Below are 72,089 nucleotides of genomic sequence, written 5' to 3' on the forward strand. Positions count from 1 at the left end.
AGCACACCCTAGAGGAAGGGCTTACTGGCGTTTAAACACTAGTAAGGAGCATCTGGCTGGCGTTCAATGCCAGAACAAAGCATGGATCTGGCGTTGGATGCCAGAAACAAGTAGCATCCTGGCATTTAAACGCCAGGAATACACCCTGAGAAGAGCTAGCGCTGAACACCAGAAACAAGCATGGAACTGGCGTTCAACGTTAGAAACATGCTGCAAATGGGCGTTGAACGCCCAAAACAAGCATAGAGCTGGCGTTTAACGCTAGAAACAAGCATCAAGCTGGCGTTAAATGCCAGAATTGCATAGAGATGGCATTTTACACACCTAATTGGTGCAGGGATGTTAAATCCTTGACACCTTAGGATCTGTGAACCCCACAGATCGCCCCAGGTTCTGTGGACCCCACAGGATCCCCACCTACCTCAACTCACTTTCTCTCGTCTTCACACAATCTAATAACACTCTTCCCCAAAAACCCTTCACCAATCACATCAATCTCTCTTCCCCATCACCTCTTCACCACTCACATCCATCCACTCTTCCCCATAAACCCCACCTACCTTCAAAATTCAAAATCCCTATCCCACCCAATATGGCCGAACCTTAACCCCTCTCCCTCCACTATATAAATCCCTCTATTCTTCTTCATTTTCACACAACACAACCCTCTCTTCTCATCCTTGGCCGAAACACAACCCTCTCTCCCTCTCCTCCATATCTTCTTCTTCTTCATCTATTCTTTCTTCTCTTGCTCGAGGGCAAGCAATATTCTAAGTTTGGTGTGGTAAAAGCATAGCTTTTTTTTGTTTTTCCATAACCACCTATGGCACCTAAGGCCGGAGAAACCTCTAGAAAAAGGAAAGGGAAGACAAAAGCTTCAACTTTTGAGTCATAGGAGATGGAGAGATTCATCTCCAAAGCCCATCAAGACCACTTCTATAAAGTTATGGCCAAGAAGAAGGTGATCCCCGAGGTCCCTTTCAACTCAAGAAAAATGAGTATTCGGAAATCCGACATGAGATCCAAAGAAGAGGTTAGGAAGTTCTGACCAACCCCATTCAACAAGTCGGAATCCTAATGGTTCAAGACTTCTATGCCAATGCATGGAACACTAGGAACCATGTTCAAAGTATGAACCCGAACTCAAATAATTATCTTACAATGGTTCGGGGGAAATGCTTAGATTTCAGTCCAAAAAATGTGAGATTGGCGTTCAAATTGCCCATGATGCAAGGAGATGCACGCCCCTACACTAGAAGGGTCAACTTTGATCAAAGGTTGGACCAAGTCCTTATGGACATATGTGTGGAAGGAGATCAATGAAAAAGAGACTCCAAAGGCAAGCCGGTTCAATTAAGAAGACTGGACCTCAAGCCTGTGGCTAAAGGATGGTTGGAGTTCATCCAAAGCTCCATCATCCCCACTAGCAACCGATCCAAAGTTACTATGGATCGGGCCATCATGATCCATAGCATCATGATTAGAGAGGAAGTAGAAGTTCATGAAGTCATCTCCTTTGAATTCTACAAAATAGCCGAAAAGCCCTCTACCTTGGCAAGGCTAGCTTTTTCTCATCTTATTTGCCATCTATGCTACTCAGCTGGAGTTGTTATAGAAGGAGACATCTTCATTGAAGAGGACAAGCCCATCACAAAGAAGAGGATGGAGCAAACAAGAGAGCCCATTCATGGATCCCAAGACACATGAAGAAGCTCATTACCAAGGAATCACGGAGATGCCTCAAGGGATGCACTTTCCTCCCAACAACTATTGGGAACAACTCAACACTTCTCTAGAAGACTTGAGTTATAACATAGACCAACTAAGGGAGGAACACCAAGAGCACTCCATCATTCTCCATGAGATTAGAGAAGATCAAAGATCAATGAGGGAGGATCAACAAAGGCAAGGAAGAGAGATAGAAGAGCTCAAGGACATCATTGGTCCTTCAAGGAGAAGGCGCCACCATCACTAAGGTGGACTCATTCCTTGTTCTTGATTCTCTGTCTTCAAGGAGAATAGCTCAAGGACATCAATGTTTATCTATGTTTGTGTCTTTATTACATGATCATTAGTGTCTAGTAACTATGTCTTAAGGCTATGAATAATTCTATGAATCCTTCACCTCTCTTAAATGAAGAATGTTTCTAATTCAAAAGAACAAGAAGTACATGAGTTTCGAATTTATCCTTGAAATTAGTTTAATTATATTGATGTGGTGACAATACTTTTTGTTTTTTGAATGAATGCTTGAATAGTGCATATTTTTTATCTTGTTGTTTATGAATGTTAAAATTGTTGGCTCTTGAAAGAATGATGAACAAGAAAAATGTTATTGATGATCTAAAAAATCATAAAATTGATTCTTGAAGAAAGAAAAAGCAGTGAAGAACAAAGCTTACGAAAAAAAAGTGGCAAAAAAAATAGAAAGAAAAAGAAAAAGCAAGCAGAAAAAGACAATAGCCCTTAAAACCAAAAGGCAAGGGTAAAAAGGATCCAAGGCTTTGAGCATCAATGGATAGGAGGGCCCAAGGAAATAAAATCCAGGCCTAAGCAGCTAAATCAAGTTGTCCCTAACCATGTGCTTGTGGCATGCAGGTCCAAGTGAAAAGCTTGAGACTGAGTGGTTAAAGTCGTGATCCAAAGCAAAAAGAGTGTGCTTAAGAGCTCTAGACACCTCTAACTGGGGACTTTAGCAAAGCTGAGTCACAATCTGAAAAGGTTCACCCAGTCATGTGTCTGTGGCATTTATGTATCCGGTGGTAATACTGGAAAACAAAGTGCTTAGGGCCACGGCCAAGACTCATAAAAATAGTTGTGTTCAAGAATTAACATTCTTAACTAGGAGAATCAATAACACTATCTAAAATTCTAAGTTCCTATAGATGCCAATCATTCCAAACTTCAAAGGAAAAAGTGAGATGCCAAAACTGTTCAGAAGCAAAAAGCTACAAGTCCCGCTCATCTAATTAGAACTAATATTCACTGATCTTCTGAGATGTATAGTATGTTCTCTTCTTTTTATCCTATTTGATTTTCAGTTGCTTGGAGACAAGCAACAATTTAAGTTTGGTGTTGTGATGAGCGGATAATTTATACGCTTTTTGGCATTATTTTTAGGTAATTTTTAGTAGGATCTAGCTACTTTTAGGGATGTTTTCATTAGTTTTTATTCTAAATTCATATTTCTGGACTTTACTTTGAGTTTGTGTGTTTTTCTATGATTTCAGGTATTTTCTGGCTGGAATTGAAGGACCTGAGCAAAACTCTGATAAGAGGCTCACAAAGGACTGCTGATGTTGTTGGATTCTGACCTTCCTGCACTCGAAATGGATTTTCTGAAGCTATTGAACTCCAAATGGTGCACTCTCAATGACGTTGGAAAGTATACATCCAGAGCTTTCCAGAAATACATAATAGTCCGTACTTTATTCGAGATTAGATGACACAAACTGGAGCTCAACGCCAGTTCCATGCTGCATTCTGGAGTCAAACGCCAGAAACACGTCACAAACCAGAGTTAAACGCCAAAAACACGTTACAACTTGGCGTTTAACTCCAAGAGAAGCCTCTGCATGTGTAAAGCTCAAGCTCAGTCCAAGCACACACCAAGTGGGCCCCGGAAGTGGATTTCTGCATTAATTACTTATTTCTATAAATTCTAGTAGCTAGTCTAGTATAAATAGGACATTTTACTATTGTATTAGACATCTTGGTTTCATCTTTTATCTTAGCATCCATATTTGGACGTTTAGTTCTTAGACTTTGGGGGTTGGCCATTCGGCCATGCCTGAACGTTGATCACTTATGTATTTTCAATGGTGGAGTTTCTACACACCATAGATTAAGGGTGTGGAGCTCTACTGTACCTCAAGTTTTAATACAATTACTACTATTTTCTATTCAATTCAGTTTATTCCTGTTCTAAGATATTTGTTGCACTTCATCATGACGAATGTGATGATCCGTGACACTCATCATCATTCTCACCTATGAACGCATGACGGACAACCACTTCCGTTCTACCTTAGACCGAACGCATATCTCTTGGATTCCTTGATCAGAATCTTCGTGGTACAAGCTAGAATTATTGGCGGCATTCATGAGAATCCAGAAAGTCTAAACCTTGTCTGTGGTATTCCAAGTAGGATTCAGAGATTGAATGGCTGTGACGAGCTTCAAACTCGCGAATGTTGGGCGTGATGACAAATGCAAAAGAATCAATGGATTATATTCCGACATGATCGAGAACCGACAGATGATTAGCCGTGCTGTGACACGAGCATTTAGACCTTTTTCACTAAGAGGATGGGAAATAGCCATTGACAACGGTGATGCCCTACATACAGCTTGCCATGGAAAGGAGTAAGAAGGATTGAAGGAAGGCAGTAGGAAAGCAAAGATCCAATAGGGACAAAGCATCTCCATACACTTATCTGAACTTCTCACTAATGATTTACATAAGTATTTCTATCTTTATTTTCTGTTTATTTATTATTACTATTCAAAACTTCCATAATCATTTATTATCCGCCTAACTGAGATTTACAAGATGACCATAGATTGCTTCATACCAACAATCTCCATGGGATCGACCCTTACTCACGTAAGGTTTATTACTTGGATGACCCAGTGCACTTGCTAGTTAGTTGTGCGAAGTTGTGAAGAAAGTGCTGAGTTATAAACGCGCATACCAAGTTGAGCACCATTGTTAGAGATCATAATTTCGTGCACCACGTATTAAGAAAGAATTGTACAATTTAATTTCAGAAATTTCTATTACAGATAAACTATGATTATTTTATTAATTTGAGCCCTTAAAAGATTAATTTATTAGGAATGATTAAATACTTTAAGTTTAAGTTAATGTTTATGTACAATTTTTATTATAATTAGTTATTTTATATAAATTGAAATTAAAGTTCTGGTGACGGAAAAATAATAAAAAGTTATATGATTTAATTTAGGTAATTGATATTAGGATTTAAACCATATTTTATAAAATGTGATTAGTATGTTTACTTTATAATTTAAATCAAAAGTAATTATTTGAGCTCATTGATATATTGATAGATAAAATCTTATGTGTTTTGAAAATAATCTTTATAGTATTATATTTGAATTCTAAATTGTTATCCTATCATAAATATTTTGTAAAATTGTTAAATTACTCATATATATTTTTTCTAGTCTTATGTTTCTTATTTTATACGTACTATTATTATCTAATACGTATACTTCCTAATCAATTACACTAACACACGCATACTGCCACCCACCCTTTTTCCAATGATCCACGTATTCCTTTATTCTAATCCATCCATCCATACCTAATGCAAACCACACACTACCAACAGAAAATAAGAGGATTTGATTTAGAGAAACAGAGAAAGAAAGATATATATATATATAGAGAGAGAGAGAGAGCGAGTCACAAAGGGAAGAGGGGAAGGGGGAGCAACACCGGTGGGCATCACTTCCACCATAGCTATCGTAGTTGTCGTACCGGAGTGAGAGGGTGACACAGGCGAGAGAAGGAGAGAAGTCTCGCTGCCGCCGCTGCCGGAACCTTAGTCGTCGCCGTCAGAGGAGTCATTGCTGGGTGAAACCCCAGCGGTCACAAATGCTGTACAAGCCACCACCAGGGAGAGCCACTTTCATCGAACCTTAGCCATCACTAACGCCTCTGCACGCAAGAAGAAGAAGGAGTTGGTGCCACTGTTACCGTCGATTTGGAGTTGCTATAGATACAGTTGTTTTTAATTCTGGTATTCGTTCTTCTGATTTGTTGGAGTTGCCGTTGAATGGAGCCACTGGTAGTGTGTTACTGCTGCCAGAACCACCGTGGAGGATTGCTGTGAATTGCTGCTGCCCTGTTCCCGTTCTAATTAGGTTCAACATCCATTGGTCTGGGTTAGCCTTTCCCCCTTATTTCTGCTCCAATTGCACGCCCTATTCTGCCAATTCCTTATTAAACTGCTTTTTCTTGTTTTAATTCAAAATCGGCCTGTGCTCTGTTTTAAATTTTTAGAGCCGCTTCTGCTTTCAATTCTAGTGAATTTGAAATCTTTGTTTTGTTGCAACCATGATCACTATTGTGGGAGCTAACGCCGCTGCTATCTTGATTGAAACTATTGCATAGCTATTATTGGTCTAGCCAGCTGCCTCGTCATAATCCCGCCACTGGGTTCTTTTAATCACGACATCGAGGTAGGGGGTTTAAAATGATTTTAATTTAAGAATGCCTACAAGGTTTATTGAATAACTGCAAATAGATTTAATAGCTGTGAGTAATTGATTGATTATGTGAATATTGAATTGTGGCTGAAATTGTGATTGGAATGGTTGAGATTGTGATTTGGAATTGTTGATTAGTGATATTTATTGATTATGTGCATTGGGAATTGTTTAATGACTAATTGTTGAGAATTTCTGAATTTTAATGGGTTATGTTGGATTTGTTGCCGTTGAGCTGTTATTTGGTATATTGTAATGTTAATGAACTTGGTTGGTGGTTGATTTGGAATTGGTTTTGAGGGGTATTGAAGGGTTGGATTTTGAATACTAAATTGTTTGTTGAAAATCAGGTTTTCTTAAAATTAAACGGCAACTTTGAAAGTGAATCAGTGACTCTATAGTAACTGAAATGATAAGAATTTAAATGTTAAGTAAATTATATTAAGTGTAATTGTGAAAATTCAATTTTGAAGGTTTCGTATTAACTAGAGAATTAGTTATGATTTTTCAAAGTTGAATTCTAAAATCTGATTTTCTGCATAATTTCTAAACTAAGTCAGCAACTTTGAAAAGCTATAACTAATTATGTAATGATCGGAATTGCATGAGACCAATTCTGGGCTAAACTTGGGAATATAAGGAACTAAATTGGAAAAATGAGTCCTTTTTTTTAAATATACAATTTATGGCAAATTTTTAGAGTTAGGTTGTTAAATCTGTCCTGCAGCAGAAAAGGTCAAACAAGACAGCAACTTGTGTGTCTTGCTGCGACTTCTACGAGCTGAGTTTTGAAGTGAAACTAATTTTGTTATAAAATTTGATTAACTTGGTTTATTTCTCTAAAACTTCAAAATTTTAGGAGTTAAGGATTGGGAGTTGTGAATTTTTGAATATTGGTGGTCAAAGCTGAAAAGAAACAGATTTCAGCAAGCTATGCATCAACTTCCAATGATTGTAACTCTTAAAATTGAATAACAATTGGGTTACAGCCAAGACACACTTGTTTTTGGATGAGCTAGGAGTTCCCAAACCAAATTTTAGTTTATTTAGAGTTTTGTAATAAAAGTTATTCAAATTGGAAAGTACTAAGCTTGTTGGTTTCTAAAACAGATTCTGACTTATTTTTACTTAACTTCTAGACTATGTAACTTCTTCATTAAAAATGCTATTAACTCAAAACTAATTAAGAAACAAACCTGGATGAGTGAAGTTGAACTATATTAATTTTTAAATTCATTGGATTTAACTTGAAATTTATAATAAATTTTGAATATCACATGTTGCTGTTGTTTTTCTGGTTTTACGCACTGCAGAGCAGTCACTGTTTTTCCTCTATTTCTAAGGTTATAGAAACCAAAAAATTATGATCTTTGATTTGTTAGAAAGCTTATTTCAAGATGAATGCCAGGACATAAAGTTTGCGCAATTCCAAGTTTATTTGCTATATTAAAAATAGAAAAGAAAAAAGAGTGTTGAGGATGTCTTAGTGACAGTTATGAGTTTATAAAATTAAAGATGAACCTTAGTGTTATATGGCTGATTCAATGTTGAAATTTGCTTGATTCTGAATTGATGTGATGCTGGAAAGGTTGAAGAGAGTTTGGTAAATTGTTTAGTTTGGGCCCGTAAAGGTGGTTAAGTCCTATTTTCAGAGGAGATTATGTCCAGATTTTTATAAAAACATAAGGACTTAATCAAAACGAATATTTAAGACTTGTTTAATGATGATAATTCCAACAATTCTTTGGAGAAAAGATAATCAGATTATGAAATTGTTGGCAAGGACGTGGGTTTTGTCCCGCTTGCGTATTTATGATTATAAAAGAGAATAAAGAGCAGAGGACATGTTGAAAGGTCATTTGTTGCTTGAGGCAACCTAAGAGATGTTTGTTTATTCATTTGTTGCATTAAGGCAACTCCAGAGACACCTGTATGATCATCTGCTGCATTGAGACAGTCAGATAGATAGTGGTGCGACCACTGAGAATGCTTTTCTGCGATATAGATCCATATTTTAATTTTGTAAGGCAGAGGGGTTATTTCCTGCTACAGAAGTACCGTGACCACCTGTTCTATTTCTGTAGTGGCAGAAGGGTTATTTCCTATATACAGAAGGTGTGTCGGCATACATCCCTGCAGTGGCAGATGTGTTATTTCCTGCGTGCAGTGGATCCTGTGGTGGCAGAGAGGTTATTTCCTGTACACAGGGGTATAGCCAACAGGAAAGCCATATCCGGCTAGTAATGCTGGGTTACGTCGGGAGTGGGTAGAAACTGAAAAATGAGCTCATTACCTGCACTAGGACTAGACATTCATCATATGCATCTATGTGACATTGTTTGGGTGTGTATATTGTAATTGGTTTGCCTAAGTGAATAATTCTGTTAACTGCTAATTGCTATACTTGATATAATTGCTCTTGATTGTGTTTGAACCTCATTACTTGTGTCTGTAACTGATTGGTTGGGTTGTGGTGAATTGGGTGTTGGTTGAATTGCTTGGGCCTGAGGCCGTGATTGAGTTGTGTTTGAGGTTTAGTAAGTATGAAAGATTGAGCTGGTTCAGCATAGACTTAATGAACCTATGCTTGGAACAGATTAGTCATTCATACGGCCTAGGAAAGCTTTTCAAGATTTTTATAAAGGAAAATATGGGTTTAGAATTTTGGATAATTAACTGATGCTTTATAAGATTTTGGATTTTTGAATGTTATGCCGTTGGTTTTCAAAATAAAAGGTTTATAAGGCGAGTAAAGATCACTGCAAATGAAAACAATTTTCTTTTAAATATTTCTTAATGAAATTAACTATTTGCGTTTTATTCTTTACTTTCACGGCATTCCTCTACTGAGAACATATGGTTTGGTTCTCACCCCCAAATTTTCCACCCTTTCAGCGACACAGGTTGGAAGACACGATTTTGAAGTTGTGAGCGATTCATAGGTTTTCTTTATGGTTCTAGTTGCTTTCATAGAGTCCCCTCGCTGTTGTCCCTTGAGATTTTATTTTACATGGAGGGGTAGGTTTAGTATATTGTATTTGAGTTTTATTTGGTTTCTTTTGTATAAGAATTATTATTAATAATACGTATGTGATTATTATTTGTTGGAAACCTTTGAAACATGACTTTAATGAATAAAAACAAAGTTTTCTGACATTTTCTTAAAACTGAAATGCGAACTCGATACAAAGGCTCGATAATTAGGTAGTTAATACTAGAGAAGGTTACGTAATGTTATTTCTAGTAGAAATACCCTGACTTAAGCAAGGTATTTTGCTGGACGGGATGTTACAATATGGTATCAAATCAGTCCTTCCTGTAGAGCCTTGGGAGTGGACTGACTATGCTTCATTGCATACTCTGAGTGTCTGTCATGCCTTAAGACTTGTCTTGGTGACAAGAGTTTGTGTTTTATATGCATGATTGTCTGATGAATAACGCTATTAGTTTACCGTTGCATACCTCATTGTATCAAGTTTGGCCAACTTAATACTAATGACTTATGTATATGGGAACACTAATGGGTTATCATAGACAAAGTAGAAATGATAAATAACATGAATCACGAGGTTTTGGGGGATGTTAGAAACTAAGTTCTAGAGATTAGTTCCGTTTCGACATATAATCTTTATTCGTGCTTGACGTTATCTCTTTCCTTATCAATTGCATTGAAATCTCCAGTTCTTGATCTCTTTCTTGGAATGTGTCTTGGATATTTTCTCATCATATCTCGTCATTCATATATATCCTTGCTTGATTATGTTCCTAATTGTTGCTTGAATCGTTTGAAACATTTATCCTATACCTTACCAACTCTATGCTGCTTGCTTTGAACTTGGATTTATTTTGGTGCAACATACCATTTCTTGCAATTTCCTTCTTGAGTACTTGTTTCAGATTCTCTTTGAGAAAAATTTCAATTTAAATCTTTTCTTACTTGGCTGTATCCACAACCCTTGCTTAAATTTTGATGGGATTGTTTTTAATTCAGCCTAGAATTTTGTTTACATAAATTCTGAGACTTCTTTATATAGTTTAATTTTGTTTATTTGTGATATACCACTTATCTTTTATTGATTTATGAAAAATTTTATTTCAGAATTTATTCTTTGAATAGAAGCTGATTTTCTTCCAACTTTACTGTAATTTTATGGTTATCCATACCTAATTATGTACTTAAGTATCCTCCAAGATTTTTAAAGAAAATATTTTGCCCTTAACATCAAACAAGCTTTAATTTATAAACCATGCATGATTTGTTTTGATTTGAAATTAAATCAGTATAACATATTATTTATACTTAGTTTAATAGTTTCGAAAAACGTTGGATTTGTATATTTTCTTTTGAAAAACACAAACTAATTCCCTCCATTTCAATTTGAAGTTGTTCTAAGTTGTTGTACTATTTTCCCTAATGATGTTCATATTAAAACTGTTCGATTCAAAATTTCTTCCTAAGCTTTGAATTAACTCCCTTTATGCTCCATTTCATTGCTTATATATATCCTTGTTTATTGACAATCTCACGTATTCCTTCAAATCCTTGCGAAATACCATCTTTTACAACTGCGACATACCATCTTGTACAACATGGAAAGTTGCTGGTTTGATTATGTAGCAGCAAAAAAATCAATTTTAAAGTAACAAATTTCAAAAATTTATATCTCCTAATCCAACCGTTAAACTTTAACCAAATTTTCCAGGATTTTTCTACACATCACAAAGATTCGAGAAAAATTAATCTCATACAATTGTGATGGTTAGATCGTTCCCAAAAAGTGTCCGAAACTGCTGTCAGAAAATAGATTATGCAGAATTTTGCCAAACCTCAACTTTCAAAATATTTCAACCATACCAAAATAACCAAAATTCATACCAAACACTACTTCAACCACTTTCTCAATCATACAACCTTCTAAACAATTCAACATTTCCAAATCCAACCAAATTCACATTTTCCACTTTCCATTAACCTTATTAACATCAACAACCCGCATCAACCATTAACAATCCTCAAAAATCATCATTACCCAATTCCCACATCATACACCAACACCATCATTTACCATAATCAACACAACTCATTAATAATCATCAACAAAACCAAAAACTCTCAACAACCATAACAATTATCAACATTTATCCTCAATTTCCTCAACATCAACAACTATCATAACACTCATAATCAATATCAACCATCAACAATATGAACAATCACTAAAAACCTCATCAATTTCAATAATCATCAATTCTTCCTCAATTACAGTTAAATCACACATGCATCATCAATCTTCATCATCATTAAATACTAACAATCATCATCAAACTTATATACTCCTCATACCAAAATTCCATATCATCATCACTATCATACAAGTTACTCCCAAATATCAAAATCACATACAATCAAACATAAACCCAAAGCATTCAATCCTATCTTAAGGTCAACTAGCCTAAGTGTCCAGAAACATTACATATTACATAAAAAAAACCAAAATCATACCTTAGCTGATTCCCAAACGCACCAAAACACCAAAACGAAGCCACCAAACTTGATCCAAAGCCTCAACCAACTCCAACAAACACCAAAACTCAAACTAACAACATATATATCACCAAAATCAAAACCTAAGATAAACAAAACAACTAAACACAAGAGTTTAGTAAAACCTTACCTTGCCCAACGAGATTAGGGGTAAAATCCAACAATTACCTGCTATTAGAGATCACCTAAACAACCAAAACCACAAAATCTACTCAAAAACCAAACATAAAAATGCACAGAACTAGGGCTGGGAAACTAGAGCTTGAGATTCAAATTCTTACCAGATTTTTTAGATAGAAAGGAAGAGCTCGTTGAGAGTTTCGCGTGGCCACAAACGGCTCATCAATCGGAGCTCCGGATCAAAAGTTATAGAGCTTTGAAGGAGGAGGTGAATAGCAACAATGGCTTCTTCTCCTCTCTTCTTCTAAACCGTGCCCCCCTCTCTCTCTCTTTTTGCCTCAAATGAGTTGAAATGCTCATTAATGAGCTTATATGTTGGGCCTTGGGATCGGTTTGGGCCCGGTCCAACCCGTTTGGCCTAGTTTGGGCCAAAACCTTTCAGATTAGTTTTCGATTTTTAATTCTAAATTATTTTTTGTCCTTTTAAAAATAATAAATCAATTTTCTAAATCTTATTTTTCACAAAACACAGTACTGGTTAGGCTTAAACCGGTTCGATCGCCGGTTCACAATTTTTCTCGGTTTTTTGCCAAGAATACATTTTCTGACTCAGAAAAATTCATTGAAACCAAATTTCATCTTTATATTTTCAAATTAAAACTTCTAAATTTTGAATCTATCTCGGGCACTTAAAATTATTATTTTATTAAAACGATTTTTCTTGAAAAACCTCAGTTCTTACAGATGGTAATGCAGAAGTTTGTGAAACTTGTGAAGATTTTATGACTGATGAAGAATAGAATGATTATTAAATAACTTGTTTAGATTTTAGTTAATTAGTTGTTCATTCTTGTAGTTTGGTTGGTTTAGTTGCTACTTGAATTTATTTTAGTATCGTATGAACTTGTGAGTTGTGAATTTGTGTTTTGATTTATGAATTTGTCTTGAATTGTGACTTTTGACTTATTATGGTATATATATATTAGTCATAATTCTATGGGTAATTTAGTTTATTTGAGATTTATTTTATTATCTATAAAATTAGTTTTTACTATTAAATTTTTTTAAATTTTTATATTTTACGAGTTATATTTACGTTCTGTCTTACGATTCAACGAATTACGATTGTAAATTAGCTTAACGAATCAAGGTAAAAATTATGAGTTCACTACCTTGCATATAATAAGACTCTGACAACCGAATTGATCACATAAATGATAAAATAATAGAGTACAAAATAATTGAAATTTTATATAAAATTATAATAGGATTTACATTATAAAATTATTTTATCTAAAATTTTTAAAATCGGTTTACTTATTCAAATAAGTATTTTAAGAAATAAGCGAAATTTTAGGTAAGATAGTTATCAATTGTTGAACACGTAGCATTTGTGTTAGTTTGTAAAATGATCCAACACTTACCTTTTCTCTCCTCCCAGTAAAGAGGCCAATGTGTAGGCTAGAGGAACAAAATTCAAGTGCATGATTGTGTGAATTGTCAATCTAACCAATATTTGGATCCCAAAATGGTGAAACCTAGATTTCAACTCCCACTGATCCGAATCTTTAGCTTCAAATTCACTCTATTGCTCTCTGCCGTTACCATCACCTTCTGCACTTTGTTCACTTTCTGTTTTCTCTTCACAGCCATTGTTTATTCCTCCAATCAGCGCCAACACTCGGTAACATCTTCAATTTCACTTCCTTCTCCAAATTTTCTTTTTTCCCCTTTTGCTTTATTTCTCTATGATTTTATTTTTTTCCAAAAGAAACAGACACTATTTTTTTTTTATTTGAGTTGGCTTCTGGCTTCTGCATTAGTTTAATTCTAAAAGATGATTTGGTGGGATGAGTTGAGTTTAATTGATGATTTTGTAATTTTTGTTCAATGTTATTATGATTTTCACAAAAATGCTAAAAACCAAATAAGCAACGACATATTTTAGCTGATTGGTGGCTACTTTTTTTCATGTATTATTATTATTATGTCGATTTATTTTATTAGTTTTTATAATTTTATTAAATTTATAATTAAATTTTTATATTTTTTTAATTAAATTTTTACAATAGATCTTTTTTCGTATCAAAAATATTAAAATTAATACAATATTCTTTCTAAAAAATATGTGGTTAAAGATCTAACTAGATTTTTTATTGTAAGTACTTTTAATTTGTAAAAAAATATTCTATAAATTCTAATATTTTTTATACTGACAATGACCTAATTATAAAATAAAAAATAATATAAAAATTTAATTAAAAATATAAAAATTTAATTACAAATTTAACTAAATTATAAAGATTATTATTATTATTATTATTATTATTATTATTATTATTATTATTATTATTATTATTATTATTAAATCATAAAAAATAACTGCTAAAAATATTCTGAAAGATAAAAATATCTTAAAATATCAAATAACAAAAATATTTTAAAATGTGATGAAAATAATTAAATATTGTATATAGTTTGAAAGAAAAATATTACTTATATACATTAAAAATAGGTCTTTAAATTAATTATTATATATTTAAATATATTTATACATGGAATTATATATACACCAAAATTAATTATCACGTATTAAAATATATATTTGATATCTCATAAAAATTTATATTATATTTCTATATATAAGTTTGATTATTTATCTGTTATTGGTTTGAGTATCTTAATATGACAAATTTAACTATTTTAATAATTAATTATTTAATTTAAAAGATGTGTGAATCAATATATATAAATTTACATAGATATATAATAACTAATTTGATGGCGTGACATTTTTATTTTGCATATTTATATATATTCTTTTAACTAAATGATCAACTATCAATATAATCAAACTTAATATAGTAGAATAATCAAACTTGTAATAGAATAATAATCAAATTTGTTTACATAATCAATTTTTTATGGGAAACGAAGAAACGATTAAATATTAATTTCTTTTTGGTTTTTGGTATTCATTTGCTAAATAGTTATCTAGTCTCACCAAAATTCTGACCAAAATAGACAAATTATTTTCCGAATATAAAAACAATATGTTATTTATAAAAGAAAATTTTTCGTTATTTTGCCTCCTTTATATTCTTTCGGAGTGTTTTTGTTCGTTTTGAATTTGAGGAGTATTTTGGCATTTTTGTTATTATTAATTTACTAATGAGATAGGCAACTGTTTTGATGACGGTACTATGCTAATATGTTCTTGTATTATGGTGATAAGTTTGATGAATGTTAACATTCTCAACAAATAAATGTAGCTTTTCTTTTTGTGCTATCCATTCAAAGTTAATTTATATTAACTTTAAAAAATTATTTTTTTTAATAGATAAAAACTATTTTACATTTGAATAAATTTAAAAAAAATAATTATTAAGAATATTTTATTTTTATTTTTTTAAATAAAGTAGTTAAATTTTAGAAAAATGAATAATTTTTTAATAAAAATAATTTTTTAAAAGATATATTTCGATAAGTTTAAAATTAAATAAAAATATGTTACTTTTAAAGATAAAAAATATTAAGAATTCATCAAAATTTATTATTTTTTATTATTATTTAACTATTAACTCAATTTCTTTAATATAATATCTTTAATCTAGTAATCAAATAATATACTTTATCTTATTCTTTTAAACATTAATAATTAACCAATGACAAAAAACAATAAATTTTAATATAACTCTAACATTTTTTTTATTCAAAAAAATCAATCCAAACTAATATCTATGTCTAAAATTAACAAAAATATTTTATTTTTTATAAATAAACTAATCCAAACCCACTTAGAAATATTATATTTGTGAAAGAAGTTTTTTAATTTTTTAAAGTTTTATTTCTAAGTTTTCTAGGCAACTATGGAGAGTCGATGAAGTTAGATTGATGAGTTTGCGTTGTGATTGTGAACTAGAATTTTGATGGTGTCGTCACAAACGAATTTGATTCAATTAGAAGGTCCATTTTGGCTCTTAAAAATGATCCACTCAAGCCTCGCTTGGATCAGATCCGTAAGCAAGCAGATGATCATCGGTCTCTGGCTCTGGTTTATGCATCTTATGCAAGGAAGCTCAAGCTCGAGAACTCAAAACTTGTCAGGATTTTTGCAGAATTGTCACGTAACTTGACAGATTTAATAAGCGAACCTCAGTATAGGGCTCTTCTAAGCAATGACGCAGTCCTTGTGGACGAATCAGTTGTTCGGCAGTTTGAGAAAGAAGTGAAGGAACGTATTAAAACCACACGTCAGGTGATTGGCGAAGCGAAGGAGTCATTTGTTATCCAGCTCAAGATTCAGAAGTTGAAGGATACAATTTTCGCTGTGAATGAGCAATTAACAAAGGCGAAGAAGCAAGGTGCCTTCTCGAGCTTGATCGCTGCGAAGTCAATTCCAAAGAACTTGCATTGTCTCACAATGAGGTTGATGGAAGAGCGGATCGCTCATCCTGAAAAGTACTCCGATGAAGGGAAGCTAACACCACCAGAAGTTGAAGATCCTAATCTGTACCATTATGCCATATTCTCTGATAATGTTGTTGCGGCATCTGTTGTGGTAAATTCAGCAACCAAAAATGCAAAGGAACCCTGGAAGCATGTGTTTCATGTTGTAACTGATAAGATGAATCTTGGAGCGATGCAAGTGATGTTTAAGCTGAAGGATTATAATGGTGCACATATTGAGGTAAAGGCAGTTGAGGATTACAAATTCCTGAATTCTTCCTATGTTCCAGTCCTTCGGCAATTGGAGTCTGCTAACCTTCAAAGATTTTACTTTGAGAACAAGCTTGAGAATGCTACAAAGGACACCACAAATATGAAGTTTAGGAATCCCAAATATTTATCAATCTTGAATCATTTGAGATTCTACTTACCAGAAATGTATCCAAAGCTTCACAGAATTTTATTTTTGGATGATGATATAGTTGTTCAAAAGGACCTCACTGGGTTATGGAAAATTGATATGGATGGCAAGGTGAATGGAGCTGTAGAAACATGCTTTGGATCATTCCATAGATATGCTCAGTACATGAATTTCTCGCATCCCTTGATCAAAGCAAAATTTAATCCAAAAGCTTGTGCTTGGGCTTATGGAATGAATTTCTTTGATTTGGACGCATGGAGAAGGGAAAAATGCACAGAAGAATATCATTATTGGCAGAATCTGGTAAGACTTTGAAGCTAATCTGTTAACTTACCTACAATTATTTTGCAACCTTGATGCTCTTGTTTAACATTTACGAACAACTTAAAAGCACTAGAACATGTGACCCCATAGGATTTTTGTTAAATTAATATAATATTTGAGAAGACAAATCTTAAACGGCTGCTTATAACAACCTCAAAAAACAATGAGGTACTCAACAAAAGAAAATATCTTTTTTGCCTCTGAACTTTGTTTTTTTTTTTTTTTTGAGATTGATTAGTTCATTTGTCAATATTTTTCCTCTATATTAACGGAATAACCTTACATGTCATATTAAACTATTGATTTATTCTAGTAACAAAAAAAAATTGTTGATTTATCCATTAAAAATCAACTAGAATTGGCAAAATCTTTTTTTTAGGAGTCTCGTTGTCTTTTAAGAATAATTATTAAAATTGTCTAGTTATTTTATTTTATTTTATTTTTTATTATCTTTTTTAAATACATTAGCTAATTTTACTATGTAAAACTAAAAAATATTAGTAAATTTTAAATTATTTTTACTTATAAAAATTAAATGGATGATATATTAGTGATTAATGTGTTATATAATTATGTTGTGAAAAAATATCATTGATAAAAGAGTTATTCAGTTTTACAAAGTTAAATATCAAGAAACAAAAATAGTTTTTTTTATTGAAGGCTCGTAGTTCTTCAAAAAAAATTATCATAGGCTTGGGATGGATATTCAGTCATAAAAGTTTTCGTCATACTTGACGATGTTGTTAAGTTCTAAGTAATATTAATTCGCACATCACACATCATCATGCCAAACTATCAATGATTCTAGAAAGAGGATGCATTTTCAAAGTGTAGCATGTGTGTATACCACTGCGCATATATGATACGGTCTCATAATACATCAATTTATTTCATTTCACATCATTATGAGTTCAACATATCCAGTTCTCTTACTACTGCAGAATGAGAACCGGACACTCTGGAAACTAGGGACATTGCCTCCTGGTCTAATCACGTATTACTCAACGACAAAGCCGCTGGATAAGTCATGGCATGTTTTAGGACTTGGGTATAACCCAAGTATTAGCATGGAAGAGATTAACAACGCAGCAGTGGTTCACTTCAATGGTAACATGAAGCCATGGCTTGACATTGCCATGACACAATTTAAGCCACTTTGGACAAAGTATGTTGACTATGAGTTAGATTTTGTTCAGGCATGTAATTTTGGTATCTAAGTGGCTATGTTTACTGTTTAAGTTGTGAGAGGTGCAACAGTAGTTATTTGTTGGTTTGTCTTAATGGTGACTAGATTCTCACTTTCAATGCGTATATACTTTTTAACAGGATTTCTTAGCTTATCAATAAAAATTCTTGCATCTTTCCAATTGTAAAATACTTTGTTAGTTGACTTAGTTCTCATATGTATTACTCGTTTTTGAGTCCGCTAGAGAGCCAATGGAATATCTAAAAAATGGCTACAATGGGTTGTTTTTAAGGCCCAATATGAATAAAAAGTGATTATTAACACCTTTTTACCCTAATTAAACTAAATGGTTGTTCAGTTTTTTTAACCCTTCTTTTTTCAATATTCCCTCAATTGCTGTATTCAGAAAGGTAGGCTACGGTTCTCCCAAAACCCCCCATTGTTGAAGCTGAACATCTCCTCCCAAGCAGTCGCTGCGTGACCGTCGACCTGCGTCGCTGCCGCAGACGAGCTCTGGGGCCAACCTCGCTCGCACACGCCCTCCGTTGCTGCCAGCAATTCCTGGACCTGTGACGGCGAAGCATTCTCCTCCGATGTGCCGCAGGACACCGACTCTCCGCCACGCGCCACTGTCCTAGCATTCAGCAACCCGTCCTAGCATTCGCGGCTGAACTCCCTGGAGCTACATCTCTGCTCGATCTGGAGCCCTAATCTCCGTCGACGTGCCCTCCACCACCTATCGTCGTTCGCGCTCACCATTCTGCGTTAGCCGGAGACCTCAGATCTCCTCTTACGTCACCAATACATGGTTGAAACACATCATCATCAACGATTAGCGGCTGGTGGCTTCATGTCTTTTTCTGATGATTCATACTTCTGCTTCTTCTCATGCTGAATACTGTGTATATTGATGATTTGTTGTATTTCTGAAAGTGAAAACCTCACTTTGCTGCATGATTATTGTGTCTAAACTTATTGATTACCATTGTGCTGCGGATGGTTGCTTTCGATGTATTTTTTCGCGGGAAAAATTGCAAAATCTTGGTTTAAATATGCAATTTTTACTTTTTCACACTGTGTCGACCGGTGTTGATATTTAGTTGACTCTGTATGGATGGTTACTTCAGCAGGTTTTTGGATGGTCGTTTTCCATCAAGAAGGACCTATCTGGTTAATGAGTTATTAGTTTTATGCAGGCATTTTGTTCTTTATTTTCTAATGCTGTTTAGCAATTAATCTTAGTATCTGAGAACTATTGTATATTTTCTGAGAAAGTGTACTTATTTGCGTGAGACACAAAAAAAATGAGTACATGCTTATTGTGACATGAATGTCATTAAAGAGCATTCAAATGGTCTGTAGCTAGTTCTTTCGACATCAATACAATATCCCAAGTGGGGTGGACCACCACATATTTCACAAAATTTTTAAAATATCTTTTTCTTTTTAATATTATGGCACCCTAAACACAGCTATTAAAATTTGAATGATACAAGAACATTTAACATCAATTGTTCTTGACTTTCCTATCAAGAAAATAATACAATATAATTTTTTTAAGTGGCGGGGTGAGTTGAAGTGGAAGGGTTAACTCAAATTCCTCTTAACATCACAAAATTATAAATTAAGAAAACAAATGAATAATAGTACTATGTTATTCATACTCATTTTTTCTTATAGTCGAAGCAAAAATATTTAATATTTATTCCTATTGGATAACATGTCTTAATTTAATATTTGATCATTGTTTAGTATAACCTTGTTTCTGTGAGTTATTAACTGTGATTTGTTTTTATTTTGCTTCTTTCTTCATGAGCACATGATAAGTTAAGGCTTGAATCTGTTGGTTACTTTACCGAACATTTGGATGGTCGAGTTCGAAGATGGTAAATACTATTTTGATCCAAGTACACTAGTAGCTTCTTTGCATGATTTGTTGTTTGATCGGACTCTTGTTTTAGTTAGTATGACAATGCATACAAGAGAAAGGAAGTTAGATCACCATTCACTGCACCTAGCACGAGTACATTGATAGAACGAGCGGAAGGATTACCAAAGGGGAGGATAATCAAAGGGAGGAAGAAGTAGCTTTCTTGGGTTTAACTACTATGAATTTATTTACCATATGAAACTTAGCTTACTTTATGCTTAGATTAATCGTGATTTATTTATGATACATTTCAATGACTTGTTTCCAGTAGTTTTTTGGTTTTTAAAATAAACTTCTATGAATCTGTTTGTTTAAAGTTGTTCAGTCATGACACACCTACTATTGTGGCAAACTGAGCATCCCTTTTGATTAGGAAATTAACCATCTAATTGCATATTGAATGGAACATCCGTTTTGTTATGTCTTATCACAGGTGTGTCTCTTTTTTATTTCAAATTTGACTTTAATACGTTAAGTTATGATATCATTATCACTGGTGTTAACACAAGATCCAGCTATTCCTTTGGGATGCATGCATGATGCATATATTTGTTGAAATACCCGAAGAATAACCATCCACAACTACTGAGAAACTGAACATCCAAAATCGTACAATAACGAACATCCAACGTAACGCGGTAAAATTAACAACGTCATTACCTTGTAAAACGACCAGCTACTTCACAAGTGACCGTGTAAAATAGGAAAAATAACATTCAAAAACCGTGATAGTCAGATAGAACTTAACCAGCAATCATTGTACACAAGTAGTTACCCAAGAATAACCATCCATGTTCACAGTAAAATCGAACATCTGAATACGTACATAAATGAACATCCCAAGTATTATAAAAATAAAAAACATGTAGTCACTATCTAAAACGCAAAGCTATGTACCGAATGACTATATAGTATAGGATGAAGTGAATTAGTACAAATGTAATAACCTAACTCATAAGTTAAAGAATAAACATCATCTATAATCATTATGCATTCAGTTCATTTAAATTCATAACGTAAAGTGGTTCATGCTGGCCAAAGAAAATTGGTTCATGTAAATTACGCAAGTATATACTCTTGCAACAGCTGCCTACAAATCTTAAAACTATTTATTAATAACATAAGACCACCTTCTTCATCTAATATTGATTATCAATGGATACCAATATAAATCCTATACACATAGAGATTAAAAATAAACACAAGCACAACCATGTCCAACTTATTCTAAATTTTGTTAAAGGAGCTTAACAAATTCATGAAACCACCAGCTTGTTGGGGATCATTCTGGCCAACAACAACACCGAAGTTTACATCTTGAGATGCCTCCAGACGAACCACCTGCTAAACACAACCAAAAATAACTGCAATTAACTTTTTGTATAGTACTATTCCAAATAAACATGCAAGGTGAAGATTGATATTATCATGTACCGGGGAGGCATTCTTGTTTTTTCTTCGAGCAAATTTCTTGAGGGACTTCTCCATACATATAAGCATATAACCATGAAAAATCAGCATATAATATACTTATATGCTGATATACTTACTAATTAATTAAAAGTTAGAACAAAAGAATAAAGGAACTAAACAGTAGTGCACATTTACTTACTAAAATCCAACAATTAAACTAAGAAAAAAAATGAGTACATGCTTATTGTTACATGAATGTCATTAATGAGCATTCAAATGGTCTGTAGCTAGTTCTTTCAACATCAATACAACATCCTAAGTGAGATGGACCACCACATATTTCACAACATTTTTAAAATATATTTTTCATTTTAATATTGTGGCACCTTAAACACAGCTATTAAAATTTGAATGATACAAGAACATTTAACATCAATTGTTCTTGACTTTCCTATCAAAAAATAATACAATATAATTTTTTTAAGTGGCGGGGTGAGTTAAGGTGGAAGGGTTAACTAAAATCCTATTAACATTACAAAATTATAAATTAAGAAAACAAATGAATAATAATACTATGTTATTTGTACTCATTTTTTCTTATAGTCGAAGCAAAAATATATCTCTGCCTATTGGATATTATGTGAGCATCCAAGAACAGAGAAATACACGTCGATTCTGTGTACAAGACAGAATGAATACACAAAAACATTTTCCTTTCTCACACAAAACATTTCTCTAGGACACAATAAAATTGGATAGAAGGATTGAATCCCAAACCATTTGGTCACATTTCAAGACTTTGTGACAAATTTACCTCAACCACCTTCTAGGATCACTAGTTGGAGAAGGAGAAACTTCACCACCAAGACTCTCAGTGCAACAAGAAGAGTAATTGGATTATTGCTCTAACCCAAAATGTGAAGCACTCACACTCTTGAAACTTGGACTCCTCAAACTATCAGCCATAATTTCCATACCCTATTCTTACATTATATGGATCGGAAGGAATAGGAAAAGAGAGCCTTTTATTTGCACCACCAACTCTATCCCTCTCTGGTGTGGATGGCCTGTGTCTTGGTGCACTCTGTGACCGAATCCTCGCGACTCGGTTGCTGCCATGTAGTTAGGCAATGTACCCCTACCTCCACTACTTGTTCCAGCTCATCCGCCATTTCAATACAAGCTACCGGTGTAATGATAATTAGACCTCAAGCTTTGTGTCTGAGAAAGTGTGGTAGCTTCTATCATCTCTAACACACTGAGGGCTCGCATAGAAGCATAGAAACATATAATATGCAGAAAGCATACAAGCATACCATACCATTATAAAACCATTCTATAAGCATGCCATGCTTAATTAAGTTATGCAAATTTTCCATACACATAAGCATACCATTCAATATAAAACAATCATAGATTCATTAGAATCACAAATTCTCCATCACATCTGGGTAAACATTAAACATAAAAATACACAAGCCATGAGCATTGAGATTTAAAATCTAATTCAGTTGAAAAACAACCATCCACTATCAATGTTTTGCACATAATTTGCTCACCTTATTCAATTCATCACCGTCAACGACATAATGGTCGGCCGCGTTTTCATGTGGATTTGATGACTTCTCATTGCCGCCGGTATATGGAACACAACACAGCAGATCACCCATATTGCACTCTTTTAACAAACTTCGGCTGGGTGATGTATGTGAAGGAGTAAGCACGCTTGAAACACCTTCATCTTGCGACGTCCACATCGGGAAAAGGCACACACCGGCTGCGCACTGTCCTCGATGGACGTCCTTGTTGCTGCCTTGCCGCGAAGATTGACTAGACGAGAGGAACGTCGTCCTGGGCTGTGGACTATGCGCAGGGCGAAACCGGTCAGAACAGACTCGGACGGCAGGCGGTGATCATGGCAGCGCTGCTCTGGCAAGATTCTTGGAGAAATGGAGAGAATGGAGGTCACGCCGTATTGAGAGAGGAGGTTCGTTGTTTTTTTCTGTAACTGACGGTAATCCTAATCTGTTTTAAATTTCAAATTAGAAATAATTTAAAATTAATTAATTTCCCATCAAATATTTTAAAATTTAAATTAACTCTATTGTATGCATTGTACAATACCTCTATTGTTTCTTCATACTTTTTCCTCGTATTTATTCACATTGCAATAATGGTATTAGATATATCTTGAGCCTGAGCAAAATTTTGAATGAAACATTTTACTTTTCAAGTTGCCTTAGTTGTTAATATTTGTTAAGATTTTTTAGCTTATTTTATGTATTCGGTGCGTTAGAGATGACTTTATTTATTTATAATATCTTATTTTTAATATGAGTATATAATATTTTTACTTATGAAAGTTTAAAATGATCACAATATATTCTTAAATTATCAAACTAAAATTGCACTTATAAAAAATAATTTGTGTAAAAAAATATTCAAATGCGTAAATTTCATTCATAAATAAATTTGTTAATCTATTAAAATTTTATAAATAAAATTAGTAATTTATTTATCTTTTATATGTACAAAGTTAATTTTATTCTTTGTAAAATGAATTTATCAGTATTTTATATTTTATTTGCATAATACACTTACTTATAGGACGACATTATTTCTACTTTTTTTTGGGAAGACACATGGTATTATTTGTATAAGTAAAGCATTAGATGTTGACTATGGCAATCGTCTTAACCAAGGTATAGTCTGCGCAAACAAGCCGAACGGATATTAGTGGCATCTTTTTAAGGATTTACGACAGTTTGAAACTATCGTAGACTACCAACAGTTGAAGAACCACTTTTCTTAAGGATGTAGGATTGGGTTTTGCAGCGGTTCTCAGCAATCGCTGGTTTAACTGTCACAAATTACATATTTTGGGTTGATATGATTTGTGATTTCCTCCTAATTTTGCAACGGTCATAAACCGCTGCTATTTGGTGCCGCAGATATTTTTGAAATTTTAATTAGCGGCGGTTTCGAACTGCCGGAATGTTAAACTCACCAACTTTTTAAAATTATTAGCGGTGGCTCCGAACCGCGGCTATTTATTGCTGCTATTTTTTAATATAAAAATGTTTTAATCAGTTTTTCTTTAAATATTCTAGGAATTTTTTTAGGATTATTTTTTAATTTTAAAATTCTTATTAATTTTCTATAAAAATCTAAATTGAGACAAGAACTCCTAAAAATTTAATTGCCAAACAAACTAATATATTTAAATTAATATCAATAATGTATTTCACTAATTAAGTGTGCTGCATAGTCAACTTAAATAAAACATATACTTCAGAAAAAAATAACATATAATCCTAATTTCTATTTTCCGCTATGTTCATCCAAAGAATTCATGCACATGCAGCGATGTCTGGTGGCAACTCCCCACCTTGCCGTTGAATCAAATAACTTAGAACACTCTCTATTGCCTCCTCTTTTTATCTTCTCTGCTGCTACATTATTCTCCACTGCCTTCCTTTTCAATTTCTCTATTGCTACTCCATCCTCCACTACCTTCCTTTTCAATTTCTCTGCTGCTATTTCCTTCACTGCCTTCCTTCTTAATTTCTCGGTCGGCATCTCTGCTTGTAGTTCAACTAGCATCCTTTGGGCCTCCTCTGTTTGAGCTCCATCTACCGGTGGCTGCAAACTCAGACAAAATAGTTGACTTGGAGTCGGTCCGAAACCTATGCCACGTATTCTACCCGAGTGCTCTTTTCCGAGAGCTTGGGTAAGGGAATCATTTTCAAACAATATTCTAGTGGACTCATCACGCTGCTTAATCTCTCCAATCTTTTTTTATAGACGTAAATAAGAATACATAATGTAAAATATAATTAAATCCAACGAGAAAGAACATAAAGGATTAAAATATAGTACTTACACCGATCCTCTTAACTTTGGGATGTATAGGAGCCATTACGTTTTTTGTGTAGTTTGGTCCATAATATTCCTCGACCAATATTCCTCCATTGTAGTTCTGATTGTAACAATACAGTTTATACCATAACCGTATTAAGATATTCTGTAGAAGAAGATGCAGTACAAAATATATGTCAAAATAAATTCAAACTTAAATTACCTTTTCTTCCTTTCGCCTCGCCAAGATTTTAGAACCGTCAATGTGAGTGTAAAGTTGCTTCAATCGATTCAAAGCATTTTCCTGTACTTCTCCTATTATGCCATCAAAAGTAAGATTGATTAATGAAGAAACTTGTCCATTGTAGTGTACCATAAATAGTAAAATTTCTTAAGGAATTCAAAATAGGTTACCTTTGGGTAAGGGTCATTGCGATAATCAAGGAACCATTTCCAACGCTCTTTATCAATTCCTGCTAGGTGGTCCTCAAGATTTTGCTCAAGCATCCTTGTTGGTTTGTACTAACTGTCATACAACGTATCCCTTGTTTTCTTTCAGAACTTTTCCATACTTGCAAAATTATTTTCTTGATTTTTCCACCTCTATCTTCATCAAAGTACGATAAGCTCAAGTTGTTAGTAATTATATAACGAAAGATTTGATTTAATTTTAAAAAATCAAAAAATTATTATCTTTATGCAATTATTATACACCATGTCTACTTATATGCATATTTTTATCAATAAATAGTATGAAATGTTTCGAAAAATATAAAAATATAAAATGAAAAACTATTCTCATCATAACACATAACTCTTTTCATGCACCCATATTTGCTTGTAGGAGTCGAATGACTTTTTTTCATCTACTATAATATTTTTAGTCTAAGATAACTTTTTAAAAAATTTATCTTAAAAAAAGGCAACTACATTTTTAGCAAGTTGTATTTAAATAAGACAAAGACAATTATATTTTTTAACCCATAAAAATACTTGTCTTTAATATTTAAAAATATACTTATTTATCAAACGTTGTAATATCAAATATTTTGGACAATCTTTTTTTGATTAAAAATACTAGAATTTTTAAGAGTTACTTTAAAAGTTTAACAAAGAAAATGTATAAAAGATTCTCTAAATCATTTAGAATCTAAAAATTTAGAGGAAAACTTTTGACAATAATTCCACTATTTTGTATCCCCAATTTATTTTTTTCCTCACCAATAACTTAGAAAAAAACAAAGACTCTTAAGAAAAACTTATCTCTAACAATACCACCAATCTTGTAATCAAGGTTCTAAAAATTGGATCAGATTAATCAGTTTAATCGAGTTAACCGAAAGTTAGTCATCTGAACAATTCAATTAACTCTCACAATCGTTCTGCAAAAAAATCGGCCAAACTGGCAGTTAAACCAATGAATTGACTATACCAGTTCGGTTTTTCAAAGTCCCGGTTTGTTATCCATAATAAAAAATGGCGTCGTTTTGATTCCGAACAAAATAAAGAAAAATAAAACAGGCAAAAGGCATGCAGAACCTCCTTCTCCCGACTCTATCCCCAAATCACAACCCTTATTTGTGTAACTTACTAACCCTGATGATGAGTCTATATTTTTCTATATAATTTGGTTATTTTTTGGATAGATTTTATCACATAAACTCACACTTATTCACTAAAATAGCATACTTTTATGTTTGATCCCTAATTTGATCTTAAATGTGAAAACATGTGTTTTTGTGCTTAAATTAGTGATTTTAATTCCACTTTCATGCCATTCGGTGCCGTGACATGTTTTGTGCGTGATTTCAGGTCATTGAGGCAAGATTGGCTAGGCAAAAGTGGAAGAAAGTATGTACAAGGGAGAAAATATGAAGAAAACAAGGAAAAGCACACACAGCCATGTGTGCATGCGCACAAGCACCTGTGCATGCGCTGATGAGCGGATAATTTATACGCTTTTTGGTATTGTTTTTAGGTAGTTTTTAGAAGGATCTAGCTACTTTTAGGGATGTTTTTATTAGTTTTTATGCAAAATTTACATTTCTGGACTTTACTATGAGTTTGTGTGTTTTTCTGTAATTTCAGATATTTTCTAGCTGAAATTAAGGGACCTGAGCAAAAATCTAATAGGAGGCTGAAAAAGGACTACAAATGTTGTTGGATTCTGACCTCCCTGCACTCGAAATGGATTTTTTAGAGCTACAGAACTCCAAATGGTACGCTCTCAACTGCGTTGGAAGTATACATCCATGGCTTTCGAGAAATATATAATAGTTCATGCTTTATTCGAGCTTAGACGACGCAAACTGGCGTTCAACGCCAGTTCCATGCTGCATTCTGGAGTAAAACGCCAGAAACACGTCACAAACCAGAGTTAAACGCCAAAAACACGTTACAACTTGGCGTTTAACCCCAAGAGAAGCCTTTGCACGTGTAAAGCTCAAGCTCAGCCCAAGCATACACCAAAGTGGGCTCCGGAAGTGGATTTCTGCACTTAGACTTATTTCCGGAAGTGGTAACTAGTTTAGTATAAGTAGGAATTTTTACTATTGTATTTTCATCTTTGGATTACCTTTTGATCCTTTGATCACGTTTTGGAGGCTGGCCTCACGGCCATGCCTGGACCTTCATCACTTATGTATTTTCAACGGTGGAGTTTCTACACACCATAGATTAAGGGTGTGGAGCTCTGCTATTCCTCGAGAATTAATGCAATTACTACTATTTTCTATTCAATTCACGCTTATTCTTATTCTAAGATATCCATTCGTACCCAAGAACCTAATGAATGTGATGATTATGTAATGCTCATCACCATTCTCACTTATGAACGTGTGCCTGATAACCACTTTCGTTCTACATGCAAATAAGCTTGAATGAATATCTCTTGGATTCCTTAATCAGAATCTTCATGGTATAAGCTAGAATCCATTGGAAGCATTCTTGAGAATCCGAAAAGTCTAAACCTTGTCTGTGGTATTCCGAGTAGGATTCAGGGATTGAATGACTGTGACGAGCTTCAAACTCACGACTGTAAGGCGTGGTGACAACGCAAAAGGATAGTAAATCCTATTCTTACATGATCGAGAACCGACAGATGATTACCTGTGCGGTGACAGCGCACCTGGACCATTTTCACTGAGAGGACGGACGGTAGCCATTGACAACGGTGATCCCCCAACATACAGCTTGCCATGAAAAGGAGTATGAATGATTGGATGAAAGCAGTAGGAAAGCAGAGATTCAGAAGGAACATAGTATCTTAATGCGCTTATCTGAAATTCCTACCAATGAATTACATAAGTATCTCTATCTCTATTTTATGCTTTATTTATCTTTATATTCGAAAACCATTATAACTATTAGAATCTGCCTGACTGAGATTTACAAGATGACCATAGCTTGCTTCATGCCAACAATCTCCGTGGGATCGACCCCTTACTCACGTAAGGTTTATTACTTGGACGACCCAGTGCACTTGCTGGTTAGTTGTGCGCAGTTGTGAAGAATGTGTGTGAACTATAGTATTGTGCAATAAGTTTTTGGAGCCATTGCTAGGAATTGTTCGAGTTGTGAAAAGTATAAGTCACAATTTTGCCTATCAAGTTTTTGGCGCCGTTGTCGGGGATTGTTTGAGTTTGGACAACTGACGGTTCATCTTGTTGCTCAGATTAGGTAATTTTCTTTTCAAAAAGTTTTCAAAAATCTTTCAAATTTTTTTTCTCTTTTTCGTTTTTCCAAAAATAATTTTCAAAAAATACAAAAAAATTATAAAATCATAAAACAAAAAATTTTTTTGTGTTTCTTGTTTGAGTCTTGAGTCAATTTTTAAGTTTGGTGTCAATTGCATGTTTTTAAAATTTATGCATTTTTTCGAAAAATTCATGCATTGCATTCTTCATGATCTTCAAGTTGTTCTTGGTAAGTCTTCTTGTTTAATCTTCATATTTTCTTGTTTTCTGTCTTTTGTTATTCTTCATATGCATTTTTGAATTCATAGTGTGTAAACATGAAAAATTTCTAAGTTTGGTGTCTTGCATGTTTTTCTTTTCTTGAAAATTTTTCCAAAATAAGTTCTTGATGTTCATTATGATCTTCATAACGTTCTTGGTGTTCATCTTAACATTCATAGTGTTCTTGCATGCATCATTGGTTTTGATCCAAAATTTTCATGTTTTGGGTCATATTAATGTTTTTATCTCTCCTCATTAAAAATTCAAAAATAAAAAAATATCTTTCCCTTATTTTACTCATAAATTTTGAAATCTGTGGGTTGACTTAGTCAAAAATTTTTAAAATAAGTTGTTTCTTGTTAGTCAAGTCAAGATTTCAATTTTAAAAATCTTATCTTTTCAAAACTTTTTCAAAAATCAAATCTTTTTCATTTTTCTTTTGTATTTTCAAAAATTTTTTAAAAATTGATTTTCAAAATCTTTTCCGTAATTTTATTTCATAATTTTCAAAAACTTTACTAACAGTTAATGTGATTGATTCAAAAATTTGAAGTTTGTTACTTTCTTGTTAAGAAAGGTTCAATCTTTAAATTCTAGAATCATATCTTTTAGTTTCTTGTTAGTCAAGTAATCAATTTTAATTTTAAAAATCAAATCTTTTTAATTTCCTTTTCAAATCTTTTTCAAAACAAATCTCAATCATATCTTTTCAGTCATATCTTTTTTCAAAATCAATTTCAAAAATCTTTTCTAACTCCTTATCTTTTCAAAATTGATTTTCAAATCTTTTTCAACTAACTAATTGACTTTTTGTTTGTTTTACTATTTTATATCTTTTTCAAAACCACCTAACTACTTTCCTCTCTCTAATTTTCGAAAATCACCTCCCTCTTTTCCAAAAATCTTTTTATTTAACTAATTGTTTTAAATTTTAATTTTATTTCTTTTTATAAATTTGAATTTTAACTTTAATTTAAAATAAAAACAAAAATATTTTTCTTTTATTTTAGTTAATTTTCGAAAACTCCTCTCTCTCTCATCTTCTTCTATTTATTTATTTATCTACTAACACTTCTCTTCTACTCAAAATTCGAACCCTCTTCTCCCCTCTACCTGTGTTCGGATTTTCTTCTTATTTTCTTCTACTCACATAAAGGAATCTCTCTACTATGGTAAAGAGGATCCCTATTATTATTTTTTGTTCCCTTCTTTTTCATATGAGCAGGAGCAAGGACAAGAACATTCTTGTTGAAGCAGATCCTAAACCTGAAAGGACTCTAAAGAAGAAACTAAGAGAGGCTGATGAGCGGATATTTTATACGCTTTTTGGGGGTAATTTCATGTAGATTTTAGCATGTTTCAGTTAGTTTTTAGTAAAATAATATTAGTTTTTAGGCAAAAATCATATTTCTGGACTTTACTATGAGTTTGTGTGTTTTTCTGTGATTTCAGGTATTTTCTGGCTGAAATTGAGGGAGCTGAGCAAAAATCTGACTTAGGCTGAAAAAGGACTGCTGATGCTGTTGGATCCTGACCTCCCTGCACTCGAAATGGATTTTCTGGAGCTACAGGAGTCCAATTGGCACGCTCTCAACGGCGTTGGAAAGTAGACATCCAGGGCTTTCCAGCAATATACAAATAGTCCATACTTTGCGCAAGGATAAACGACGTAACTTGGCGTTAAACGCCAAGTTCATGCTGCTGTCTGGAGTTAAACGCCAGAAAAACGTCATTATCCGGAGTTGAACGCCCAAAACACGTCATAACCTGAAGTTTGACGCCAAGAAAGGCCTCTACACGTGGAAAGCTTTAGTTTCAGCCCCAGCACACACCAAGTGGGCCCCAGAAGTGGATTTCTGCACCAATTATCTTAGTTTATTCATTTTCTGTAAACCTAGGTTACTAGTTTACTATTTAAACAACTTTTACAGACATTTCTTGTACCTCATGACATTTTCAGATCTGAATTACATACTTTGTGACGGCATGAGTCTCTAAACTCCATTGTTGGGGGTGAGGAGCTCTGCAGCGTCTCGATGATTTAATACAATTCCTTTGTTTTTCCATTCAAACACGCTTGTTCTTATCTAAGATGTTTATTCGCGCTTAATTGTGAAGAAGGTGATGATCCGTGACACTCATCACCTTCCTCAATCCATGAACGTGTGCCTGACAACCACCTCCGTTCTACATCAGACTGAATGAGTATCTCTTAGATTCCCCAACAGAATTTTTGTGGTATAAGCCGGATTGATGGCGGCATTCATGAGAATCCGGAAAGTCTAAACCTTGTCTGTGGTATTTCGAGTAGGATTCCGGGATTGAATGACTGTGACGTGCTTCAAACTCCTGAGGGCTGGGCGTTAGTGACAGACGCAAAAGAATCAATGGATTCTATTCCAACCTGATTGAGAACCGACAGATGATTAGCCGTGCTGTGACAGAGCATAGGAACGTTTTCACTGAGAGGATGGGAAGTAGCCACTGACAACGGTGACACCCTACATAGAGCTTGCCATGGAAGGAACCTGCGTGTGAGAAGAGGATTTCAAGGAAGAGTTGAAGTCAGAGGACAAAGCATCTCCAAAACTCCAACATATTCCCCAGTACTGCAAAACAAAGTAACATTGTTCCCTCTTTTATTTTTATAATCAAATCTAGTAATTTCACTTTTAATCCAAATAACCTTGTTGACATCCTAACTAAGACTAATAAAATAAATATTGATTGCTTCAAACCAATAATCTCCGTGGGATCGACCCTTACTCACGTAAGGTATTACTTGGACGACCCAGTGCACTTGCTGGTTAGTTGAACGAAGTTGTGAAAAGAAAGTAATCAGTTAGTTAAATTAGTTCTCTTTGGCTCATGCCAAAGGGCCACTAATTAAAGATCACAATTTCGTCCACCAAGTTTTTGGCGCCGTTGCCGGGGATTATTGAGTTTGAACAATTGAAGGCTTATTTTATTTCTTAGATTAGGAATAGTTCCTTTTTGTTGTTATAGAGTCATCAAATTCTGATAGGATAGTTTATTTTCAAAAATTTCTTTTCAAAAATATTATTTTTCTTAATTAAGTGTTGATTTTTCGTGAGTTTAGTGTCTTATTCTAAGTTTGGTGTTAATTGCATGTTTTATATGTTCTTTGAAAATTTCGTGTTAGTGTTCTTGGTTCTTCCTTGATCTTTAAGTTGTTCTTGATAATTGGTTATACCCTTTGGAACCTTTTTCAAAAATAATTTTTCTTGGATTGAATCTTGTGCCAAACTTTAAGTTTGGTGTTTTCTTGTTAATCTTTTTTATAATTTTCGAAAATTTTCTAAAAATTTTAAGTTTGGTGTTCTTTCTTTTGTTCTTGGTGTTCTTGTGAATCTTCAAGGTGTTCTTGAGTTTTTCTTGTGTCTTGATCTTAAAATTTTTAAGTTTGGTGTTCCTTGGTGTTTTCCCTCCAAAAATTTTCAAAAATAAGGAGCACTAGATCTAAAAATTTTAAGTCTTGTGTCTTTTGTGTGCTTTTCTCTTTCATCATAAAATTCAAAATTCAAAAAAATTTTATTTTTTCTAACTACTTTTTCAAAATTTTTCTTAAAATTTTAGATTTTAATTTCATTTTTTTCGAAAAAAATATTTCTGAAAAAAAAATATTTTTAACTCCTTTTTATTTATTCCATTTTTTTTATTCCATTACTATAAAATAAATAATTCTCAACATATAAATTCTCAACTTGTATTCCATTATGGAAGTAAGTATGAATGAACAGTCCAAGAGGACTCTGGGGTCATATGCTAACCCCACTACTGCTTCATATGGGAGTAGTATCTGTATACCCTCCATTGGAGTTAGTAGCTTTGAGCTGAATCCTCTGCTCATTATCATGGTGCAGCAAAGCTGCCAGTACTCTGGTCTTCCACATGAAGAACCTACAGAGTTTCTGGCACAATTTCTGCAAATTGCTGATACAGTACATGATAAGGAAGTGGATCAGGATGTCTACAGATTACTACTGTTTCCATTTGCTGTAAAAGATCAAGCTAAGAGGTGGTTAAATAACCAGCCTAAAAACAGCATAAAAACATGGAAACAGCTGTCAGAAAAATTCCTGAATCACTATTTCCCTCCCAAACGGATGACACAGCTAAGGCTAAGCATCCAAGGCTTCAAACAAGGAGATAATGAATCCCTTTATGATGCCTGGGAGAGATACAGGGAGATGCTAAGAAAATGCCCCTCTGAAATGTTTTCAGAATGGGTACAATTAGACATCTTCTACTATGGGCTTACAGAAAAAGCTCAGATTTCTCTAGACCACTCAGCTGGTGGATCTATACATATGAGAAAAACAATTGAAGAAGCTCAAGAGCTTATTGATACAGTTGCCAGAAATCAGCATCTGTATCTAAACAGTGAATCTTCCATGAAAGAGGAAGCCAAAACAGTAACCGCAGAACTCAGTCCGGTGGATCAGGCTAATGAATTTAATCAGCAATTAGACTTTCTAACTCAGCAGCTAGCCGAATTCAAGGAAATATTACAGGAAACAAGAATGGCTAACAGGAATATGGAAGTGCAATTAAAGCAGACAGAAAAGCAACTGTCAAGACAAATAGCAGAAGAATGCCAAGCAGTTCAATTAAGAAGTGGGAAAACATTAAACACCTCACTTCAAAGCAGCAAGAAGACAGGAAATGAACAAATGGCTACTCAAAATCCCTCTGAGGACAAGCAGAGCCCAGAAAGGGATAAAGCTGGCGCTGAACGCCCAGACCATGCTCATTCCTGGCGTTCAACGCCAGAAACAAGCATGGATTTGGCGTTGAACGCCCAAAAGGAACATGGTTCTGGCGTTCAAATGCCAGTAACAAGCAAGAAGGTGGCGTTTAACGCCAACCCAGCTTCCACCCCTGGTATTCAAACGCCAGTGGGTGATCAGTCACATACAAGTGCTGATAACAATCCTTCTAAAAAGGCCTCCCAACCCACTTCTGTAGGTAATAAACCTGCAGCAACTAAGGTTGAGGAATACAAAGCCAAAATGCCTTATCCTCAAAAACTCCGCCAAGCAGAACAGGATAAGCAATTTGCCCGCTTTGCAGACTATCTCAGGACTCTTGAAATAAAGATTCCGTTTGCAGAAGCACTTGAGCAAATACCTTCTTATGCTAAGTTCATGAAAGAGATCTTAAGTCATAAGAAGGATTGGAGGGAAACTGAAAAAGTTTACCTCACTGAAGAATGCAGTGCAGTCATTCTGAAAAGCTTACCTGAGAAGCTTAAAGATCCTGGGAGCTTTATGATACCATGCACATTAGAAGGTGTTTGTACCAAGCAAGCTTTATGCGATCTTGGGGCAAGTATCAACCTAATACCTGCATCTACTATCAGAAAGCTTGGTTTGACTGAAGAAATCAAACCAACCAGGATATGTCTTCAACTTGCTGATGGCTCCATTAAATACCCATCAGGCGTGATTGAAGACATGATTGTCAAGGTTGGGCCATTTGCCTTTCCTACTGACTTTGTGGTGCTGGAAATGGAGGAGCACAAGAGTGCAACTCTCATTCTAGGAAGACCTTTTCTAGCAACTGGCCGAACCCTCATTGATGTCCAAAAAGGGGAAGTAACCTTGAGAGTCAATGAGGAGGAGTTCAAGTTGAATGTTGTTAAAGCCATGCAACATCCAGACACCCCAAATGACTGCATGAGTGTTGATATTATTGACTCTCTGGTAAGAGAGGTCAATATGGCTGAGAGTCTCGAATCAGAGCTGGAGGACATCTTTAAAGATGTTCAGCCTGATTTGGAGGAATCAGAGAAGATAATAGAACCTCTGAAAATCCCTCAAGAAGAGGAGAAACCTCCAAAACCCGAGCTCAAACCATTACCACCATCCCTGAAATATGCATTTCTGGGAGAAGGTGAAACCTTTCCTGTAATTATAAGCTCTACCTTAGAGCCACAGGAAGAGGAAGCACTAATTCAAGTGCTAAGGACGCACAAGACAGCTCTTGGGTGGTCCATTAGTGATCTTAAGGGCATTAGCCCAGCCAGATGCATGCACAAAATCTTGTTGGAGAATGACGCCAAGCCAGTGGTTCAACCACAAAGGCGGCTGAACCCGGCTATGAAAGAAGTGGTGCAAAAAGAGGTCACTAAATTACTAGAGGCTGGGATTATTTATCCTATTTCTGACAGCCCCTGGGTGAGCCCTGTCCAAGTTGTCCCTAAGAAGGGTGGCATGACAGTGGTTCATAATGAAAAAAATGAACTGGTTCCTACAAGGACAGTTACAGGATGGCGTATGTGCATTGATTACAGAAGGCTCAATACAGCCACCAGAAAGGATCATTTTCCTTTACCATTCATAGACCAGATGCTAGAAAGACTGGCAGGTCATGAATACTACTGCTTCCTGGATGGATATTCAGGTTATAATCAAATTGCAGTAGATCCCCAGGATCAAGAAAAAACAGCATTCACATGCCCATCTGGAGTATTTGCATACAGAAGGATGCCATTTGGCCTGTGCAATGCACCTGCAACCTTTCAGAGGTGCATGCTCTCAATTTTCTCTGATATGGTGGAAAAATTTCTGGAAGTCTTCATGGATGACTTTTCAGTATTTGGAGACTCATTCAGCTCCTGCCTTAACCACTTAGCACTTGTTTTGAAAAGATGCCAAGAGACTAACCTGGTTTTAAACTGGGAAAAATGTCACTTTATGGTGACTGAAGGAATTGTCCTTGGGCACAAAATTTCGAACAAGGGGATAGAAGTGGACCAAGCTAAGGTAGAAGTAATTGAAAAATTACCACCACCTGCTAATGTTAAGGCAATCAGAAGCTTTCTGGGACATGCAGGGTTCTATAGGAGGTTTATAAAGGATTTTTCAAAAATCGCCAAACCTCTGAGCAACCTGCTAGCTGCAGACACGCCATTCATCTTTGATAAAGAGTGTCTGCAGGCATTTGAGACTCTGAAAGCTAAATTGGTTACAGCATCAATCATCTCTGCACCAGACTGGACATTACCATTCGAACTGATGTGTGATGCCAGTGACCATGCCATTGGTGCAGTGTTGGGACAAAGGCATGACAAGCTTCTGCATGTCATTTACTATGCCAGCCGTGTGCTAAATGATGCACAGAAGAATTACACAACCACAGAAAAAGAGCTACTTGCAGTGGTTTACGCCATTGACAAATTCAGATCCTACTTAGTAGGATCAAAAGTGATTGTGTACACTGATCATGCTGCTCTTAAATATCTACTCACAAAGCAGGATTCAAAACCCAGACTCATCAGATGGGTGTTGCTTCTGCAAGAGTTTGATATAGAAATAAGAGACAGAAAAGGGACAGAGAATCAAGTAGCAGATCACCTGTCCCGAATAGAACCAGTGGAAGGGGCGTCCCTCCCTCTCACTGAAATTTCTGAAACCTTTTCGGATGAGCAACTACTAGCCATCCAGGAAGTGCCATGGTTTGCAGACATTGCAAACTACAAGGCAGTAAGATTCATACCCAAAGAGTACAGTAAGATGCAATCAAAGAAATTAATCACAGATGCAAAGTACTATCTTTGGGATGAACCATATCTCTTTAAGAGATGTGCAGACGGAGTAATCCGTAGATGTGTGCCTAAAGAAGAAGCACAGAAGATCCTTTGGCATTGCCATGGATCACAGTATGGAGGACATTTTGGAAGTGAACGAACAGCCACAAGAGTCCTCCAAAGTGGCTTCTACTGGCCTACTCTCTATAAAGACTCCCGAGCATTTGTGCTTAACTGTGATAGTTGCCGAAGATCAGGCAACCTGCCTCACAGTTATGCCATGCCTCAACAAGGAATCTTGGAGATTGAGTTGTTTGATGTATGGGGCATTGACTTCATGGGACCTTTCCCACCATCATACTCAAACACCTATATTCTGGTGGCAGTGGATTATGTATCCAAATGGGTGGAGGCTATTGCAACACCCACTAATGACACTAAAACAGTGTTAAAATTCCTCCAGAAACATATCTTCAGCAGATTTGGTATCCCTAGAGTGTTAATCAGTGATGGGGGCACTCATTTCTGTAATAAACAGCTCTACTCTGCTCTAGTACGTTATGGAGTCAACCACAGGGTGGCTACTCCATATCACCCACAAACTAATGGGCAGGCTGAAGTCTCAAATAGAGAACTTAAAAGAATCCTGGAACGGACTGTAATTAACCGTAGAAAGGATTGGGCAAGAAGCTTGGATGATGCTCTATGGGCATACAGAACAGCATTTAAGACCCCTATAGGGACCTCTCCGTACCAGCTGGTGTATGGAAAGGCATGTCACTTGCCAGTGGAACTGGAACACAAGGCCTATTGGGCAACCAGATTCCTGAACCTTGATGCCAAGTTAGCTGGAGAAAAACGATTACTCCAGTTAAATGAGCTAGAGGAATTTAGACTCAATGCTTTCGAAAATGCAAAAATTTACAAAGAGAAAGCAAAAAGATGGCATGATAAGAAATTGTCATCCAGAGTCTTTGAGCCAGGACAGAAAGTTCTGCTATTTAATTCAAGGCTCAAATTATTCCCTGGGAAATTAAAATCCCGGTGGAGAGGTCCATATGTAATCACAAGCGTATCACCATATGGATACATAGAACTTCAGGATAGTGACTCTAACAAAAAGTTCATTGTTAATGGACAAAGAGTTAAACACTATCTTGAAGGAAATCTCGAGCAAGAATGCTCAAGACTGAGACTTAATTGAAGATCAGTGACAGTCCAGCTAATGACATTAAAGAAGCGCTTGCTGGGAGGCAACCCAGCCATGTACAAAGTTTAATTACTAATTAAATAAATTTTCTTTCTTTACAGGTTTAGGTCTAAGTATCTTCAAAGGTGAAATAGCAAATTTACTGAAGTCCCAAGAATTACAGAGAAATTTGGAAGCTCACTGGCATGAAAAAGCCAGTAAGAAACACTTTGGGCGTTAAACGCCCAAAAGAAGCACCCACTGGGCGTTTAACGCCAGTAAGGGTAGCCTTCTGGGCGTTAAACGCCAGAAAGGAGCATCTTCTGGGTGTTAAACGCCAGAAAGATGCACCTTCTGGGCGTTTAACGCCAATCTGCTAGCATTCTGGGCGTTTAGAAAAACGCCCAGTAAAGAAGGACTTCCTGGCGTTCAACGCCAGAAAGAAGCATCACATGGGCGTTGAACGCCCAGGAGAAGCAACATGTGGGCGTTAAACGCCCAAACCATGCACCATGTGGGCGTTTAACGCCAGGATGGTGGGAGGAGGTACAATTTCGTTTTTCTTTGCATTTTTTCAAAATTTTTATGTTTCAATTCATGATTTCTTGCATAAACATATTTTAAATTATCACTTTCAATTCCAAAAAGTTTTTATCCTAATTTCTAAAATCCCTTTTTCAAAAATATTAAATATATCTTAATCCATAAAGCCAAATGGCTTTCCAATTCAAGCCATCATCTTTTCAAATTTGTTTCCAACACATCAATAATTCCTTTTAAAAATCCCTTTCAAAATTAAATTTCAAATTTATCTTTTAAATTATGATTCATATCTTTTCTTTTCTAAAATTATATCTTTTTCTGATCATATCTTTTAAAATCATATCTTCTATCTTATATCTTTCTTATTTTTCGAAAATTTCCCACCCCCCATCCCTTTATATTATATTCGGCCTCCTCCTCCTCATCTTCATCCAACACTTGCTCTCCTTCTATCCCTCTTCTTTCTTCTCCTTTGCTTGAGGACAAGCAAAACTCTAAGTTTGGTGTGCTTATCCGTGATCACAAAAATATACTCACTTAAGATCATGGCTCCTAATGGAAAGCAAACCACCCCAAGAGGGAAGAAAGAAAGCGCTCCAAAGCCACTTTGGAATCAAGGGAAGTTCTTAACTAAAGAACATTCAGACCATTACTATAAGATAATGAGTCACAGATCAGTGATCTCGGAAGTCAGATTTGATCTGAAAGAAGATGAATATCCAGAGATCCAAGAGCAAATTCGAAACAGGAATTGGGAAATTCTGGCCAATCCTGAAACGAAAGTGGGGAAGAATATGGTTCAGGAATTCTATGCTAATCTATGGCAGACAGAAAGGCAAAGAATCATTGGAGCTGCTCTTTTTGACCATAAGACCTTAGTCAGAGGAAAGATCATTCATACCAATTCTGACAAGATCAGGGAGATATTCAAGATTCCTCAACTGAAAGATGATCCAGACTCCTTTAATAGGAGAATGATGAGGGTCAATAAAGGGTTGGACAAGGTTCTGGAGGATATATGCATCCCTGGAGCCAAGTGGACTACCAGTACAACTGGCATCCCAGTTCAACTCAAAAGAGAAGATCTAAAACCAGTAGCCAGAGGCTGGCTGGATTTTATTAGTCGTTCCATATTGCCCACCAGCAACCATTCTGAAGTTACCATCAAAAGAGCTGTCATGATTCACTGCATCATGTTGGGAAAAGAAGTGGAAGTCCATCAGCTGATCTCCTGTGAGCTATATAAAATAGCAAACAGGAATTCTAAGGACGCTAAATTGGCTTATCCAAGCCTAGTTTCTATGCTTTGCAAAGATGCTGGAGTAAAGATGGGAATAACTGAATATATCCTAATTGAAAAGCCCATTACTGGAACATCAATGGTCAGGCAACAGAAACAAGAGGATTCTGCCAGAAGGAGAGCACAAGAAGCCCTCCCAGAACTGCCCCAATTCGAATATTGGGAACAGCTTGAGGCTTCTATTTCCAGATTGCAAGAAGCTATGGATCAAATAAAGGAAGAACAGAATAATCAAGGTAGCATGATTTGCAAACTGCTCAAGGAACAGGAGGAGCAAGGGCGTGATCTAAGGGAGCTGAAGCGCCAAAAATTAATCCTTGAACCACACCCCAAAGAATTAGAGGAGCATCCACTCCTCAAAACAACAGGTTGCTGAGTTCCAATTTTTCTGTTTTAACTTAGTGATAATTATTCCTTTTAGAAATTGACCTTAGAAGATATTTAGTAGTAATTAGGATGTCTATTTTGATTTTATTTCCAATTAAGCTATAATTTATTTTTCTCATCATCATTAGGCATGAATAAAGTAGTAGATTTTCTTTTAGAATACAGAAGTAATTTATATTTTTCGAGTTCTTAATAATAAAATTTATAATTAATTATATGTGGTGGCAATACTTTTTGTTCTCTGAATGAATGCTTGAACAGTGCATAATATGTACTTTGAATTTGATGAATATGGGCTCCTGAAAGAATGAGGAACACGAAAAATATTGTTGATGATCTGAAAGATCATGAAATTGATTCTTGAAGCAAGAAAAAGCAGTCAATATATATATATATATATATATATATATATATATATATATATATATATATATATATATATACAATATTCACAAGCCATGAGCACTAGCCAAGAGTAAAAAGGATCCAAGGCTTTGAGCATCAATGGATAGGAGGGCCCAAGGAAATAAAAATCCAGGCCTAAGCGGCTAAACCAAGCTGTCCCTAACCATGTGCTTGTGTCATGAAGGTCCAAGTGAAAAACTTGAGACTGAGTGGTTAAAGTCGTGATCCAAAGCAAAAGAGTGTGCTTAAGAGCTCTGGACACCACTGACTGGGGACTGTAGCAAAGCTGAGTCATAATCTGAAAAGGTTCACCCAGTTATGTGTCTGTGGCATTTATGTATCCGGTGGTAATACTGGAAGACAAAGTGCTTAGGGCCACAGCCAAGACTCATAAAATAACTGTGTTCAAGAATCAACATACTACATTAGGAGAGTCAATAATACTATCTGAATTCTGAGTTCCTAAGGATGCCAATCATTCTGAAAATTTAAAGATACAGGGAGATGCCAAAACTATTCAGAGACAAAAAGCTACAAGCCCCGCTCATCTAATAAGAATCTGAGCCTCATTTAAAACTCGAGAATATTATTACTTCTTTATTTCTGTTAGAACCTATTTTATTCATCTAGTTGCTTGAAGACAAGCAACAGTTTAAGTTTGGTGTTGTGATGAGCGGATATTTTATACGCTTTTTGGGGGTAATTTCATGTAGATTTTAGCATGTTTCAGTTAGTTTTTAGTAAAATAATATTAGTTTTTAGGCAAAAATCATATTTCTGGACTTTACTATGAGTTTGTGTGTTTTTCTGTGATTTCAGGTATTTTCTGGCTGAAATTGAGGGAGCTGAGCAAAAATCTGACTTAGGCTGAAAAAGGACTGCTGATGCTGTTGGATCCTGACCTCCCTGCACTCGAAATGGATTTTCTAGAGCTACAGGAGTCCAATTGGCGAGCTCTCAACGGCGTTGGAAAGTAGACATCCAGGGCTTTCCAGCAATATATAATAGTCCATACTTTGCGCAAGGATAAACGACGTAACTTGGCGTTAAACGCCAAGTTCATGCTGCTGTCTGGAGTTAAACGCCAGAAAAACGTCATTATCCGGAGTTGAACGCCCAAAACACGTCATAACCTGAAGTTTGACGCCAAGAAAGGCCTCTACACGTGGAAAGCTTTAGTTTCAGCCCCAGCACACACCAAGTGGGCCCCAGAAGTGGATTTCTGCACCAATTATCTTAGTTTATTCATTTTCTGTAAACCTAGGTTACTAGTTTACTATTTAAACAACTTTTACAGACATTTCTTGTACCTCATGACATTTTCAGATCTGAATTACATACTTTGTGACGGCATGAGTCTCTAAACTCCATTGTTGGGGGTGAGGAGCTCTGCAGCGTCTCGATGATTTAATACAATTCCTTTGTTTTTCCATTCAAACACGCTTGTTCTTATCTAAGATGTTTATTCGCGCTTAATTGTGAAGAAGGTGATGATCCGTGACACTCATCACCTTCCTCAATCCATGAACGTGTGCCTGACAACCACCTCCGTTCTACATCAGACTGAATGAGTATCTCTTAGATTCCCCAACAGAATCTTCGTGGTATAAGCCGGATTGATGGCGGCATTCATGAGAATTCGGAAAGTCTAAACCTTGTCTGTGGTATTCCGAGTAGGATTCCGGGATTGAATGACTGTGACGTGCTTCAAACTCCTGAGGGCTGGGCGTTAGTGACAGACGCAAAAGAATCAATGGATTCTATTCCAACCTGATTGAGAACCGACAGATGATTAGCCGTGCTGTGACAGAGCATAGGAACGTTTTCACTGAGAGGATGGGAAGTAGCCACTGACAACGGTGACACCCTACATAGAGCTTGCCATGGAAGGAACCTGCGTGTGAGAAGAGGATTTCAAGGAAGAGTTGAAGTCAGAGGACAAAGCATCTCCAAAACTCCAACATATTCCCCAGTACTGCAAAACAAAGTAACATTGTTCCCTCTTTTATTTTTATAATCAAATCTAGTAATTTCACTTTTAATCCAAATAACCTTGTTGACATCCTAACTAAGACTAATAAAATAAATATTGATTGCTTCAAACCAATAATCTCCGTGGGATCGACCCTTACTCACGTAAGGTATTACTTGGACGACCCAGTGCACTTGCTGGTTAGTTGAACGAAGTTGTGAAAAGAAAGTAATCAGTTAGTTAAATTAGTTCTCTTTGGCTCATGCCAAAGGGCCACTAATTAAAGATCACAATTTCGTCCACCAGAGGCTAAAATACAACAATCCAGAGAAAACCTTACAAAAATTTTTGAAAAAGCAGAGGAGATGGCAGCCGAAAATAATGACAACAACAATAATGCAAGGAGGATGCTTGGTGATTATACTACACCTACTACCAATTTTTATGGAAGAAGCATCTCAATACCTGCCATTGGAGCAAACAATTTTGAGCTGAAGCCTCAACTAGTTGCTCTAATGCAACAGAACTGCAAGTTTCATGGACTTCCATCAGAAGATCTCTATCAATTTTTAACTGAGTTCTTGCAGATCTGTGATACTGTTAAGACTAATGGAGTAGATCCTGAAGTCTACAGGCTCATGCTTTTCCCTTTTGCTGTAAGAGACAGAGCTAGAACATGGTTGGACTCACAACCTAAAGATAGCCTGGACTCTTGGGATAAGCTGGTCACGGCCTTCTTGGCCAAGTTCTTTCCTCCTCAAAAGCTGAGCAAGCTTAGAGTGGATGTTTAGACCTTCAGGAAAAAGATGGTGAATTCCTCTATGAAGCTTGGGAAAGATACAAGCAGTTGACCAAAAAGTGTCCTTCTGACATGCTTTCAGAGTGGACCATTTTGGATATATTCTATGATGATCTATCTGAGTTCTCCAAGATGTCACTGGACCATTCTGCAGGTGGATCCATTCACCTAAAGAAAACGCCTGTAGAAGCTCAAGAACTCATTAACATGGTTGCAAATAACCAATTCATGTACACCTCTGAGAGAAATCCTATGAGTAATAGGACGCCTTAGAGGAAGGGAGTTCTTGAAATTGATGCTTTGAATGCCATATTGGCTCATAACAAAATGTTGACTCAGCAAGTCAACATGATTTTTCAGAGTCTGAATGGATTGCAAAATGCATCCAACAGTACTAAAGAAGCATCTTCTGAAAAAGAAGCTTATGATCCTGAGAATCTTGCAATGGTAGAGGTGAATTACATGGGTGAACCCTGTGGAAACACCTATAATCCCTCATGGAGAAATCATCCAAATTTCTCATGGAAGGATCAACAAAAGCCCCAACAAGGCTTTAATAATGGTGGAAGAAACAGGCTTAGCAATAGCAAGCCTTTTCCATCATCTTCTCAGCAACAGACAGAGAATTATGAGTAGAGTCCATCTAGCTTAGCAAACATAGTCTCTGATCTATCTAAGGCCACTTTAAGTTTCATGAATGAAGCAAGGTCTTCCATTAGAAACTTAGAGGCACAAGTGGGTCAGTTGAGTAAGAAAATCACTGAAACTCCTCCTAGTACTCTCCCAAGCAATACAGAAGAGAATCCAAAAAGAGAGTGCAAGGCCATTGATATAATCAAAATGGCCGAATCCAAAGAGGAAGGGGAGGACGTGAATCCCAATGAGGAAGACCTCATGGAACGTCCTCCAGACAGAAAGGAGTTCCCTATTGAGGACCTAAAGGAATCTGAGGCTCATATAGAGACCATAGAGATTCCATTAAACTTCCTTCTACCATTCATGAGCTCTGAGAACTATTCTTCCTCTGAAGAGGATAAAGATGTAACTGAAGAGCAAGTTGCTCAATATCTAGGAGCCATCATGAAGCTGAATGCCAAGTTGTTTGGTAACGAGACTTGGGGAATTTTACCTCCCTTGCTCATTAGTGAACTAAATACATGGGTTCAGCAAACTTTACCTCAAAAGAAACAAGATCCTGGTAAATTCTTAATATCCTGTACCATTGGCACCGTGACCTTTGAGAAGGCTTTGTGTGACCTGGGATCAGGTATAAATCTTATGTCACTCTCTGTAATGGAGAAACTGGGGATCTTTGAGGTACAAGCTGTAAGAATCTCATTAGAGATGGCAGACAAGTCAATAAAACATGCTTATGGATTGGTAAAGGACGTGTTAGTGAAGGTTAAAGGCCTTTACATCCTTGCTGATTTCATAATCCTAGACACTGGGAAGGATGAGGATGAATGCATCATCCTTGGAAGACCCTTCCTAGCCACAGCAGGAGCTATGATTGATGTTGACAAAGGAGAGCTAGTCCTTCATTTGAATGGGGACTACCTTGTGTTTAAAGCTCAAGAATCTTCCTCTGCAACCATGGAGAGGAAGCATGAAAAGCTTCTTTCAATATATAGTCAAACAAAGCCCCCACAATCAAACTCTAAGTTTAGTGTTGAACCCCCACATTCAAACTCTACGTTTGGTGTTGGGAGGTCCCAACAATGCTCTGAATATCTGTGAAGCTCCATGAGAGCTCACTCTCAAGCTATTGACATTAAAGAAGCGCTTATTGGGAGGCAACCCAATTTTTATTTATCTATATTTCTATTGTTCTTTTATGTTTTATTAGGTTTATGATCATGTGGAGTCACAAAACAATTGCAAAAATTAAAAACAGAATAAAAAATAGCAGAAGAAAAAGCACACCCTGGAGGAAGAGCTGTCTGGCGTTTAAACGCCAGAAACAAGCATCTGTCTAGCGTTTAACGCCAGAAACAAGCATCAGGCTGGCGTTAAACGCCAGAAACAGGCTACATTTGGGCGTTTAATGCCAGAAATAAGCTGTAATCTGGCGTTAAACGCTAAGATTACATACAGAGGGCGTTTTACACGCCTAAAAGTTGCAGGGATGAGAAATCCTTGACACCTCAAGATCTGTGGACCCCATAGGATCACATCAGGATTTGTGGACCCCACAGGATCCCCACCTACCCCACTTCTCTCTTCTTCACACAATTTAATAACACTATACACTTCACCAATTACCTCAATCTCTCTTCCCCATTACCCCTTCACCAATCACATCCATCCACTCTTACCCATAAACCCCACCTACCTTCAAATTCAAAATCTCTTTCCCACCCAAACCCAACCCCTCTCCCTCACCTATATAAACCCCTCCATCATTCTTCATTTTCACACAGCACTACCCTCTCTTCTCCCCCTTGGCCAAAACCCACACCTCTCTCCCTCTCATCCATATCTTCTTCTTCTATTCTTTGGTGTGGTAAAAGCATAGCTTTTTTATTTTTCCAAGTTAGAGCAACATTCTAAGTTTGGTGTGGTAAAAGCATAGCTTTTTTATTTTTCCATAACCATTGATGGCACCTTTGAGTCATGGAAGATGGAGAGATTCATCTCAAAAGCCCATCAAGACCATTTCTATGAAGTTGTGTCCAAGAAAAAGGTGATCCTTGAGGTCCCTTTTAAGCTCAAAAAGGGTGAATATCCGGAGATCCGATAAGAGAGATTAGAAGAAGATGATGGGAAGTTCTCTCCAATCCCATTCAACAAGTCAGAATCTTAACGGTTCAAGAGTTCTATTCCAACGCATGGATCACTAGGAACCATGATCAAAGCATGAACCCAAACCCAAGGAATTGGCTTACAATGGTTAGGGAGAAATGCTTAGATTTCAGTTCGGAGAACATAAGGTTGGCGTTTAACTTGCCTATGATGCAAGAAGACGCACGTCCCTACACTAGAAGGGTCAACTTTGATCAAAGGTTGGACCAAGTCCTCATGGACATATGTGTGGAAAGAGCTCAATGGAAAAGAGACTCAAAAGGCAAGCCAGTTCAATTGAGAAGACTGGACCTTAAGCCTGTGGCTAGAGGATGGTTGGAGTTCATCCAACGCTCCATCATCCCCACTAGCAGCCGATCCGATGTAACTGTGGATTGGGCCATCATGATCCATAGCATCATGATTAGAGAGGAAGTAGAAGTTCATGAAGTCATCTCTCTAGAACTCTACAAAGTAGCCGAAAAGCCCTCTACCTTGGCAAGGCTAGCTTTTCCTCATCTCATTTGCCATCTATGTAACCTAGCTGGAGTTGTCAAAGAACGAGACATCCTCATTGAAAAGGACAAGCCCATCACTAAGAAGAGGATGGAGCAAACAAAAGAGCCCATTCATGGATCTCAAGAGACGCATGAGGAAGTGGTGGACGAAATTGTGATCAATGTTCTAACTATTTTGTATGAAATCATTATTATGGCACTGGTTGAATTCACAACTCCGTTCAACTAACCAGCAAGTGTACTGGGTCGTCCAAGTAATAAACCTTACGTGAGTAAGGGTCGATCCCACAGAGATTGTTGGTATGAAGCAAGCTATGGTCACCTTGTAAATCTCAGTTAGGCAGATTAAATTGGTTTATGGGTTTTTGAAAATAGAAATAAGAAAATAAATAATAAAAGGGATAGAATACTCATGCAGATTCATTGGTGGGAATTTCAGATAAGCGAATGGAGATACTGTATGGCTCAAGGACGCCTGCTCTCCCACTGCTTCAACTCAATCCTTCTTACTCCTTTCCATGGCAAGCTGTATGTAGGGCATCACCGTTGTCAATGGCTACATCCCATCCTCTCAGTGAAAACGTTCCTATGCTCTGTCACAGCACGGCTAATCATCTGTCGGTTCTCAATCAGGTTGGAATAGAATCCCTTGATTCTTTTGCGCTTGTCATCACGCCCAGCCTTCAGGAGTTTGAAGCTCGTCACAGTCATTCAATCATAGAGTCCTACTCGGAATACCACAGACAAGGTTTAGACTTTCCGGATCCTCATGAATGCCGCCATCTATCTAACTTATACCACGAAGATTCTGTTGGGGAATCTAAGAGATACACATTCAAGCTCTTGTTGCATGTAGAACGGAAGCGGTTGTCAATCACGTGCGTTCATAAGTGAGAATGATAATGAGGTTTACTTATCATCACATTCATCATGTTCTTGGGTACGAATGAATATCTTGGAATAAGAATAAGAGAGATTTGAATAAAAGACAATAGAATTGCATTAATACTTGAGGTACAGCAGAGCTCCACACCCTTAATCTATGGTGTGCAGAAACTCCACCATTGAAAATACATAAGCAAAAGGTTCAGGCATGGCCGAATGGCCAGCCCCCTAAAACGTGCTCAATGGCATCCTAAGATGAAGAATAATACAAACTGAGACCAAAGATGAAACGTGGTCAAAAGACATCTAATACAATAGTTAAATGTTCTATTTATAATGAACTAGCTCCTAGGGTTTACATGAGTAAGTAATTGATGCATAAATCCACTTCCGGGGCCCACTTGGTGTATGTTTGGGCTGAGCTTGATCAATCCACGAGCTGAGGCTTCTCTTGGAGTTGAACTCCGAGTTATGACGTGTTTTGGGCGTTCAACTCCGGATCATGACGTTTTTCTGGCGTTTAACTCCAGACAGCAGCATGAACTTGGCGTTCAACGCCAAGTTACGTCGTCAATCTCCAAATAAAGTATGGACTATTATATATTGCTGGAAAGCTCTAAATGTCTACTTTCCAACGCCGTTGAGAGCGCGCCAATTGGAATTCTGTAGCTCCAGAAAATCCATTTCGAGTGCAGGGAGGTCAGATTCCAACAGCATCAGCAGTCCTTTTGTCAGCCTTCTTCAGAGTTTTGCTCAAGTCCCTCAATTTCAGCCAGAATTTACCTGAAATCACAGAAAAACACACAAACTCATAGTAAAGTCCAGAAATGTGAATTTAACATAAAAACTAATGAAAACATCCCTAAAAGTAGCTCAAACTTACTAAAAACTATATAAAAACAATGCCAAAAAGCGTATAAATTATCCGCTCATCACAACACCAAACTTAAATTGTTGCTTGTCCCCAAGCAACTGAAAATCAAATAGGATAAAAGAAGAGAATATACTATAGATTCCAGAATATCAATGAATATTAATTTAATTAGATGAGCGGGACTTGTAGCTTTTTGCTTCTGAATAGTTTTGGCATCTCACTTTTTCTTTTGAAGTTCAGAGTGATTGGCGTCTCTGGGAACTCAGAATTTCGGATAGTGTTATTGACTTTCCTAGTTAAGCATGTTGATTCTTGAACACAGCTACTTATGAGTCTTGGCCGTGGCCCTAAGCACTTTATTTTCCAGTATTACCACCGGATACATCAATGCCACAGACACATAACTAGGTGAACCTTTTCAGATTGTGACTCAGCTTTGCTAGAGTCCCCAGTTAGTGGTGTCCAGAGCTCTTAAGCACACTCTTTTGCCTTGGATCACGACTTTAACCACTTAGTCTCAAGCTTTTCACTTGGACCTTCATGACACAAGCACATGGCTAGGGACAGCTTGATTTAGCCGCTTAGGCCTGGATTTTATTTCCTTGGGCCCTCCTATCCATTGATGCTCAAAGCCTTGGATCCTTTTTACCCTTGCCTTTTGGTTTTAAGGGCTATTGGCTTTTTCTACTGCTCCTTCTTTTTCTTTCTATTTTTTTTTCGCCACTTTTTTTTTTCGCAAGCTTCCTTTTTCACTGCTTTTTCTTGCTTCAAGAATCAATTTCATGATTTTTCAGATCATCAATAACATTTCTCTTTGTTCATCATTCTTTCAAGAGCCAACAATTTTAACACTCATAAACAACAAGATCAAAAATATGCACTGTTCAAGCATTCATTCAGAAAATAAAAAGTATTGCCACCACATCAATATAATTAAATTAAATTCAAGGATAAATTCGAAATTCATGTACTTCTTGTTCTTTTGAATTAAAACATTTTTCATTTAAGAGAGGTGAAGGATTAATGGATTTTATTCATAGCTTTAAGGCATGGTTACATACTAATGATCATGAAATAAAGACACAAAACATAAATAAACATAATACTAACAACCGAAAACAGAAAGAAATAAAGAACAAGGAATGAATCCACCTTTAGTGGCGTCTTCTTCTTGAAGGACCAACAATGTCCTTAAGCTCTTCTATGTCTCTTCCTTGCCTTTGTTGAATGATTCCTAGTAATTTTGGTGTTTCTACCCTTATTTGCTTCCAATATTTGTGTGGAGGATAACTTATTCCCTGAGGTATCTCAGGGATCTCTTGATTTGCAGCCACATGTTCTACCACTGAGCTATGACGGCTTATAATCTTTCCATCTCCCAAGACTCAGAGGTGGAAGCTTTTGTCTTCCCTTTGAGGTTTCTCTGGCCTTAGGTGCCATTAATGGTAATGGAAAAGCAAAAAAGCTATGCTTTTACCACACCAAACTTAAAATATTGCTCGCCCTCGAGCAAGAGAAGAAAGAAGAGAGGAAGAAGAAGAAGAAGAAAATGGAGGTGAGTGAGGGGAGATGGATTCGGCTATATGGGTGGGATTGGGGGGAAAGAGAAGTTGAATTGTAAAGGTAGGTGGGGTGTATGGGGAAGAGTGGATAGATGTAGGTGGTGAATGAAAAATAGAAGGAATGACCATGAATGGAAAGAGAGAGGGCGAGGTAGGTGGGGATCCTGTGAGGTCCACAGATCCTGAGGTGTCAAGGAATTCCATCCCTGCACCAAATAGGCATGTAAATTGCCTTGGCACACCATTCTGGCGTTTAAATGCCCATTGGTGCACGTTCTGGGCGTTCAACGCCCATGTAAAGCATGTTTCTGGCCTTGAACGCCAGTTTCATGCTTGTTACTGGGGTTCAGCGCCAGTTTTTCCTCTCTGGGCACATTCCTGGCGTTCAGCGCCAAGATGTTGCTTGTTTCTGGCGTTCAGCGCCAGAATGGTGCTCTGTTCTGGCGTTGAACGCCGGCCAGATGCACCTTACTGGCGTTGAACGCCAGCCCGTGTGTCCTCCAGGGTGAAAAATTTTTTTCTTCTGTTTTTGACTCTGTTTTTAATTTTTTTTGATTTTTTCGTGACTCCTCATGATCATGTACCTAATAAAACACAAAATAACAATAAAATAAAAATTAGATAAATAAAATTGGGTTGCCTCCCAACAAGCGCTTCTTTAATGTCAATAGCTTGACAGTGGCTCTCATGGAGCCACAAGGTTAGTGTAGTCCCAACACCAAACTTAGAGTTTGGATATGGGGTCTGAACACCAAACTTAGAGTTTGGTTGTGGCCTCACAACACCAAACTTAGAGTTTGACTGTGTGGGCTCTTCTTGACTCTGAACTGAGAGAAGCTCTTCCTGCTTACTCTCTTTTGTCACAGAGGGATGGCCATGTGCTTTAAACATAAGGTAGTCCCCATTCAATTGAAGGACTAATTCTCCTCTGTTGACATCTATCACAGCTCCTGCTGTGGCTAGGAAAGGTCTTCCTAGGATGATGCATTCATCATCTTCCTTCCTAGTGTCTAGGATTATGAAATCAGCAGGGATGTAAAGGCCTTCAACCTTTACTAGCACGTCCTCTACTATTCCATAAGCTTGTCTCAATGACTTATCTGCTAATTGCAATGAGAACAAGGCAGGTTGTACCTCAATGATCCCCAGCTTCTCCATTACAGAGAGTGGCATAAGATTTATCCCTGACCCCAGATCACATAGAGCTTTTTCAAAGCTCATGGTGCCAATGGTACAAGGTATTAAGAACTTGCCAGGATCTTGTTTCTTTTGAGGTAGAGTTTTCTGAATCCAAGTATCTAGTTTACTAATGAGCAAGGGAGGTTCACTTTCCCAAGTCTCATTACCAAACAGCTTGGCATTCAGTTTCATGATAGCTCCTAAATATTTAGCAACTTGCTCTCCAGTCACATCTTCATCCTCTTCAGAGGAAGAATAGTCTTCAGAGCTCATGAATGGCAGAAGGAGATTTAATGGAATCTCTATGGTCTCTAGATGAGCCTCAGATTCCTCTGGATCCTTAATAGGAAACTCCTTCTTGCTTGAAGGACGTCCCAGGAGGTCTTCCTCACTAGGATTTTTGTCCTCCTCCTCCCTAGTGCATTCGGCCACTTTGATCAAATCAATGGCCTTGCACTCTCCTTTTGGATTCTCTTCTGTATTGCTTGGGAGAATACTGGGAGGCGTTTCAATGACTTTCTTACTCAGCTGGCCCACTTGTGCCTCCAAATTTCTAATGGAGGATCTTGTTTCATTCATGAAACTGAAAGTGGCTTTTGACAGATCAGAGACAATATTGGCTAAATTAGAAGTGTTTTGTTCTGAATTCTCTGTCTGTTGCTGAGAAGATGATGAATATGGCTTACTATTGCTCAGCCTATTGCGTCCACCATTGTTAAAGCCTTGTTGAGGCTTTTGTTGATCCTTCCAGGAGAAATTTGGATGATTTCTCCATGATGGATTATAGGTGTTTCCATAAGGTTCACCCATATAATTAACCTCTGCCATGGCAGGGTTCTCAGGATCATAAGCTTCTTCAGAAGCTGCCTCTCTAGTGTTGTTGGATGCATGTTGCAGCCCATTCAGATTTTGAGAGATCATGTTGACCTGTTGAGTCAACATTTTGTTCTGAGCCAATATGGCATTCAGAGCATCAATTTCAAGAACTCCTTTCTTCTGAGGTATCCCATTATTCACGGAATTCCTCTCAGAGGTATACATGAACTGGTTGTTTGCAACCATATCAATGAGTTCTTGAGCCTCTTCAGGCGTTTTCTTCAGGTGAATAGATCCACCTGCAGAATGGTCCAATGACATTTTCGAAAATTCAGAGAGACCATAATAGAATATATCTAATAGGGTCCATTCTGAAAACATGTCAGATGGACATCTTTTGGTCAACTGCTTATATCTTTCCCAAGCTTCATAGAGGGATTCACCATCTTTTTGTTTGAAGGTTTGAACATCCACTCTTAGCTTGCTCAGCTTTTGAGGAGGAAAGAATTTATCCAAGAAGGCAGTGACCAGCTTATCCCAGGAGTCCAGGCTATCCTTAGGTTGTGAATCCAACTATATTCTAGCTCTGTCTCTTACAGCAAAAGGGAAAAGCATGAGTCTGTAGACTTCAGGATCAACTCCATTCGTCTTTACAGTCTCACAGATCTGTAAGAACTCAGTTAAAAACTGATAAGGATCTTCAGATGGAAGTCCATAAAACTTGCAGTTTTGTTGCATTAATGCAACTAGTTGAGGCTTAAGCTCAAAGTTATTGGCTCCAATGGCAGGAATGGAGATGCTTCTTCCATCAAACTTGGACGTTGGCTTTGTGAAGTCACCAAGCATTCTCCTTGCATTATTATTATTATTTTCGGCTGCCATGTCCTTCTCTTGTTCGAAGATTTCTGAAAGGTTGTTTCTGGATTGTTGTAATTTAGCTTCTCTTAATTTTCTCTTCAGAGTCCTTTCAGGTTCTGGATCAATTTCAACAAGAGTGCCTTTTTCCCTGTTCCTGCTCATATGAAAGAGAAGAAAACAAGAAAAGAAAGAGGAATCCTCTATGTCACAGTATAGAGATTCCCTTATGTTAGTAGAAGAAGAAAGGGGTTAGAAGAATGGAGATGGGGATTCGGATTTTTGGATGAAGAGAGGTGAAGAGAAGTGTTAGTAATTAAATAATCAAATAGAAGAAGAAAAGAGAAGGAAGATTTCGAAAATAATTTTTGAAAAAGAGGTTAGTAATTTTCGAAAATCAAAGACAAAATATAATTAAAATTAAAATTTAAAACAAAAAGAATTTTTGAAAAAGAGAGGGAGAATTTTCGAAAATTAGAGAGGGAAAAGTAGTTAGGTGGTTTTGAAAAAGATAAGAAACAAACAAAAAGTTAGTTAGTTGATTGAAAAAGATTTGAAATCAAATTTTGAAAAAGATAGGAGGATAAGAAGTTAGATAAGATATTTTGAAATCAAATTTTGAAAAAGATAAAATTTTTGAAAAAGATAAGATAAAAGATAAAAAGATAAGATAAAAATTTTAATAAAAAGATATTTTGAAAAAGATTTAATTTTTAAAAAGACTCAACTAACAAGAAACTACAAGATAAGATTCTAGAACTTAAAGATTGAACCTTTCTTAACAAGAAAGTAACAAACTTCAAATTTTTGAACCAATCACATTAATTGTTAGCTAATTTTCGAAAATTTGATATAAAGATAAGAAAAAGATTTTGAAAATATTTTGAAAAAGATTTTTGAAATTTTCGAAATTTAAAAAAAATGAAAAAGATATGATTTTTGAAAAAGATTTTGAAAAGATAAGATTTTTAAAATTGAAATTTTGACTTGACTTGTAAGAAACAACTAATTTTAAAAATTTTTGACCAAGTCAACCCAAAATTTCGAAAATTTGGAGGAAAATAAGGAAAAGATATTTTTTTGATTTTTTGAATTTTTAATTATGAAAGAGAAAAACAACAAAAATATTCAATGCATGAAATTTTTAGATCAAAACAATGAATGCATGCAAGAATGCTATGAATGTCAAGATGAACACCAAGAACACTTTGAAGATCATGATGAACATCAAGAACATAATTTTGAAAAATTTTTTGATGCAAAGAAAACATGCAAGACACCAAACTTAGAAATCTTTAATGCATGGAAGATATGAATGCAAAAGTGCACATGAAAAACAACAAAAGACACAAAACAAGAAATCATCAAGATCAAACAAGAAGACTTGTCAAGAACTACTTGAAGATCATGAAGAACACTATGAATGCATGAAATTTTCGAAAAAATGCAAGAAAAATTTTAAAAGCATGCAATTGACACAAAACTTAAAAATTAACACAAGACTCAAACAAGAAACACAAAATATTTTTTTTATTTTTATGATTTTCTAATTTTTTTTTTGTATTTTTATTTTAAATTTTTTTTTTCCGAAAAGCATTTTTGGAAAAACGAAAAATAAAAGAAAAATTTTGGAAAAGATTTTTGAAAAGAAAATTACCTAATCTGAGCAACAAGACGAACCGTCAGTTGTCCATACTCGAACAATCCCCGGCAACGGCGCCAAAAATTTGGTGGACGAAATTGTGATCAATGTTCTAACTATTTTGTATGAAATCATTATTATGGCACTGGTTGAATTCACAACTCCGTTCAACTAACCAGCAAGTGTACTGGGTCGTCCAAGTAATAAACCTTATGTGAGTAAGGGTCGATCCCACAGAGATTGTTGGTATGAAGCAAGCTATGGTCACCTTGTAAATCTCAGTTAGGCATATTAAATTGGTTTATGGGTTTTTGAAAATAGAAATAAGAAAATAAATAATAAAAGGGATAGAATACTCATGCAGATTCATTGGTGGGAATTTCAGATAAGCGAATGGAGATACTGTATGGCTCAAGGACGCCTGCTCTCCCACTGCTTCAACTCAATCCTTCTTACTCCTTTCCATGGCAAGCTGTATGTAGGGCATCACCGTTGTCAATGGCTACATCCCCTCCTCTCAGTGAAAACGTTCCTATGCTCTGTCACAGCACGGCTAATCATCTGTCGGTTCTCAATCAGGTTGGAATAGAATCCCTTGATTCTTTTGCGCTTGTCATCACGCCCAGCCTTCAGGAGTTTGAAGCTCGTCACAGTCATTCAATCATAGAGTCCTACTCGGAATACCACAGACAAGGTTTAGACTTTCCGGATCCTCATGAATGCCGCCATCTATCTAACTTATACCACGAAGATTCTGTTGGGGAATCTAAGAGATACACATTCAAGCTCTTGTTGCATGTAGAACGGAAGCGGTTGTCAATCACGTGCGTTCATAAGTGAGAATGATAATGAGGTTTACTTATCATCACATTCATCATGTTCTTGGGTACGAATAAATATCTTGGAATAAGAATAAGAGAGATTTGAATAAAAGACAATAGAATTGCATTAATACTTGAGGTACAGCAGAGCTCCACACCCTTAATCTATGGTGTGCAGAAACTCCACCGTTGAAAATACATAAGTAAAAGGTTCAGGCATGGCCGAATGGCCAGCCCCCTAAAACGTGCTCAATGGCCTCCTAAGATGAAGAATAATACAAAACTGAGACCAAAGATGAAACGTGGTCAAAAGACATCTAATACAATAGTTAAATGTTCTATTTATAATGAACTAGCTCCTAGGGTTTACATGAGTAAGTAATTGATGCATAAATCCACTTCCGGGGCCCACTTGGTGTATGTTTGGGCTGAGCTTGATCAATCCACGAGCTGAGGCTTCTCTTGGAGTTGAACTCCGAGTTATGACGTGTTTTGGGCGTTCAACTCCGGATCATGACGTTTTTCTGGCGTTTAACTCCAGACAGCAGCATGAACTTGGCGTTCAACGCCAAGTTACGTCGTCAATCTCCAAATAAAGTATGGACTATTAAATATTGCTGGAAAGCTCTGGATGTCTACTTTCCAACGCCGTTGAGAGCGCGCCAATTGGAGTTCTGTAGCTCCAGAAAATCTATTTCGAGTGCAGGGAGGTCAGATTCCAACAACATCAGCAGTCCTTTTGTCAGCCTTCTTCAGAGTTTTGCTCAAGTCCCTCAATTTCAGCCAGAATTTACCTGAAATCACAGAAAAACACACAAACTCATAGTAAAGTCCAGAAATGTGAATTTAACATAAAAACTAATGAAAACATCCCTAAAAGTAGCTCAAACTTACTAAAAACTATATAAAAACAATGCCAAAAAGCGTATAAATTATCCGCTCATCAGGAAGCTCATCATCAAGAAATCCCTGAGATGCCTCAAGGGATACATTTTCCTCCAAACAACTATTGGGAACAACTTAACACTTCTCTAGAAGGACTGAGTCATAACATGAACCAATTAAGGGTGGAACACCAAGAGCACTCCATCATTCTCAATGAGATTAGAGAAGATCAAAGAGCTATGAGAGAGGAGCAACAAAGGCAAGGAATAGACATAGAGGAGCTCAAAAACACCATTGGTCCTTCAAGAAGAAGGCGCCACCCTCACTAAGGTGGACTCATTCCTTAACTTCCTTGTTCTTATCTCTCTGTTTTTCAATTTTATGCTATATGTTTGTCTATGTTTTGAGTCTTTACTACATGATCATTAGTATTTAGTAACTATGTCTTAAGGCTATGAATAATTCCATGAATCCTTCACCTTTCTTAAATGAAAAATGTTTTTAATACAAAAGAACAAGAAGTACATGAGTTTCAAATTCATCCTTGAAATGGGTTTAATTATATTGATGTGGTGACAATACTTTTTGTTTTCTGAATGAATGCTTGAATAGTGCATATTTTTGATCTTGTTGTTTATGAATGTTAAAATTGTTGGCTCTTGAAAGAATGATGAAAAAGAGAAATGTTATTGATGATCTGAAAAATCATAAAATTGATTCTTGAAGCAAGAAAAACCAGTGAAGAACAAAGCTTGCGAAAAAAGGGGGGAAGGGGCGAAAAAAAAAAACTTAAAGAAAGAAAAAGAAAAAGAAAGCAGAAAAAGCCAATAGCCCTTAAAACCAAAAGGCAAGGGTAAAAAGGATCCAAGGCTTTGAGCATCAATGGATAGGAGGGCCCAAGGAAATAAAATACAGGCCTAAGCGGCTAAATCAAGCTGTCCCTAACCATGTGCTTGTATCATGAAGGTCCAAGTGAAAAGCTTGAGACTGAGTGGTTAAAGTCATGATCTAAAGCAAAAAGAGTGTGCTTAAGAGCTCTGGACACCTCTAACTGGAGACTTTTGCAAAGCTGAGTCATAATCTGAAAAGGTTCACCTAGTCATGTGTCTGTGGCATTTATGTATCCGGTGGTAATACTGGAAAACAAAGTGCTTAGGGCAACGGCCAAGACTCATAAAAGTAGCTATGTTCAAGAATCAACATACTTAACTAGGAGAATCAATAACACTATCTGAACTCTAAGTTCCTATGGATGCCAATCATTCTAAACCTCTAAGGATAAAGTGAGATGCCAAAACTGTTTAGAAGCAAAAAGTTACAAGTCCCGCTCATCTAATTAGAACTAATATTCATTGATATTTTGGGATTTATAGTATATTCTCTTCTTTTTATCCTATTTGACTTTCAGTTGCTTGGGGACAAGCAACAATTTAAGTTTGGTGTTGTGATGAGCGGATAATTTATACACTTTTTAGCATTGTTTTTAGGTAGTTTTTAGTAGGATCTAGCTACTTTTAGGGATGTTTTTATTAGTTTTTATGCAAAATTCACATTTCTAGACTTTTCTATAAGTTTGTGTGTTTTACTGTGATTTTAGGTATTTTCTGGCTGAAATTGAGGGACCTGAGCAAAAATCTGATAGGAGGCTAAAAAAGGACTACAGATGTTGTTGGATTCTGACCTCCCTGCACTCGAAATAGATTTTCTGGCGCTGCAGAACTCCAAATGGTGCGCTCTCAATTGCGTTGGAAGTAAACATTCAGGGATTTCCAGAAATATATAATAGTTTATACTTTATTCGAGTTTAGACGACACAAATTGGCGTTCAACACCAGTTCCATGCTGCATTCTGGAGTAAAACGCCAGAAAGACGTCACAAATTAGAGTTAAACGCCAAAAACACGTTACAACTTGGTGTTTAACCCCAAGAGAAGCCTCTGCACGTGTAAAGCTCAAGCTCAGCCCAAGCACACACCAAAGTGGGCCCCGGAAGTGGATTTCTGCACTTAGACTTATTTCTGTAAACCATAGTAACTAGTTTAGTATAAGTAGGACTTTTTACTATTGTATTTTCATCTTTGGATTACCTTTTGATCCTTTGATCACGTTTTGGAGGCGGCCTCATGGCCATGCTTGGACCTTCATCACTTATGTATTTTCAACGGAGGAGTTTCTACACACCATAGATTAAGGGTGTGGAGCTTTACTGTTCCTCGAGTATTAATGCAATTACTACTGTTTTCTATTCAATTCACACTTATTCTTATTCTAAGATATCCATCGCACCCAAGAACCTGATGAATGTGATGATTATGTGACGCTCATCACCATTCTCGCTTATGAACATATGCCTAACAACCACTTTCGTTCTATATGCAAATAAGCTTGAATGAATATATCTTGGATTCCTTAATAAGAATCTTCGTGGTATAAGCTAGAGTCCATTGGCAGCATTCTTGAGAATCCAGAAAGTCTAAACCTTGTCTATGGTATTTCGAGTAGGATTCAGGGATTGAATGACTGTGACGAGCTTCAAACTCGCGACTGTAAGGCGTGGTGACAACGCAAAAGGGTAGTAAATCCTATTCTTACATGATCGAGAACCGATAAATGATTAACCGTGGGGTGACACCGCACCTGGACCATTTTCACTGAGAGGATGGATGGTAGCCATTGACAACGGTAATCACCCAACATACAGCTTGCCATGGAAAGGATTAAGAATGATTGGATGAAAACAGTAGGAAAGCAGAGATTCAGAAGGAACATAGTATCTTCATGCGCTTATCTAAAATTCCTACCAATGAATTACATAAGTATCTCTATCTCTATTTTATGCTTTATTTTTCTTTATATTCAAAAACCATTATAACCATTAGAATCCGCCTGACTGAGATTTACAATATGACCATAGCTTGCTTCATGCCAACAATCTCCGTGGGATCGACCCTTACTCACGTAAGGTTTATTACTTGGACGACCCAGTGCACTTGCTGGTTAGTTGTGCGAAGTTATGAAGAATGTGTGTGAACCATAGTATTGTGCACCAAGTTTTTGGAGCCATTGCTAGGAATTGTTCGAGTTGTGAAAAGTTTGAGTCACAATTTTGCCTATCATGCACATAAGAAGAAATTAGCATGTGTGCATATGCATAGGACCCTGCACATAGTTTCATTAATAAAACACGTGATGAGCTATTTTTGAGGGCTTTTGGCCCAATTTTTGAAGGCTAAAGGCTGAATTGAAGTGCTATATCAAAGGGGAATTGAAGCCATATGAAAGCATTAGTGAATAGGGAGTTATTATTAGTTTTAGAACATAATTTTAGGAGTAGGAGTAGTATAGAGTAGAATGCTTTCTTAGGGTTTTATTTCATTTCCATTTTCATTGTAGCTTTTTATAGCAAGCTTTGATTTTTGGATTTCACTTTAATTGTAAGTACTCTCAATTTCTCTTTAATTACATTGTCTTTTATTTTCATGTTCTCTTGGTTCAAGTTACTTTGTTTACATTTGCAATTTTGAGTTTCTTGAAGTTTTGATTAATGAATTTAGTGTTTTATGCTTTCTTTATGTTTGTTTGTATGTTTATTGTTGATTTTGTGAATAGTTGGTTATAGTTTTCCATTTTCTTTTGCAAATTCTCATGTTTTGGTTTTGTGCCCACCAAGTGTTTGTAAATATTTTGATAGTGTAAATATCTTACTTTTTGGTTATTTGGTTGTTTTTGTTAATATTTATGTGTTTGTTTTTCTTGTTTATTTATGTCTTTTGCTTTTATTTCTTACTTTCTTTATGAGTTATCACCCTTGTTGGTTGGAGTTTGGTTGTGAATTGTCTTGTAGGGTATGATGAATTCAAATTGGGATTGCATCAAGGAGTGGGAGAATCGATAGAGGGAGGAGCAATCTTCCCCATACTACAACGAGCCAAATCCTCCCCCAAACCCTCCCCTATGTGCATACCAAATCCAAGGATATGAAAGATACCCCATACATGACCCCCAACCACCAAACCTTCAAGCACCACACCATACACCTCTATAGAATCAATATGTATATACACTTTGTTACCAATCATATAAACCATCACCCCCTTTACACCACCTCAATATCCCCACCCACATGACACAATTTTCACCTACACAACCTTTCTCCCAACCTTTGAACCCTCTCTTCTACCAAATTGTGAAATTTTCCAACCCTTGCCCCAAGAACAACAAGACCTTCAAGCATTCTTCCAAGAGCAAGAAGGGTTCCGAAGGAAGCAAGGGGAGTTCATGGTCACCATAGCCGAAGCGGTAAATTGTTTAACCTTACTACACTCGAGCAATCAAGGCATTCCCCTTGAGGAATGTGGAGGAGCAACAAAGGAGTGTAGTATGGAGGAGAACACGGAGTCTCAAGGAAAAGAAGAAGAGCTAGGACAAGAACTGTAACAAGAGGAGAAAGGTAACACAATTGAACCGAAAGAGGTAAATAGAGAGTTGACAGAGTTTGATCAGGAAGTGGATTGCATCATCAATGATTTTTTGTCCACCTTGGTCAATTCCCTCAATGATCTTGAGGAACCTTCCCCTCTTGAGTTTGAGAGAGATAGGGAAGAACTTGAAAAGGATGGTGAAGAAGAAGTGATCACCCAAGTAGTGGAAGTAATTGTTCAAGAGCTTAATAGGATAATTCCACCCCAAGGACAAATTGAGTGGGTAACAATTTCCTCGATGAGCTTCATAGGCCCACATCAATTTTCACTCTTGAAAACGGATTATCAACTTAGGGTGCTTCTTGGAGCTTTAAGTAGTGAAAGATTGGAAGTTGGTTGTTAAAGGAATTCAAGGTATAAATGATGCAAGGCACAATTAGGAGGATTCCAAGGTTTAATTGGGTGCTTCAAAGGTGATTCAAGAGGTTGTTCATTCAAGGGCACAAATAATTGTCAACAAAAGGATGATAGAAAAACCAAAGTGTGGGATCTGGGCATACGACTCCACAACCAATGATTTTGGATCCCAATTTCTTGCTTGAGGTTGCTTGAGAGCTTAATGTACTTCGTTTGGAATCCCAGTGGATTTTGGAAGAGCAAACTTGGTTGGAGATTCAAGGAGGAGAGGAAACATAAGCCGCCCTAACAAGAATCTCCTCAAAAAGTCCAACTTAAGGACTTTAAACCAAAGTACTAGGTGGGAGACATCACACCATGGTAATATCCTTCTAACTTTCTCCCTTTTAGCTTTTATTGTTTGAATAAATGAGTATGTTGCTAGTTTAGTTAGATGCATTTTGATGTTTGCTAGGTAATTTTAGTGGAATAATATGTTTTTCAAGTTTTATGATATTTTGGAACTTGAAAAACCTATTTTAGATGTCATGATTGGTGCCTTAGAGGCATAATTTTTGTTGCAGAAACAGAGTCCTATGCGTACACACAACCTCGTGCATGCGCACACATCCCCTGTTTTTCATCACCCGTGCATACACACACTCCTAAACACCCCTTCTGTTCAGAGCACTCGCACCAGTTGTGTGCGTGCACCCTACCATCTTTTCCTTCTGTGTGTCTGCACAGCACTCTGTGCGTGCGTATAACACTGTGTGCGTGAGAACACCATTTAGCAACCCCTCTACTCACAGCACTCTCTGCACGCACACCATTTAGCAACCCCTTTACTCACAGCACACGCACGCTGTGTGCGTGAGAACACCCCTCCTATCTTCCTTTTCTGTGCACCCGCATGGACCATAACACCCATTCTGTTCGCAGTGCCTGCATGTCTGTGTGCGCACGCATACAACTCTCTTTTCTTAGTGTGCGGACGCACAAGACCCTTTTCGAACGTTAATTCAAAAGGGTATACCCTCGCGCCCTATCAGTTCCCCCCAATCCATTTTCTTTTCTTCTTCTTTTCTCTTCACTCTTTCTCTGAAGAACACCCACCATCACTTCAACCCTACGCCACCACCGGCGACCACACCACCATCGCCTAACCCCCCTTTCTCCTTCTTCTTCTATTTCTTCTCCATTTCCCCATTTCTCTTCTTTCTACGCTACACCCATGTCTCCGCGTTAAGTCTCCATTCACAACCCTAAGTCCAGCGAGCAACCACCAGCGGCGGCGAACCTCTGTGTCGCCGCGACCGTGCGACCACCACCCGTCTATAGCTTCCTTGCTCGTAGACAAAGCTGATTCGGAATTCTCTTTCATTCCACGGCATAACTTGTATCCATGCGCTTCATATTTGCCTGGAGTTTGCTCCCAGAAATATAGCCCCCCCTCTAGCCCTATATTCTTCTTCCTTCGCCGTAGCGCAGGTTCTATCCCTTTCCCCTACCATGTTTCTGTTTTTCCTTTATTTTTTAATGCTTTTTAATTCTGCTTTTTAGTATTAGGAGGTGTTAGGATAGATGATTTTCTATGTTTCTGGACTGAATTGTTGCTGTTTATATTTCTGGGTTGATTGATGCTTGGTGCACGGATTTGTGATCATCAACAATGGCTCCAATAATTTGGTAGCTCTCACACGTGGATTACACTTAGTCACAACTCCGCACAACTAACCAGCAAGTGCACTGGGTCGTCCAAGTAATACCTTACATGAGTAAGGGTCGATCCCACGGAGATTGTTGGTATGAAGCAATCTATGGTCATCTTGTAGATCTCAGTCAGGCTGATTCAAATGTGATTGGATTAGATAACTAAAAGATAAATAAAATAGGATAGAAATACTTATGTAAATTAATGGTGGGAATTTCAGATAAGCGTATGGAGATGCTTGTCCTTGTTGAATCTCTGCTTTCCTACTGCTTTCATCCAATCCTTCTTACTCCTTTCCATGGCAAACTGTATGTAGGGCATCACCGTTGTCAATGGCTACATCCCATCCTCTAAGTGAAAATGGTCCAAATGCTCTGTCACAGCACGTCTAATCATCTGTCGGTTCTCAATCAGGTTGGAATAGAATCCCGTGATTCTTTTGCGTCTGTCACTAACGCCCAGCCTTCAAGAGTTTGAAGCTCATCACAGTCATTCAATCCCGAAATCTGACTCGGAATACCACAGACAAGGTTAGACTTTCCGGATTCCCATGAATGCCGCCATCAATTCTAGCTTATACCACGAAGATTCTGATCAAGGAATCCAAGAGATATGCACCCGGTCTAAGGTATAACGGAAGTGGTTGTCAGTCACGCGCGTTCATAGGTGAGAATGATGATGAGTGTCACAGATCATCACATTCATCAAGTTGAAGTGCAAAGAATATCTTAGAACAGGAATAAATCGAATTGAATAGAAAATAGTAGTAATTGCATTGAAACTTGAGGTACAGCAGGGCTCCACACCCTTAATCTATGGTGTGTAGAAACTCTACCGTTGAAAATACATAAGTGAAAGGATCAGGCATGGCCAAAATGGCCAGCCCCCAAAATGTGATCAATAGTCTCCTAAGATGAATAATAAAATAAAACTGAGACCAAAGATGTAACGTGGTCAAAAGGACGACTAATACACTAGTAAAAAGTCTTATTTATACTAAACTAGCTACTAGGGTTTACAGGAGTAAGTAATTGATGCATAAATCTACTTCCGGGGCCCACTTGGTGTGTGCTTGGGCTGAGCTTGATCTATCCATGAGCTGAGGCTTCTCTTGGAGTTTAATGCCAAGTTGTAACGTGTTTTGGGCGTTCAACTCTGGTTCGTGACGTGTTTCTGGTGTTTGACTCCAGAATGCATCATGGAACTGGCGTTGAGTGCTAGTTTACGTCATCTAATCACGAATAAAGTATGAACTATTATATATTTCTGGAAAGCTCTAGATGTCTACTTTTCAACGCCGTTAAGAGCGTGCCATTTGGAGTTCTATAGCTCCAGAAAATTCATTTCGAGTGTAGGGAGGTCAGATTCCAACAGCATCAGCAGTCCTTTGTCAGCCTCCTATCATAGTTTTGCTCAGGTCCCTCAATTTCAGCCAGAAAATACCTGAAATCACAAAAAACTACACAAACTCATAGTAAAGTCCAGAAATGTGAATTTAGCATAAAAACTAATGAAATCATCCCTAAAGTAACTAGATCATACTAAAAACTACCTAAAAACAATGCCAAAAAGCGTATAAATTATCCACTCATTACAACACCAAACTTAAATTGTTGCTTGTCCCCAAGCAACTGAAAATCAATTAGGATAAAAAGAAGAAAATATACTATAAATCTTAAAATATCAATGAATATTAATTCTAATTAGATGAGCGGGACTTGTAGCTTTTTGCTTCTAAACAGTTTTGGCATCTCACTTTTTCCTTTGAAGTTTAGAATGATTGGCTTCTCTAGGAACTTAGAACTTCGGATAGTGTTATTAATTTTCCTAGTTAAGTATGTTGATCCTTAAACACAGCTACTTTTATGAGTCTTGGCCGTGGCCCTAAGCATTTTGTTTTCCAGTATTACCACCGGATACATATATGCCACAGACACATAACTGGGTGAACCTTTTCAGATTGTGACTCAGCTTTGCTAAAGTCCCCAGTTAGAGGTGTCCAGAGCTCTTAAGCACACTCTTTTTGCTTTGGATCATGACTTTAACCACTCAGTCTCAAGCTTTTCACTTGGATCTGCATGCCACAAGCACATGGTTAGGGACGGCTTGATTTAGCCGCTTAGGCCTGGATTTATTTCCTTGGATCCTTTTTTTACCCTCCTATCCATTGATGCTCAAAGCCTTGGATCCTTTTTTTACCCTTGCCTTTTGGTTTTAAGGGCTATTGGCTTTTTCTGCGTGCTTTTTCTTTTTCTTTCTAAAATATTTTTTTTCACAAGCTTTTGCTATTCACTGCTTTTTCTTGCTTCAAGAATCAATTTCATGATTTTTCAGATTATCAATAACATTTCTCTTTGTTCATCATTCTTTCAAGAGCCAAAAACTTTAACATTCATAAACAACAAGATCAAAATTATGCACTATTTAAGCATTCATTCAGAAAACAAAAAGTATTGTCACCACATCAATATAATTAAACTAATTTCAAGGACAATTTTTGAAATTCATGTACTTCTTGTTCTTTTGAGTTAAAAATATTTTTCATTTAAGAGAGGTGAAGGATTTATGGAATTTAGTCATAGCTTTAAGACATAGTTACTACTACTAATGATCATGAAGTAGAGACACAAAACATAAATAGACATGAAGCATAAAAATCGAAAAACAGAGAAATAAGAACAAGGAACGAGTCCACCTTAGTGGTCTCTTCTTCTTGAAGGACCAATGATGTCCTTAAGCTCTTCTATGTCCCTTCCTTTCCTTTGTTGCTCCTCCCTCATTGCTCTTTGATCTTCTCTTATTTCATGGAGAATGATGGAGTGCTCTTGATGTTCCACCCTTAATTGTTCCACATTGTAACTCAAATCTTCTAAGGAAGTGTTAAGTTGTTCCCAATAGTTGTTGGGAGGAAAGTGCATCCCTTGAGGCATCTCTGGGATTTCTTGGTGATGAGCTTCCTCATGCGTCTCTTGGGTTCCATGAGTGGGTTCTCTTGTTTGCTCCATCCTTTTCTTAGTGATGGGCTTGTCCACCTCAATGAGGATGTCTCCTTCTATGATAACTCCAGCTGAGTAACATAGATGGCAAATAAGATGAGGAAAAGCTAACCTTGCCAAAGTAGAGAACTTATCGGCTATTTTATAGAATTCATGGGAGATGACTTCATGAACTTCTACTTCCTCTCCAATCATGATGTTATGAATCATGATGGCCCGATCCAAAGTAACTTCAGATCGGTTGCTAGTGGGGATGATGGAGCGTTGAATGAACTCCAACCATCCTCTAGCCACAGGCTTGAGGTCCAGTCTTCTTAGTTGAACCGGCTTGTCTTTGGAGTCTCTTTTCCAATGAGCTCCTTCCACACATATGTCCATAAGGACTTGGTCCATCCTTTGATTAAAGTTGACCCTTCTAGTGTAGGGGCGTGCATATCCTTGCATCATGGGTAAGTTGAATGCCAACCTTACGTTTTCCGGACTAAAATCTAAGTATTTCCCCCGAACCATTGCAAGATAATTCTTTGGATTCGGGTTCACACTTTGATCATGGTTCCTAGTGATCCATGCATTGGCATAGAACTCTTGAACTATTAAGATTCCGACTTGTTGAATGGGGTTGGTTAGAACTTTCCAACCTCTTCTTTCGATCTCATGCCAGATCTCCGGATACTCATTTTTCTTGAGCTTGAAAGGGACCTCAAGGATCACCTTCTTCTTGGCCACAACATCATAGAAATGGTCTTGATGGGCTTTGGAGATGAATCTTTCCATCTCCCATGACTCGGAGGTGGAGGCTTTTGTCTTCCCTTTTCCTTTTCTAGAGGATTCTCCGGCTTTGGGTGCCATCAATGGTTATGGAAAAATAAAAAGCTTATGCTTTTACCACACCAAAATTAAAATATTGCTCGCCCTCGAGCAAGAGAAGAAAGAAGAGAAGAAGAAGAAGAAGAAAATATGGAGGAGAAGGGGAGGTGTAGCTTTTGGCCAAAGTATAGAAGAGGGGGTTATGTTGTGTGAAAATGAAATAGAATGGAGGGGTATATATAGGGAGGGGGGAGAGGGTAGGTTCGGCTATGTAGGGTGGGTTTGGGTGGGAAAGATTTTTGAATTTTGAAGGTAGGTGGGGTTTTTGGGGAAGAGTGGATGGATGTGAGTGGTGAAGGGGGTAATTGGGAAGAGAGGTTGAGGTGATTGGTGAAGGGTTTTTGGGAAAGTGTGTTATATGATTAATTAGGAGGTAAGGTGGGAATATGTTAGGTGGGCATCCTGTGGGGTCCACAGATCCTGAGATGATCTTGTGGGGTCCACAGATCCTGAGGTGTCAAGGATTTACATCCCTGCACTAATTAGGCATGTAAAATGCCTTAGCATACCATTCTGGCATTTAAACACCGAAGTGGTGCACGTTCTGGGCATTCAACGCCCATGTGTAGCATGTTTCTGGCGTTGAACGCCAGTTTCATGCTTGTTACTGGCGTTCAGCGCCAGCTTTCCTCAGGGCATATTCTTGGCGTTCAAACGCCAGGATGTTGCTTGTTTCTGGCGTTCAGCGCCAGATCCATGCTCTGTTCTGGCGTTGAACGCCAGCCAGATGCACCTTACTGGCGTTTAAACGCCAGTAAGTCCTTCCTCTAGGGTGTGATTTTTCTTCTGCTGTTTTTGATTCTGTTTTTAATTTTAATAATTTTTTCGTGACTCCACATGATCATGAACCTAGTAAAACACAAAATAACAATTAAATAAAAATAAAATTAGATAAATAAAAATTGGGTTGCCTCCCAACAAGCACTTCTTTAATGTCAATAGCTTAACAGTGGGCTCTCATGGAGCCACAAAGGTGGTCAGGTCAATGTTGTGGACTCCCAACACCAAACTTAGAGTTTAGATATGGGGGTTCAACACCAAACTTAGAGTTTGGCTGTGGCCTCTCAACACCAAACTTAGAGTTTGATTGTGGAGGCTTTGTTTGACTCTGTATTGAGAGAAGCTCTGCATGCTTACTCTCCCTTGTTACAGAAGGATAGCCGTGTGCCTTAAACACAAGGTAGTTCCCATTCAATTGAAGGACTAATTCTCCTCTGTTAACATCTATCACAGCACTTGCTGTGGCTAGGATAGGTCTTCCAAGGATGATGCATTCATCCTCTTCCTTCCTAGTGTCTAAGATTATGAAATCAGCAGGGATGTAAAGGCCTTCAACCTTTACTAACACATCCTCTACTAATCCATAAGCCCGTCTTACTGACTTGTCTGCCAATTGTAATGAGAATAAGGTAGGTTGTACCTCAATGATCCCTAGTTTCTCCATTACAGAGAGTGGCATAAGATTTATGCCTGACCCCAGGTCACACAGAGCCTTGTTAAAGGTCATGGTGCCTATGGTACAGGGTATTGAGAATTTGCCAGGATCTTGTCTCTTTGGAGGTAAAGTTTTCTGAATCCATGTATCTAGTTCACTAATGAGCAAGGAAGGTTCACCTTCCCATGTCTCATTACCAAATAACTTGGCATTCAACTTCATGATGGCTCCTAGATATTGAGCAACTTGCTCTCCAGTTACATCTTCATCCTCTTCAGAGGAAGAATAATCTTCAGAGCTCATCAATGACAGAAGGATATTTAATGGAATCTCTATGGTCTCTATATGAGCCTCAGGTTCCTTTAGGTCCTCAATAGGGAACTCCTTCTTGCTTGAGAGACGTCCCAGGAGGTCTTCCTCACTAGGATTTTTGTCCTTCTCCTCCCTTGTGCATTCGGCCATATTGATTACATCAATGGCCATGCACTCTCCTTTTGGATTCTCTTCTGTATTGCTTGGGAGAATACTGGGAGGAGTTTCAATGACTTTCTTACTCAGCTGGCCCACTTGTGCCTCCAAATTTCTGATGGAAGACCTTGTTTCACTCATGAAACTTAAAGTGGCCTTAGACAGATCAGAGACTAAATTTGCTAAATTAGAGGGGCTCTGCTCAGAATTCTCTCTCTGTTGCTGAGAAGATGATGGAAAAGGCTTGTTATTGCTTAGCCTGTTTCTTCCACCATTATTAAAGCCTTTTTGTTGATCCTTCTATGAGAAATTTGGATGATTTCTCCATGATGAATTATAGGTGTTTCCATAAGGTTCACTCATATAATTTACCTCTGCTATTGCAGGGTTCTCAGGATCATAAGCTTCTTTAGTACTGTTGGATGCATTTTGCCATCCATTCAGACTTTGAGAAATCATGTTGACTTGCTGAGTCAAAACTTTGTTCTGAGCCAATATGGCATTCAGAGCATCAATTTCAAGAACTCCCTTCCTCTGAGGCGTCCTATTATTCACGGAATTCCTCTCAGAAGTGTACATGAATTGGTAATTTGCAACCATGTCAATAAGTTCTTGAGCTTCTGCAGGCGTTTTCTTTAAGTGAATGGATCCACCTGCCAAATGGTCCAATGACATTTTGGAAAACTCAGAGAGACCATAATAGAATATATCTAATATGGTCCATTCTGAAAACATGTCAGAAAGACACTTTTTTGTCATCTGCTTGTATCTTTCCCAAGCTTCATAGAGGGATTCACCATCTTTTTGCTTGAAGGTCTGAACATCCACTCTAATTAAGCTTGCTCAGCTTTTGAGGAGGAAAGAATTTATCCAAGAAGGTCGTGACCAGCTTATCCCAGGAGTCCAGGCTATCTTTAGGTTGTGAGTCCAACCATGTTCAAGCTCTGTCTCTTACAGCAAAAGGGAAAAGCATGAGCCTGTAGACTTCAGGATCTACTGCATTCGTCTTTACAGTCTCACAAATCTGCAAGAACTCGGTTAAAAACTGGTACGGATCTTCAAATGAAAGTCCATGAAACTTGCAGTTCTGTTGCATTAGAGCAACTAATTGAGGTTTCAGCTCAAAATTGTTTGCTCCAATGGCAGGAATTGAGATGTTTCTTCCATCAAACTTGGATGTTGGTTTAGTAAAATCACCCAGCATCCTCCTTGCATTATTGTTATTGGGTTCGGCTGCCATCTCCTTCTCGTGTTCGAAAATTTCAGAAAGGTTGTCTCTGGATTGTTGTAATTTAGCTTCTCTTAGTTTCCTCTTCAGAGTCCTTTCAGGTTTAGGATCAGCTTCAACAAGAGTGTCTTTTTCTTTGTTCCTGCTCATATGAAAGAGAAGAGAAAAAGAAAAGGAAGAAGAATACTCTATATCTGGACAAAGAGGATCCTTATTATTAGTAGAAGAAGAAAGGAATAAAAGTGGAGAATCCAATCACAAGGGTGAGGATAGAGGCAGTGATTGAAGATGAAGAGAGGTGAAGAGAAGTGTCAGTAAATAAATAAATAGAAGAAGAGAAGAGAGGGAGAATTCGAAAATAATTTTGAAAAAGTAGTTAATGATTTTCGAAAATTAAAGATAAGATATAATTAAAATTAAAATTTAAAACAATTAGTTAATTTAAAAAGAATTTTGAAAAAGGGATGAAATATTTTCGAAAATTAGAGAGGAAAAAGTAGTTAGGTGATTTTGAAAAAGATAAGAAACAAACAAAAAGTCAAATAGTTAGTTGAAAAAGATATTAAAGTTAAATTTGAAAAGATAAGAAGATAAGAGGTTAGATAAGATATTTTGAAATCAAATTTTTGAAAAAAGATAAAATTTTGAAAAGGATATGATAAAAGATAAGATAAAAAGATATGATAAAAAGATAGGATTGAAAAAGATTTAATTTTTAAAATTAAAATTAATTACTTAACTAACAAGAAACTAAAAGATAAGATTCTAGAATTTAAAGATTGAAAATAATTTTAAAATTTTCGAAATAAGAGAAAAATGAAAAAGATTTGGTTTTTGAAAAAGTTTTGAAAAGATAGCATTTTTGAAATTGAAAATTTGACTTGACTTGTAAGAAACAACTAATTTTTAAAAATTTTTGACCAAGACAACCCAAAATTTCGAAAATTTGGAGGGAAATAAGGAAAAGATTTTTTTTATTTTTGAATTTTTAATTATGAGAGAGAAAAACACAAATATGACCCAAAACATAAAAATTTTGGATCAAAACACAAGATGCATGCAAGAACACTATGAATGTCAAGATGAACACCAAGAACACTTTGAAAATCATGATGAACACCAAGAACATATTTTTGAAAAATTTTTTATGCAAAGAAAACATGCAAGACACCAAACTTAGAATTCTTTAATGCTTGGACTCTAACAAACAAAAAACGCATATGAAAAACAACAAAAGATACAAAACAAGAAAACATCAAGATCAAACAAGAACACTATGAATGCATGAATTTTTGAAAAATGCAAGAAAAATTTTTAAAGCATGCAATTGACACCAAACTTAAAAGTTGACTCAAGATTCAAACAAGAAACACAAAATATTTTTATTTTTATGATTTTATGATTTTTTTTGTACTTTTATTATTTTTTTTTTTTCGAAAAACATATGGAAAAAGAAAATAAGAAATTCAAAAATCTTTAAGAAGAATTCTAGGAATCTTTCAATATTAGCCCAAAGCTCCAATCAAAAGGGTTTGACATGGCTTAATAGCCAGTTAGCTTTAGGATGGAATTACATGCATTGTGGTGATTAGTTGAAGACCAATTCCAAAGGAGTTTGAATATGGCTTTTCAGCCAGCCAGGATTCAACATGCTTCATGAAACTCTGGAATCCATTCTTAAATGTTTTGAAGCCATAGAATGATTTATTTTAAAAAAATTTCAAAAATAGGAATAAAAATTTTTTTTGAAAGATTTTTGAAAAGTTTTTTGAAAAAAAATTACCTAATCTGAGCAACAAGATGAACCGTCAGTTGTCCATACTCGAACAATCCCTGGCAACGGCGCCAAAAACTTGGTGCACGGATTTGTGATCATCAACAATGGCTCCAATAATTTGGTAGCTCTCACACGTGGATTACACTTAGTCACAACTCTGTACAACTAACCAGCAAGTGCACTGGGTCGTCCAAGTAATACCTTACGTGAGTAAGGGTCGATCCCACGAAGATTGTTGGTATGAAGCAATCTATGGTCATCTTGTAGATCTCAGTCAGGCTGATTCAAATGTGATTGGATTAGATAACTAAAAGATAAATAAAATAGGATAGAAATACTTATGTAAATTAATAGTGGGAATTTCAGATAAGCGTATGGAGATG

At 36.6% G+C, this 72,089-nt stretch overlaps 1 protein-coding gene, 1 long non-coding RNA gene and 1 other non-coding gene across 3 annotated transcripts; 2 read left to right on the forward strand and 1 right to left on the reverse strand.

Moving 5' to 3' along the window:
• Window positions 1-13,344: 13,344 nt before the first annotated feature.
• On the forward strand, window positions 13,345-18,471 carry LOC112796802 (galacturonosyltransferase 8-like). The gene is made up of 3 exons (XM_025839425.3): window positions 13,345-13,586; window positions 15,825-17,075; window positions 18,038-18,471. The coding sequence occupies exons 1-3, from the start codon at window positions 13,431-13,433 to the stop codon at window positions 18,311-18,313; spliced, it is 1,683 nt and encodes a 560-aa protein (XP_025695210.1). The 5' UTR covers window positions 13,345-13,430; the 3' UTR covers window positions 18,314-18,471.
• LOC140184437 (uncharacterized) lies at window positions 15,502-17,172 on the reverse strand. The gene is made up of 2 exons (XR_011881134.1): window positions 16,783-17,172; window positions 15,502-16,704 (listed from the first exon to the last, which is right to left on the reverse strand). It is a non-coding gene; the product is annotated as an uncharacterized lncRNA (long non-coding RNA).
• A 34,109-nt stretch (window positions 18,472-52,580) lies between the features above and the next one.
• LOC112798841 (small nucleolar RNA R71) lies at window positions 52,581-52,684 on the forward strand. The gene has a single exon (XR_003200438.1). It is a non-coding gene; the product is annotated as a small nucleolar RNA R71 (small nucleolar RNA).
• The last annotated feature ends 19,405 nt before the right edge of the window (window positions 52,685-72,089 follow it).

Source organism: Arachis hypogaea, chromosome 4 (assembly GCF_003086295.3).
Source record: "Arachis hypogaea cultivar Tifrunner chromosome 4, arahy.Tifrunner.gnm2.J5K5, whole genome shotgun sequence".
NCBI lineage: Eukaryota > Viridiplantae > Streptophyta > Magnoliopsida > Fabales > Fabaceae > Arachis > Arachis hypogaea.

Excerpts from the sequence above, each read along its gene's own strand:
- LOC112796802 (XM_025839425.3), top strand. The coding sequence starts at position 13,431 with ATGGTGAAACCTAGATTTCAACTCCCACTGATCCGAATCTTTAGCTTC. Across the intron at positions 13,587-15,824 it reads CCAATCAGCGCCAACACTCG|AATTTTGATGGTGTCGTCAC; the intron begins GTAACATCTTCA and ends ATTGTGAACTAG. Across the intron at positions 17,076-18,037 it reads ATCATTATTGGCAGAATCTG|AATGAGAACCGGACACTCTG; the intron begins GTAAGACTTTGA and ends TTACTACTGCAG.